This window comes from Puntigrus tetrazona, unplaced genomic scaffold (assembly GCF_018831695.1).
Source record: "Puntigrus tetrazona isolate hp1 unplaced genomic scaffold, ASM1883169v1 S000000746, whole genome shotgun sequence".
NCBI lineage: Eukaryota > Metazoa > Chordata > Actinopteri > Cypriniformes > Cyprinidae > Puntigrus > Puntigrus tetrazona.
In genome coordinates this window covers 478,887-550,975 of record NW_025048355.1, presented here as the reverse complement: position 1 = coordinate 550,975, position 72,089 = coordinate 478,887, and the positions used below count along the sequence as shown (strand labels likewise).

The following is a 72,089-nucleotide window of genomic DNA, read 5'->3' as shown; positions in this document are numbered from 1 at the left end:
CTCTGGGCCGTCCCTCGCTTGTTAATCGGACTGCTCTCTGGTTCCCTCCTACACTGTTTTGACCATGATTTGACCATATTTTTAAATAAAGCTTCTCATTTGGATCCGCACGTCCCTCGTCTCGTCGGTCCTGCTACAATTACACCATAAAATGAATGTTTTTTGCAAGTTTAAATTATGAATTAATTGAATTTATTGTAAAAAACAAAAAACAAAAACAATATTGTATTCAGCAAGGAATTATATGTATTCTTTCAGTAAATTTTTAAATCAAAATATGTATTTTGAATTATATATGTATATATTTAATTTAGATTTTATATATTTCTATTTGTTTTTTTGTTTGTTTTTTTACTTACTTTTTAATTGAACTTTTAATTGGACTTTGTATTACTGTAAAAATGATGTTTTCCAGAAGTAAAAAAATAATAATTGTATTGTATTCTAGAAAAGAATATATGTATTCCTTCAGTAAAATCTTAATTTTTCCAGAACTCCCTGTATGTCACATCAGAATATATTTCAATGATTTTTCTTATACATTAAGTACATTTAGATTTTTATATTTAATTAATTAATATTTTTATATTATTTTTCCATTTTTTTTATATGTAGTTAGTCTTTTTTATTCATTTTAGTGCTGCGTTTCATCCTAATGATGTTTTGCTTGTTTGCATGGCTTTGATTTATTGTGTGGAGTGGTGTTTGGCTTCCCGTATTATTATGAGCTGGTACTGTACTAGCATGGCAGTGCCTCCAGTAACGCCCGAACCACTGCTGCGATACTGAAAGAGCACATGCATTGATCCTAAAAATATTTCATCATTTGAGAGAGTTTTAAAGAACCCCTGACCTGTCAGAAACACCGCCAACTCAACTTCAGCCCTCCATCATCCGTCTCGGCATTATCGCCTGCAACACACTCAGAGTTTCATAATCCGTACGAAAACACGGCGCGCCGAAACTGAGGGGGTCATTACTGGCGTCCGCCGCGTCCCGCACAAAGACTTCCAGCCATTCGGAAAATCTTCAAAGCCTCGCAGACGCGGCGAGGATGAGAAGAACTCGCCTTGAACCCCCGGTTTGATGTACACGTTTGTTTAATTGAACGAGCCGAACGAACAAAGAGGAGATCAATTGTTGATTTTAATAAGACGTTGTTCACGGGTCCCATCATATTTAATTTGATGGCGGAGGGGGGGGTCGTCTAAAGAAGAGCGGCTCGTTCCGTAATGAGCCATTATGCCCGGCCCTCCTGGGCAGAAACTAATTGGCGCAGGATTAGCATTGAAGAAACAGGGCGACCCCGAGCTCTGCGCTTTTCTTTCTGTGTATCAATGACCAGCTAAGTGCCCAGAACGCATCGGGCGCCCAATTTGGAGCTAACCAGCCCCGGCGAGCCCCTCACTTCTCCCGCTTCACTTCCGGGGGTTTTCCTGGGCCTGTAGTAATCTCTCATGGCCAATGGGATGAATGTAACCCGCTCGACTGACTGACAGCAGAAACACACAGCTCTCCTGTTACAATCTCTGTACTTTATATTTCAGTGTTCAGAGTCATAACCAGCGTTGGGTAGATTATTTAAAAAAAAATAGTCCGTTAATGATTCCCTTCATGGCAAGAATCGTAAGTCTGTAATGTAATCCATTGCTAGATTAAACATTGTAGGTAATATAATCAGACAACTTTTTGATTACTTTCTAAAAGTAATCAAAACCATCTTATTAAGCACCATATTGCTATCAATGCAAAGAGAACGAAAATGAATTCCATTTGTTATTAACAACATGCATTAAAATTGCATTTACATGAAGGTTTCCCGAATTAGAATATATTTTAGAATTTTATCTAGTATTATATAGATTTTTGATAAATGTAGAAAACTGTATACATATACAGTTGCATGCAAAAGTTTACGCACCCCTTGCAGAATCAAAATAAGAGAGATTATATAAAATTATAGTTTTTTTTTTCATGCTAAATCTAATACATATTAAATACGAACATTTAAATTTAATTAACATTCAAATACAAACAGCCGATTTGTTATGGTAACTTTACAGTTAAAATGATCAATTAATTATGAGGCTTTTCACAGTGATGTGTATTTTTGCTTTTTTTTTTTTTTTTACTTTTCCACCATTTTTGTTGGGAAAATGACAAGGAAAAGAAGGAACGTGCACTTTGTAATGTTGCCAGATGAATTTGAAGATGCAGTAACCTGTTCGTTTTCTTTCTGTTTTTAAGAATTAAGTGCAGTGTTGCTGTTGTTGTTGTTTATGAAATTAATACTTTTACTCAGCAAGAATGCAAAGCAATTACCAAAAGTGACAGTAAAGACATTTGTGATGTTACAGAAGATTTGTATTTCAAATAAATCTACAAATCCTAAAAAAAGCATTTATAATAATCAGAAATGTCCAGCAAATCAGCATAATGGAATGATTCCTGAAGACCGGAGTAAAGATGCTGAAAATCCAGCTTCGATCACAGAAATAAATGACCGTTTTAAACTTTTTGAGATGGAAATATTTTGAATAGCACTCTAATAATATTTCACAACTGCACCGTGTGATGGATTGAATGCAGCGCACACATTTAGAGAGTTTTGCTCTCTAAACTGCTTTACAGTTCTATTTAGTTAATTGCATTTGTTGATAGCACTAATAAGGGAGCGGTAAAGTGGCAGCACAAACACAACGCTACGGGCTGACCCTCTAAAATGAATCAAAACACACTCTGCTGGAGATTCAGTTTAAACACTACGCTGATTTCTTCCGTATCTGAAAAACATAGTTAATAAACGTCGATGGCTAAGATGTGTCATATTGTGTAGGCACGGCAGATCTCTCCAAACAGATGTTCGTGGAGGGTCTAACTTCATTTAAGTAGGAAGAAATATGTTTTTAATTATCAGACCACCTGGGGGTTGATGGACCCTGCAAGCTTTACGTGGAACAGATGCAGCCATTCTCCTTAATTAAGTTTGATTTCCGTTTGACAAATTAAAAAGAATATTCCCCGCACTGTATCAAGGTGCTCCGAGAAGCGCTCGCGAATGTTGTCGAGTCATTTTATGCTAAGTTTGTAAACAGTTAATTTGTCATTCTCCTAAAGCACGAGACATTGATAATTGACTCTTAATGAGAACTAGAAAACCAGCGTAAATACTAATTTCCCATATGGGGTAAAGATCTGCCTGGTGAGTATAAAATAACAAACATGTTGTGCGTCTGATATTAGAATTGTTAGCGAAGGGAAACGATTAGCCAAGGTGAGATTAATCATAATAAGACCTCTCCGTTTGAGATCTCCAGTATCTCGGAGGATCGGGTGTAAGGAGCAGAAGCCTATTAAGGGTATGAACTTACCTGGAAAACCATTATTTAATAAATACTGTTGTATTAATGCACCGGTGAGAACTAGTGTGCTGCATAATGCACAGTATACAGTAAAAACTTGTGAAACGGCGCAATAATAAACTGGTTTTTTGTGATTTTTATTCCATTTAAAAGGAATAGTGTGGCTGTTTGCTGAAATTTTACTGGCCCTCCGAGATAGAAATGAGTCTGTTTTTCTTCAGATTTGGAGAAACGTAGCATTGCATCACTTGCTAACCAATGCATCCTTTGCAGTGAATGGGTGCCGTCAGAATGAGAGCGCAAACAGCTGATAAAAACACTCACACAGCTCAAGTTGCAATGTTTATAAAAAAAACAAATCCATCATTTGCACATTTTTAACTTACGGAGGTCAAGTCCTCTATCTGTCATGTTGCTTCTATAAGCGAAAAAGTAAAATATGAAATATGCACAGATCAAGCGCAATTGTGATTGATTATGTATTCATGTTTTGGCCAGAAGAAATATCTACAATACGTATTTGTTTATTTCAAACAGGCATATTTTTGCTTCACAAGACGTTAATTGTTGGACTGGAGGGGTGTAGGCTTGTGGATCATTGTGGTGTTTTATCAGCTGTTTGGACTGGAATTCTGACGGCACCCATTCACTGCAGAGCATCCATTGCTGAGCGACTGATATGCTCATACTTTACACAGCATAAATGTTGCATACTACCATGCTTCTCTTACTGTTCATGCTCTATTTAGGCCATTTTTGTCAAAAAAACGGTTGTTGGACACCATTTGTTGCATTAAACTTTCAAGGCCGATGAGATCATGTGACCGTTTTGAAATCTTTTTCACATACTGCTGGAAAGAAAGGCTTTTGTTTGGGCAAAGGTTCTGTTCACTGGACCTGAGCTGAACGCTGTGCTGAATAATAAAAGTACTTTACCTCCCCTCTTTCACCGACAGGTAAACGGCTGACCTTCGTGGAGGGATTCGGACTTTTCAATCCTCTCCTCTTCAGCCCTGTAATCACAGCATTTCAAGCGTCACTCGGCTCTGAAATCGTCCTGTTTCTCCTAAAGCAGCCTATCATTGACCTATCAGAGACACGCGCCATATGCAGCGCCGCCATAATATCAAGCTGAACATCATCATCCTTCCAAACTGCAGGAATATCGCTCCTTGAGTGGACGGGCTTCACAAAGCATGTTAAAATATGCAAATAAAGGCTCTTAAGAGCTTGCACAGTGGTTGGTTTCCGAGTCGAATGCTAACGATTATTAATTTGGAGGGGTTTTAATCTCAGCGCATGGAAAAGGGCCCTTTTCTGTGGTCAGGAATGTTGATTGGATTTTGGAACGCACCCTCAAAATAAAAAAATAAAAAAACTATTTCACATTAGCAAAATAATAACCCAATGACATGGGTCGATTGGTTTTCTTTTCACATATTAGATCAACCATGTGAGAAATTGGAAAGAAACTGTTGAAGTGTGTTTCTCGACTGCTCAGCGCTGATAATGAGTCAGGCCGCTAATCCGGGAGTCTGCTCGGCTGTCCGAGGTTAAGATGCACGGACGTTCGGCATGTGTTCGAGGGTCACGTATCCTGACCCGCTCCAGATCATCCTTTAAGGGCACTTTCACACTGCAGTGTACACTACATCTGTGAGCGCATTGATTTTAATAGGGATGAGGACATCGGGTTTTAGGTGGATTTTGGGAAGGGGGACCTGCTTAAAAGAACTGGTTTCCAGCCAGGGTTTGAAAGAGTCCAAACTGATCCTTTTTTTAAAACATACTTTAGAACCAACGTGTGCACGCGAGATTTCACAGTTGGGGTTTGTTCATGAAAACCTGAAAATGAAATCGTAAAATGTCAAATTTAAATGAATAAATTAAAATAAAATTGTATTTGAACCTGAAATAAGACTATAAAATTATTATTTATTCTAAAAAAAAGTATATATATAATCAAATTCGTCTAATGCACTAATATGAATACAAATACAAAGTTCCCCTATTATAAAGCAATAAAAGGTTCATGTTTTGGGAGTCTCAGGTTGATAAAGCAGTGTTTGAGAGCATTCTAGTGGAAGCCACTATTTTTTTTTTGGTGAAGAATGAATGTGCATTTTAATTTGCTCGATATGCTAGTATGAAAAGGCTTGGCGTTTGTTTGAAAAAACGACTACAACTACAACTTTATACAGTCGACTATTCTTTTCGGACATATCGTAGTATAATTGCAATATATGTCAAAATAATCACAATATACTGTATTTCTTGACCAACTTGTAGAAAAAAAATAATAAATAATTATATAGTCTATCTGAATTTAAGCTTTTAATATTTTATTTCAGCTAACAGTTATTTTATTTCACGTAATAATTTGATGTCTTATTTTTGTATGTATTTATTTAATTACATTAATATTTTTATGGTTTTCATTTAATTAATTTTTTTTTTTTTTTTTTTTTTTAGTTCAATAAAATAACCCTGGCATTAACCAGCTATCATCCTGTAAATGTGATGTTAAATTATGGTAAATTAAATAATCTGGGAGACTTCAAGTAAATACTTTGTCAAATGCATTAGCTGACAAAAAAAAACAAAAAAGTTTGTGCGTCCCTGCTGTAGCGTGTAGCTCGCTGAAAGGTTAGTTAGCAGATTTGTCTCTTGTGCAGGTGAAAGCGAGAGTCCCTCACACTAATAATGGCAGATAATGGGTGATCCAGCGGCAGGCTGCGAGTTGTAAATCTGACTAGTTGTTGAGGAAGGTCTTAGCGTGTCAGACAGTCTCCTGTTAAATCAACAGCAGCGTGACATGCTGCCCCGGGCGTCCTGACAGCTCGTGATGAATGAGTGTTTGTCTCTGGGGCCTCGCGTTCGGCATCTGAGGGCTGCTGGGATATTGGACAGGAGAGTTCCCGCTTCACAGCTGCGTGCCGGACTCTAGAAGGGCTGGTGTGTTTGCGGCTGCATCGATGTTTGTCTCTTTGCAAAATACATAAACCAGAACTCAGAGCAAGCATCTTTAGCACTACTCCTATGGTATGTTTATGCTGAGTTTACATCTCCATTGCAAGATCATATGTGTATTTTTCTTTCAGAGTTGTGGGAGTCGTAATTACCCTTTTGTCCCTTGCCGGAAACAAATATAATTTTTGTTAGTGAATGGCATTTGGACGAGATTTTGTCCATTATATATATATATATCTCCTCTTACCTCATGAATACTGCACCAGTTTTCAGTTTGCATATGCATGTTATTTATTTGCATTTTCAAAGCAATGTAACATATGCAAGAACAATTTGTGCAAGGAGCCCTTGCTACTGCGAATGCAAAAGTGAGTTGTTTTACTTTTATTCACTTTTTCCGCTCACTTAAAAAGATCTGAATTCGGTTCTTTCAAAGGGGGATGACACCAGATCTGAAGCATCCACAAGTTTTGTGTGAATGCTGAAAGAGCAAAATGCATGAAAAGCAAGGAAGGATAAAAAAAAATCTATCGCTATCAACCGTAACATGAACTTAGATTTCACGCCTGAGGCAGAATCGGCGCCCTAAATCATAAAATCATTTTATCTGCTGAGGAGTTCTGAGAGAGAAAGAGAAAGAGCGAGAGAGCATGTGCAAAGACGGAAAGTTTCCGGTGTCTGCGTTCCGCGGGGAAGATCTCGCATCTCTCCCAGGAATCGCACGGATTAAATCCGTCTTCAGCTCCCCAAACAAACCCAGCGCCGCCGCTGAAGATTTCTAATCGTAGCCTCTGCAGTTTCTCCTTCTCTCTGATTACTCAATTAAGCCCATTGTTTACCTAATCGCTCGGCTAATTATCTTCCCGTGTCAGGCGAAGGGTCTGATATGCTCCGAGAACGTGTCAGATAGACGGAGGAGCGCTTCACGGGGCGAACGGATGATGGGACGCGCCGCGGCCGCCCGTACTGCCGAATGTTTCCGGAGATATGTATCTCCTCCACAGCTATTCCCAAACATATTGTACGGAAGCACAGCATGCTGTGACCCAAATAGCAAACTCAATAATCTTCCGAAACAGACTCAGCAAGTGGAAGGAGAAGAAAAAACTTCTCCCCGCTAAAAATACTACGGGGATTGTTGCACAAAAGCTGCTGCAGGCGGAAAAAATCAACAAGAAGTCGAAACAGAAGTGAGATAATTCAATTCAGCTCTTACACAAACGCTCTTCTAAGCGTTAAATTGTAATAATTAACCAAAAAAAGGATAATTAATACATTTCCTTGCACAACAAAAAACTAAATAATGTGTAATAGAGACAGCTAGACGTGAGCTGAGGAAAAGGCAAACGTTGATGCTGTGTTTGGGTCATTGCTATGGGGTTGCTAAGGCGTTAGAGACGGTTTCTAGGGAATTGTTGTAGTGTCTAGGCCGTTTGTTATTGTCCAGGAATGGAACGGTGGAGGAAATTCTCTAATTCCAGCATGAAAGTGATCATATGCACACTTTCACTCCTGGCTGTCATGTCAGAAATGTAAAATTATTTTGTTTCTTCGTTCATTTAGGAATCACTTGAATCATGTAAATTATACTGGTATAGCACTAGGTACTATTATTAGGTACTAACCCCACCCCTACCCCATACAGTTACCTTATAGTACCAATACTTTCTTGGGTAAGTACACTGTAAGTACATGTACTGTAAAATAAAATGCAACCAACATATTTAATTCAGAATGGCCATATTTGAGAATAAATTCAGGTAGTTTGCATTGCTGGATATCACTGTTTGTTGAAAACACTTGTGCTGTATGTCATTTTTTGACTGTACATAAGCATACAAATACTGTATGTGTGCAGATATTGAGGAAAGGTGCTTGTTCTTGTTTCTCTGCGAAACAATGCTACAGCAGTTTGAAATATGTAATTCATTTCAGAATGTCTGTTTTTGTTTTGGTCTGTTTGATTATACCCATTGGCAGTTTAACCAATAGTATTTCAACACCCTGGGTTGCCAGAAAGCAACCCGTTGCAGCCCTTTGGAGCCAGTAAATGAACTGGGTCAGAAATCACTGATTCTGCCCGACCTAAAAAGCTTTTCCATCCATCAAAAAATCTCTGAAAATAAAATGCGTATTAATCAATTTAGTGTAGACTTGCCACCTTAACTTCTCAATTGCACTTGTTAATGCTGTCCTCAATCTGGCAACCCATGTGAATGTCGAGTCTGAGGAAGAGTGGTCAGGAGAAACTAAATGCAGCACCCATTTTAATTTTCAGTATTACTGTACCTTTAAATATGTAGTTACTTCCATCTTACCTCTTTGTCTTCATTGTTAAAACCCAGAAGTTTTGTCGTCGTAATAATACATGTTTGGAGAACAAGTTCTGACATATTTACTGTAAGTTTGAGCAACATTAACAGTCCTGCTTGCCTTTGTGCAGTTAGTCCAATGTTTTAATATTCTGGGTTGCAATATGCCGGCAATCTGTTTATGAGTTTGTGCCGTCAGATTAGTTATAAGCCTAATTAGTAAGATAACGAAGTCAAAGGTCAAGAGAAGAGCCTCAGCGGCCGTTCAAGAGAAACTTCCTCTGCTCTCCAGCGACTCGACTGAAAGCAATCCTGTCAGGCTGTTTTCACACTCAGCTCGATTACAGCCATCGAGATGAAGACCGCCGTGAGTACCAGTGACAGCTGTTTACCACTAGAGCCGTATAACAGTGGTTTAGATGTTTTTCCTTGAAAACCAGACATGTTCACCTGAGAAGAAATGTTGCTTAGGATAATTAGATAAGAAAAAATATGCTATGATGTTGAGAAAGCCTGGGCAGAAAGTTGGAAGCTTTTTCAACATTTTTCAGACACACACACATATGGTTTGTTGTGCGGTTGCTATGGTGTTCTGTGTGGTTGCCAGGGTGTTGCTATGCAGTTGCTAGGGTGTTCCAGTTGGCTTATAGTTCTTTGCTAATAAATCATAAATTTGTCAAAATCTTGTAAGGTTTATGTTTAAAGGAGACTTATTAAGTCCTCTTTATAAGTATCAGGTGTCCGCAGAATGTATGAGAAGTTTCATCTTAAAATACTTATTTTGAGCTCTTGCATGTCTTATTGCAAATGTCAAATACACGCAGGCTTATGTTAAAAATGCACACGGTTAGTTATGTGTGTGACGGTAAACAGCCGGGCAGGAAATCACGTTTATATGAGATCTGTGCCAAAGCAGTGCAATATACAGTAAATACATCTCTTAATCAATGCTTGCAGAGAAAGGCGCTGGGTTGTCCTTTTTCACTTTTTGTGGGTTGGTACAATTATAACACTTAAACAGTAAAACACTTTATTTTACGGTTACACCTATTAGTTGCTCATTAGCAGGCACATTGCTAGAATATTAGCTATTTATTGGTGTCAATTAAGCACATATTAATGCCTTATTCTGCATCACTGCTCCTACACAATACCTAAATTTAACCTTAATAAGCCAATGAAGAATTTATTGAGGGAAAAGTCATAGTTAATAGTTAACAAGCGTTACCCGTTCTAAAGTGCTTCCAGATTTCTGTAAACAAGTCTAACTGTCTCGTGCCGTTTTATTCGTCAAATGAATGTGTTCAGTCCTATCTCGTAATTATGCTTCTCAAGCACATCTCATTTCAAAGATGTTTTTTTACTGAAAGACAAGGCGCAAATACTGATTAAGAAAATGTTTTTTTGCAGTAAACGGACCTCGGCAACAGCTGTAACGCGGAAGCACCTCAAGACATTAATGTGTTTTAAAGGAAAAAGAAAACCGGAGAGATGAAAACAAGTAAACTTTTTGGTATTCTTCGGCTTGTGGAGTCCTAATGATAATCAAATGAGGGCCTAGAGAACAGCTATAGAAAGAAAAAAAAAACAAGAAGCAGATAATTAAGTAAACTAAGACACACAGAAGTGAGTTAAAGCAGCTGCTGGGCCCTGGGAGGAGCTGCTAGGGAGAAGCAGGTTCTGCTCAGGTACCCCAGGCAGACGCGCACAGCCGCGCTAATTGCAATAATGACTGCCGCACAGACGCTAATTAAAGCCGCGTGTTGGATGGTGGTCTGCAGCATGGCCAAGCACTGACAAACTCTGACAGCGCACGCTGGCATCCCCTAACAAAGACATAATCTCAGCTGCCGTAAAAAAAAAAAAAAATACAGCAGGAAAGTAAATATTTCCGCACGATCCCCGCGCTGACCATATGGCACGTCTGTAATTATAAGGCCTTCTTTCCCATTTTCTCCCAGTTCTTCAAGCCGAGGAGTGCAGGAGGGTGCTTTGTCTATCAGGCGGAGTATAATTGAACAGCTTATGCAATTGCTTTAATTATATACGGTAACTATACCGTCTCATCTGGGCTTGCAACATGTGGAGTGTTTCATCCATTCTGCTTCGCTTGTCACGCCGCCGTTATGCTGCTTTATGTCCCACGTTCTCCATATAACCGTGTTTATGTGTCTCGTGCAAAAATATTCCAGTAACCAATTAACCTCCTTCCTCTGTCTGTCGGGGTTTCTAATTTGGCAGATGCATATGTAATTAGTTAATAACCAGTAGCGATATAAATATCAGCGATTCAAAGGTCAAAATGTTGTTGTTCTGCTTAGAAAATGTTGAGGAATTCCTCTAATTACCATTCTGCTCAAAATACTGAACTGATTTCATTACTTTCGCACAGCGTTCGAGCATGTTTCCCAATGCAGCAGGGAACCAGTGCTTGAATTAGTTTCTGTTTACGCTTCAGTTTACTTTCAGTTAGTACGAATCCAGTTTGTGGTGCTAATCGTGTTTTCGAATACAATACCTTAATAATACTTAATAAGTATTACAATGTCATTAAATAACCTAGCATGTGTTCCGCCCAATATTTACCCAGCGATGGGTTGCCAAATAACCCAAGTATGTATGTGTGTTTTAAAAATGTATACAAACTCAAATCTTTTGCACATCGTTTGGCCATTTTTGCCAATGCAACACCGAACGAGCGCTTGATTTGCTGTTTATGTCCAGTTTGTTATTACGCTAATAATACAAAACGCAGCTATTATTATTGTTCATGTCTTATAAACCATACATCGTCATAAAACTCATCCCACAGCTTTTGTCTTGTTGGGGAGAGATGTGTTCAGGGCAGTAAAGCAAACAAAGGGCTTCTGTAAATGGCGGTGGTGTGTGGATGAGGTGCTTGCTAATTATCATGACTTGATCTACTGACGACCCTAAAACACAGTCACCTTCATGACGGGGGACGTCCTGCTCCAGCAGCTCTGACTTCAGATTCGGCCGACCAACAGGAACAATTTAAGGACACTGGCAATTAAGAGATTCAAATAGCGTTTAATTACATCTATGAAAGGAGGTGATTCCCAGTTAATTAAAGCTTTACTGGGAATCTTCGCATTCAGCAGATCTGAATCCCTCATGCTGCTTATTCAACATAGTTTTTTGGGTGTAATATTGCATTATGACGAAGAACCGGTTTTTATTGGTAATGATGCATTTAGGACAAAAAAACAGGACCTTTCCAACTTATTCAGTTTAGTTAAAAAAAATCTGTGTTTAATAAATTAGATGCAATTAGGTATAATAACTTTCGAATTAGTTTCAACAAAAAATCGGTTAAACTAATTTGTAAAACAAAAATGTATAATTATTAAATAAAATATTTATTTTTATAAATATATGATCAAAATTTATCTAAAAAATCTAAAATTTTAAAATAAAATTTAATATATATATTTAATATATACCCACACTCACTGATTTTATTAATACATAAATAATAAAAAATACTGAAGTTTTAAAAAAAGATTTAAACAAGTGTGAAGGCAGTTTTGTGGAGGAAAAGGAGTTTTATGGGGAGAAAATTGCAGGATTTGGAGATCAGAGGAAGTTGTTCTTCACAGCTGGTGGAAATTGTGTTTCATAGCCTCTCACACTTCATCTATCCATCCGTCCTCTTTTTCGTACTGTATGACCGTCTTTCTCATCCTCCTCTTTGACACGTTAGACAGTGCTGCCGTTAATTGAGTTAATCACGCTCTCCAAACTCTCCCCACAACCCTCGTTTCTCACGCACCACGGACTCCACAACCAACAGCTGAGCTCTCACACTAACAAAGAGAAGTGGGACACATCGCCTCAGAAAGAAGATAACACTTTCAATTAAGTGCCACCTTTGTCTAAGATGCTTCCCCTAAAATATAATAATAATAATAATAATAATAATAATGAGAGTATGTGAGTCAGTGCTTCTCATAAAGTATGTCTAGAGCTATAAATGAATGTTCATATTCAGATCTCTGACTGCTGATCGCAAACTAAGTTTAAGATGCTGAGAAGAGCAGAAGATGCATTTGTTTAGAGAGAGAAAAAAATAGGCCTGCTCCAGGTAAAGTTCTGTTGTTATGCATTGTATTTTAATATTGTTTAGGAGAGATAGAGAGAGGCCATGAAATGTGAAGTTCTCCTAAATTGATTTTCAAGCAAATAGATATTTAAGATATTTTATTTATATCTTATTTTTATGGCTAAGGTATTTAAGATGGAATCCGGTTTCTAGGTTTTTCTGGGTGGCTTGTAGAGTATTATATTGTCTGCTCAACTGTTAAGGGTGGTTTAAGTGTGTCTGTGTGGTTGCTAGGGTATTTAACGTGATTTTAGGAATTGCTATGTGGTTGCTAGGGTATTCAAGGTGGTTTAGGCATTTCTGTGTGGTTGCTAGGGTATTTAAGGTCATTTAGGCATTACTTTGTTGTTGCTAGGATGTTTAGGATGGTTTAGGTGATGCTATATGGTTGCCAATATATTTTGGGTGGCTTGTAGGGTATTGTTATGTGGTTGTCAAGGTGTTTGAAGTGCTGTAGGTGTTTTTATGTAGTTGTTAGGGTGTTTAAGATGGTTTAGGTGTTGCTATATGGTTGCTAGGATTTTCTGTGTGACTTGTAGGACATTGTTAGGTGGTTGCTAATGAGCAAAAGGTTGTTAAATGTTAATGTGTGGTTGCTAGTGTATTTAAGGTGGTTTAGATGTTCCTGTGTGTTTGCTAGGGTATTTACATTGGTTTAGGTATTGTGGTTTAAGGTGGTTTAGGTGTTACTATGTGGTTGCTGGGTTATTTTGGGTGGCTTGTATGGCATTTTTATGTGGTTGCTAGGGTATTTAATGTTATTTAGACCTGCAATGTGGTTGCTAGGGTGTCTAAGGTGGTTTAGGTATTTCTGTGTGGTCTCTAGAGTATTTAAGGTGGTTGAGATGTTGCTATGTGTTTGCTTGGGTATTTTACTGAAGTGTTCAGGCATTTCTGATTGGTTGATAGGGTGTTTAATGATTTTCAGGTGTACCTATATGGTTGCTGGGTTACTCTGGGTGGTTTCTAGGTCAGTGTTATGTCGTTGCCAGGGTTTAGGCATTGTTTTGTGGATTCCGGGGGTAGTTTATTGGTGCTTTGTAGGGCCCCTTATTTTCTGCTTTCAGTAGATTTGTCAGTGTTTGTTTAGTTTTTATGAAGCAGTAAAGATAGATGCAGTGTATAAAATGTTTTAAGGTGGAACAGGAACACCAGAGACTTTCCTCACTTAAACGAGCATCCAACCTTCAACCAGAGGGGATTTAACTGGAGGGGGCATCCGGGCATGTTCCTCTTCTGACTCTGTCCAGAGTCTGTGTGTGTGTGTGATGTTTTGGGGGGATTCCTGTGCAATGTCCGTCTCTGTCCCCTGGGAGCCGTGGGACCCTGGACATCTGTTCTCGTCCACTTGCTGTGGTCAGTCTGGCATTCCTAATCTTCTCACCCCTCACGCTCCTCCCTGGAGGCGGCTGTCCACTGACCTGCTTTCCCCTCTCTGCGTGTCTGCCGCTTTATCTCTCTCTCTCTCTCTCTCTGTCTTTCTCTTTCTGTCTTCCGCTCTGTCACCGAGTGCCAGCAAAGCCAATCGGATGCGGCCACAGTCTTCTAGATCAAAGCTGTGCTGATTCCACGGCAGGAGCTTTTGAAGTGTTCGGAAAGACGAGTCACGTGTGGCGTCTTTATGACAAAATTCTCCTGATGCCTGTATTTTTACATCTTCATCTGTGCCGTCCGGCCCTCGCGCTCGGCTCTTTTGCGAAGATGATATTTTCGTTGCTGAAATAAAGCATGACGGTTAATCCGGTTAGTCTTTTGCGAAGTGTTTTTCCCTCTTTCTGTTTTTCCGAGAGCGTGGCCGAGTAGAAACGCGCCGCTTGTCTCCCAGCACTAGTTGAGCTGTTTGAAGCTGGAGCCCTGCTGTGCTTTCACACGAAGTTTTAACCCCGGAAATAAATTAAATAAACACTGGTAATTCTTGTTAGGTCGATCCCAGTGTACTTTCCTGAAGTCTGCACCGAGCAGGACGTTTTCCCAGATACCATCTGCCTGTAGCTTTTGCTTAACATCCTTCCATCTCTCGCTTATTTCAGGCATCCATCCTGTTCACAAAAGGAAAGGAGAAGCCACAAAAGAGAAGTCTCGTATTGCTCAGTTCTTGCTACTATAGACAGCAGTGAGATCAAATGAAGACAGTCACTTCTCAGATGGTGTTCTGAGTAGTTTTTTGGGTGTTGCTATGTGGTTGCTAGGAAGGGTGGTTTGTAGGGTAACTGCGGTTACCCTACTGGGGTGTTATAGAAGAATGCTATATATGTGTTTGCTGGGATGGGTGGTTTGTAAGGGTAACTTTATGGTTCCTGGGTGGAATATAGGGTGTTGCTATGTGGTTGCTAGGCTATTCTGGGTGGATGTTGCTATGTTTTTGTGGGGTCTTCTGGGTGACAAATAGAGTATTGCTATGTGGTTGTTGGAATGGGTGGTATGAAGGGCGTACCTATGTGGTTGCTGGGGTGTTCTGGGTGGTATATAGGGTGTTGCTATGTGGTTGTTGGGATCAGTGGTTTGTAGGGTGTAGCAATGTGGTTGCTGGGGTGTTCTGGGTGGTATATAGAGTGTTTCCATGTTTTTGTGGGGTGTTCTGGGTGGCATATAGGGTATTGCTATGTGTTTGCTAGGGTGTGCAATGTAAAGGGTATCAGTATGTGGGTGCTGGGGTGTTTTGTGTAGTATATAGGGTGTTGCTATGTGGTTGCTAAGAGGTGTGGTTTGTGAAGTGTTGATATGTGGTGGCTGGGGTGTTTTGTGTAGTATATAGGGTGTTGCTATGTGGTTGCTAAGAGGTGTGGTTTGTGAAACATTGCTTTTTGATGGGATGTTGTACATATATGTTACTAGGGTGTTACTATGTGGTTGCTGGGGTGGTTAACTTGTAAGGGGTTCCTGTGTTGTTTAGGGTGGTGTACATGGCATTATTGTGTAGTTTCCACTATCTTTTATGTGGTTGCTAGAGTGTTCCTGGTTTTGTTAAGGTATTAAGTCAGTGAAATTCCTAGTAAGTGTTTGCTAGAATGTTTTGGTAATGGCTAAGTGGTTTTTTCTTTAACCCACAATATGTGCAGTAGTGATATTTGCACTGGGAAACACCACCAATACATGTAGCATATTCACAAATGAAATATCTGCAGATCAGGCACAGCAGAATAGGAGCAGCACAGAGTATCAAGCCCACAGTCTTCTGGGTATTAAACCACATAATAAAAGCTGTAGCCCACAAAATGCTTTAGTAAAAACCAGAGCTCATCTCCAGATATTGCGGGCATGAAATCAACAGGTAACCGAACCTGTATGTACCTGTACGTGACTGTCATTTCAAAAAGCATCCAAATCAGCTCACATTAGTGCAGTAAAACTCAATGATGGTCCCGTTTCTTACATTGCAAGCATCCTGTTATTCATATACAGTATAACTAATGAGCACCTCTTATGTTTATGCAGTTATCACTGTTACCGCCGATTATATTAATGCTAATTAATTCATACGAATGCTCCGGCGCTAGTTTGACAATCACAGCGGTAAAGCACTGTTGATTTGATCTGATTTGATTAGAAAGCCAATGTTAGCAGGAAGGAAAGGGGAAGAGCGTGTAAACAAGTGAGAAGGAGATGTTAATTCAAACGCTGTCCGGGGCAGAGCATCAATCTTGCTTTGTGAGGTTCATCATTCCAGCAGCAAGAGTTCCTCGTTCAGTCGCACTGTCTCTCACTCCAACAACAGATCCATCATCCGTGTGGCTGATTGGGACAACAGTACTTGTTATGCTATAAAACCTATCATCGTGAAGTTAGATGCCATAAATCTTCCCTTAAACAGACAACAAGCTCTGGAAACACAGGCAACACTGCTTCTCCTCACAGATTGATGGCAACTTTTGACGTGCATGCGCTCAAAACGGTCTGATAGTGAAAAAAGGAGTGTGTGAAAGTTGTGTAATGGCTGACATCAATTGAAATGCGACGCTTTTTTGTTGTTTTGCTTTGCTAGGAGCTTGAGATATTATAATCCAAATTCAATGCAACAGAGTATATCAGTCTTCACAGTAACTATAGCTGTTGGCTTCATGCTGTTCTCTTATTTTATATTGTGAAACTGGAAGTAATCTATGCAAGTGATGTAAGAAGAATACCAGACGCATTGTGCATCAGATAGAAGTTCAGTCGTCCAATCACAAGCCTGTTGACTACTCATTTTGGCATCTCTAGTACAGCGTATTTGCATCATTTAAACACTAAGTGGACGCGCAAATTCTCTCATTTTGTTTTGCACGCTTCTATCTGTGCCACATTGGTTTGTACCGGAGCAGCCAAAAAGTTTAAGCATGTTCAAGAGGAAGCGCACTGGCCAAGCTTTAAAATTACCATTCACTAAAACAACCCGATTATATTTTTCTAAATATAAGTACAGATACGTACAGATCCTCAGCACAGTCATAGTTTTATTTGGGCATATTAATTTGGCATATTTGCGTTTGCTATATTCGCTGTAACATCTCAGCTTTAACTCACGCAGTCTCTTTAAACTCTTAAAAGATTCTCTTTAAACTGCTGAGGAGAAATTGCAAGATTTTTCACAGAGGATGTTTATGCTAATTCCTGTTATAGAGCTCCTTTGTGCTGACAGTGCATTGTTTTGAATAGCTTTAATGCAAATTAAAGTCGAGATGTTTATAGCAAATACTTGAATAATAACACATCTGATTAATATCCCCAAGTTAAGCAGAGTTAGAAATGTTTGCTCGTATATTCTGATGATATGATTTGAACCAGATGCGACATTATTGTGTTCGGTGCTGGGCAGATTACTTACAAGTTGTAGTCTGTTACTGATTACAGATTAAATAGGGAAAGTTTAGTTAGTAATCTGATCTATATCATAGAGTTTAGTTAATGTGTTTCAATTAAATATTTGTTTGTTTTTTTGTATTTCTATATTTCATTATTGTAGCTTATAATAGCTTACAATAGTGAATGTTTGCAAAATGCTATTTATTTTTGTCCATGCAAAAGATGCTGCCATACTGATGATGAGGTTGTTTATAGAGTATATATATATATATATATATATATGCATGCATATATATATTCTTCAGTGGTCATCTGTGGACTTTTTCCACCTGTTTTATCATCAGCAATAAGTCTCTTAAGACCTCACTATGGCACTTAAAGCAAAGGAAGAGACATTGTTGAAAGGCAGCATTGTTGCTGTCATAAATGGGCGTGGTTTCGATTGGCCTCGTCTGACAGCGCAGCAGATCGAGGGTAACCTTTAATTGGCTGCTGAAGTGTTGAGGCGGAGCCAGAAGCTAATGACAGAGCCATCTCAGACGGGGCGCTTCTTTTGTGTAAGAGACCCTCTGTCCCTAGAGAGCAGTACTATATGTTTCTTCATTTAACGCTTCATTTATGATTGGCCAGATCTGTCTGTCTGCGTGTGTGTGTGTGTGTGTGTGTGCGCGCATAGGTGAATCTGTGTGCAAAATAGAAGCTTCACAAATAAAATAAAGCCATTGAAATGTCAAGTTCAAAATCACTTAAGAACATAAACAAGGATAAAAGGATGCAACTAGTAATGAGTAGCAAAGTGTGCAATACGCATGTAATATAGTATGTTTACCACAAGAAATTGTGCTTGTGTGTGTGTGTGTGTGTGTGTGTATTCGGGGGTGGTGGGGATCATTGCATGATTTGCGGTGGTGTTAATGTCTCCAGTCTCCCCTGTGTCTATCCAGACACAAAGGCGGCCCCCATGTGGGACGGGCCCCTCTCCACTCCTGGGTCCTAAAGTGATCTTAATATGAAGATCATTAACTGGAGACAGAGAGGGAGGGTGAGCTCATGTGCGAGAGCAGAGAGGGTCTGTCAGGAGCAGCCCATGCCATCAATCTTGTCATTTACACAATGCAAAATCAAATCAATGGCAAATAATAAACTGCAGTAGACAAGCAAGAGTGTCGCTAAACATAAATAGAGCTCCAGAAATGTCTTTTTTTTAGATGCAAAAGGTTGCTTTACAAATTTATGCATGAATAAATTAATGCATTTTTATAAAGGGGTGTTTTGTGTTCATTTATTTTTAGCATTAGCATGTATGGCATGTGTAGTTTGTTCACAATTTTTAACCATTTGTAAGCACTTTACTTACTTTGCTTTCACTTATAAATTTAGAATAATCTTGCAATGAAATTACACTGCATACATAACACTTTCTATTTCACCTGCATACAAAAAATGTTGTAACTAAAATTTCCAAGCATATATGTGCAATAAGGCTTAAATATCTTTATATACATGCATTCATTGATGCTTTGGTGTTTATTGTAGTTTATTTAAGGATTCATATGCAGTTTTTTTATATTTTAAATGGTTCTATAAGACGTGCATAATAACAATTATAAATAGTTCGAAAATGTTGTTTAAAATGATGACACTTTTTTTAGCACCTGCAAAAAAGACCTTTATTTCTCCAGTGCAATATTTCCATGCATGCATCTACTGTTTGTTGTTGTTGTACATAAGAGACCAGTCTTAATCAATATTTCCGTGCATATATGTGTAATGAGGTCTAACAATCTTTATATTTCTTTGTTGAGCGTATCCTATGACAAAATTTGTCAAATCTATGCTTTCTCCCATACAAGTCCCCATCTGCATTAGAAACCTTCTATGAATCGTTCCTAAATGGGCTGCGAGCTGCTAATAAAGTATACTTAACATAACAATAGAAGGCAGGCCGCTGTCACAGGACGGCCGAGTCAGCCGGGGTATAAGATAATAGATCCGGTAGCCAATCGGATCGCTCAAATGCCTCCTACCTTCTCTGACTCTCGGTTTTTTCCACTCTGCTCAGCAAAAGCCGAGCTAAGATCAATATCGTGAGCGCTCCCTCTCATCCTAAATTACCGGCTAACGGCAGCGTCCTTTCCCCCCTCCGCTACACTCGAGACCCTGCGGTAGCGAGGGATCGGCTATCTTTAGCAGTAATGGAGGCTGTTTGTAATAAAGCAAGGTGGTTAATATCTGCTTGTCGGCTTTCTCTGCCTGTTTCTCTACTCTCAGGGGCTACGGCGCTTATATTATTAGCCGTGTAAAAACGGCACTAGTGTGCGGTGGTGAGGTCTTATTAAGCTTTTACCTGCAGGCTTCTGTCCAATCTCAGCAGGTTGCAACAGTAAGCAGAATGTTATATTGGAGGGTTTTATTAAATTGACGGTTGCAGGCCTCCGTGGAGGAGATTCGGGAACGGTGCACGGGAAGAGCGACCTTTGAACTTTGGGGGCCTTTGTCGGTCCTCGCAAGAATCTGTGGTTAGTGTGAAGGACAAGAGTTGAGAGCATCAGAGTCGTGGCACAGTAGGTGACGTGTGTGTGTGTGTGTGTGTGTGTAAGACACAGGGGAGCTGATGACTCATGGGTTCAGGTCTGATCTGGGTCATATGCCAATCCTGTTCCCTCTGTCTCGGGACCCCTGGAGATTCATAAAGGTACTGCATGAGTAGATACTTCTTTAAAGGTTGTGTGTGTGTGTGTGTGTGTTCATGACATGTTATGCACATGTAAGAAAGTGTGTTTGTTTTAACTTGCGTTCAAAAAGAAAACTTCCTTTACAAATGAATGCATGCGAGATGAATTTTAAAGATGAATCGGTCTGCTTTTCTACGTGGAAAAATAAAATGCATGCATCACCACACGTTTATAGATGGATGGTTTATGCTAGTTTCTTTTAGGCCAAGGTGTATATGCATGTATGAGAGAAAGTATATTTGTCTTTTTTACATGCAAATTAACTTTTACTAATTAATGCATCAATAAATTAATTAAGTTTAGTCTTAAGTTCATGTGCATATATAAGGGATAGGTGTATTTGTTCAGTAACTTTAAATGTGAATCGCTCATTGGTTGCATAGAACAGGATATACTATTTACAAATTAATTTATGCATGTATGAAATAATATGCCAATGAAAACTGAAAAACAAATGCATGCAAAAAGAAAATGCATAGATGAATTTCTTTACAAATTGGAGAAAAATGGCGGGTTCGGTGAACCTGTTTAACATTTGTTGATTCTAATGACGCAGGTGAACATTTCACCTTTAAATGTACAATAACATCTTATTTCATTTTGGCATGATTGTAACAAACAAGAAACTATCATTGAACAATGAAGATCTCTTTATGTTCGCACAGTAAAGTGCTGCAGTAAATCCAGAACGCTGGTGTTAATTGAGAGACAAGGAAACTAGTGTAATGTAATAATGCTGACAACCCCTGCGGTTCAGAACGAATAAACTAGCCACGAGAATAAATTCAAACGTTTCATCTCCTCGTGCTCCTTACATTCTCCCAAATGTTCTTTGCAGATCCCTCACAGATGGACTTGAGCTAGTTCCTGCATTAGAAGGGACAAGGTCGCCCTCCTCTGGCCAAATCTCTAAAATCAAACTTGTGATATTAATTGTTAAAAACAGTCCACTCCTCCAGGATTTTCTGAGCTTCACGTGAAAATTAAAAAGGTAAGATGCAATAATAGTGCTTTTTTTTTCTTTTCCGGGTTAATGAGCCTCGACCATAAAGCTTCCCAGAGTTCACACAGACCACCTGAAGATCCTGAAGCACCAACAGGTGCATCACACAGGTGGGACTCTCTTCTACGAGAAAGTGCTGTAAAAAAAAAAAAAAGATCTCTTTAAGAGCTCTATCGTCTCTCCTAGACTCACACGTGCTTCTTCCCTCTTCAAGAAATTTTGCAAGAGTATTAGAAATCTCAAAACAAACTCAGATATTTCTCATTAAGCTCTCCCAACTCCAAATTAATTTGGTGAATGGGAAAAAATGGATAGTAAAACTCAAAAATAATTCACAAATAGCTAAACATAACAAGTTTTTAGTATTTTCCAAGTAATTCCAAAAAGGTTTTAGAACATTTTAGTATTTTAGTATTTTAGAACAGCGGAGACCGAGCTGATATGAAAATAACTCATTAAGTCTGGACAAGCAGCAAGATCCCGCATGAAGAACGTCGTGTCACTCGCTTTATTCATATCAAAGCTCAGCTCATCCTCCTCTTCCTCGTCTTCATGAGGTAAATGCCGTAAAGTTCTCAGCTGGCCTCATTTCCATTCAGTGATGTGCAAACGACATCTCTTTTGATTGGCTGTTGACTTTTCACTTCCTGTTGACAAATCAGCCCCGCTCAGATCTTCAAACGCTGCATGAACAGGCCTCATCCTCACTCGTCATAACACCTCAAACCCTGAAAGCTGCTCCGATTGAGAGTGTCAAGTAGATCTGACGTGTTCTTTTTATGGTTTTTCCGTGAAGCCTAAGATCAGGTTTTTTGGGGGAAGGTGGATCTGACCTTAGATCAGAATAAAACGGCAAAGTTCACGAAAAAGCAGACGTTTTGCTATGGATTACTTGTGTGCAGCATACTGCGCGATAACCATATATACTGTATCCTTATTATATGTAAAGCATAAAATAAATGCTGAACATTAACTATATTGTTTGTCATTACGTTGCATGTTTAATTCAGTTTTACATGCAAAAAAAGGAACAAATGCTAGGTAACCTTTTAAAGCATACTAAAATGTACACTTTAGGTGCTGCTATTCACCTTTAAAGCCAAAAAGCACACAAATATATACATTTTAAAAAAGGCATTGACAATTTTTACAGTGTACTAAGAGAAAAGCTTAATTGCAACGAATAATGCAATGCAATTTAATACAATAAAAAGTCTGTGCTTTAAAGTGATTTAAGTGTGAGTTTGTTTCTACAGTGCTTTATACAATATTGTTTCAAAGCGGGTTTGCAGCTAAAATTCAGTTATAAATCAGCCCTCCAGATTTCAAATTCAACTCTATTAAGTTTAATGTTGATTCAGTTCAGTTCAATAACAGTATTGATGTTAGTTTACCCATTTTGTTCTCATTTAATAGTGTCAGTGCAGTTAAATCTATAATATTACTGTTGCGCTTTAAAATCTTGTAAAAAAAAAAAAAAAAAAAGCACAGTAATGTTGTGTATAAAATGTATAAAACTGATGCAGTAGCTATATAACAAAAATAACTGGGATAATTATTTTGCTCAGTAATACGGTTCATCGTTCTAATTGTGTTTGTTTGCTGTTGCCAAGAAACATAACTTGATAGAATAGAATAGAAGATAGAATGTGGGGTCACAGGTTTGTATTTATCAGCTTTTTATGACTTCAAATTCTGCTTATCCAGGCAGGTTTAAAAAACGGCAATTTCTGTGCAGAAACTGATTTTTAGATGAAGATTTTCCGGATATTACCAGAATTGCTGCCCTAAAAAAAAAAAAAAAAAGTCCTTACAGTACATTTCCTCTACGGTGGGACATGTTGTCACTGTCTGGGGCAAGTTGTCACACCGGGGATCTGTAGTGTGTAAAATTACCACAACTAACATGGCAACCCCGTGTGCATTTGAGGGGGGAACTAATCATTTTTCGCTCTTGACTTTTATCTTGATGTACGAACTGTGTTAGAAAAACAATCCAGCCTTACGTATGCAAACTTTTTCTAAAAAGCCGAAACGTGTCACTTATCATACCAGAGCTTCTCAAACATGCCTGTTTGAGTTCCTCCACTCACTATATGCTTCGCTCAAATTAGGCCCATTCTGAGAGATGTACTGGTGTGCTGCATTTCAGTAGGCTGCAGCTCTTTTTTTTGACTTCTTTTGTGTTAAATATCACATGTTTGGCATTATTGTCGGAGGGCAAGTGTTGAAAAGTACTGAAATGTGATCTCCAGCCCCGGGCAGCCCCTGTCCGAACCCCTAGGTGCAGATGAACGGAAGAGGCTTCCCTCCTTTATGAGACGTATTTGAGCGCAGGTGGAGAAGTGACCAATCAGAGGGCAAGAAGAGCTTCTACCTGAGCAGGTATCACCCGTGTGAGGCTCTCTAAAGCTGCTCTGCGTCTGCATGCGGTCTATCGGAGCCATCTCACCCGAAAACCCCTCTGAACACAGAAAAGCGGGATAAAACACAGCGGTTATGGAGGCTAGAGGTGTTCTAGTTGTGTGTTTCATCTGCCTGTGCGCGTTCATCGGCGCGCGTGGCGACAAAAAGGACGTTTTCGCGAAAGTTGTGGATTTGGTGGCTCCAGGTGAAGAGTTCCTCACAGAAGATGCTCTCCTGTCGGTGTTCGAAGGGCTGGAGAACCGTGTGCAGTGCTCCGGTGTGTCGTGTGGAAAGGTAGGATAGCTATATTTGCGCACTTTTGGAGAGGTCGAGGTCCAGCGAAGGCTCGTGCGCTACAGCTGAGAGAACCAGTCTGACTGAAGAATAGGCGCGTTTGGGTCTTAAAACGGAACGAGACGCAAGTTAATGGTTTTAAAACACGATTAGAGAACGGCTGGAGAGAATAAATCACGGCCGAGAAGAGAAATAAAGAATCGATGCCGTCGGTGCGCGCTCACAAACTTCTTTACTTGTGCTGCTGAACAGATTAATGGGGAAACAATGCGTTTTGTAACCGCTCACGATGTCTTTGAGTAATGTTAATCACCTTTAATCTCTTTTTGACCTTCATTTTAAGTAGTCCTGTGGTGTAACGAATGACTTTTTCCAATATAAAAGATTCGCTTCATTCGCATTTAGCAGCTATCGGGGCATGTTGTCACACACGCATTTTTCTGTGTTTAAAATGCATGAGAGTTCACAGATGACCACTTTTTTTTTCTAAATTAGACCGTTCTCTAACCGTTCAAAACGTCCGTTTAATTTTTTATTTTACTAATGTTTAATTTTGTATTATTAGTGGTATTTTTTTTGTTATAGCGTTAAGGACAATTCCATTTCATTTTTCACAGACATTAAAAAGTTACTTTTGACTGAATGTCCTCTGAATGCTCTAAAATATGTTGTGACATTTAAAAGGCATTAGATGAACATAATAACAACAACTTTATTGTTTCATTTTTAAACATTCTGGAAAGTCAACATTTAAAAACATTTCAATAAACATCAAGTTAAAAGGCTTGAGAAAAAGAACATTTTTAAAGATCTGTAATGTTGAAGGAACGTTCTATTAATGTTACTCATAATTAACCTTACCATAACATTTTGAGAATGTTCCCTATTAACTTTAAATAATAAACAAAACAACATGAACACAAACTTCTTTTTATATGACAGCTTGTTTCAGCTTTATATTTATGGGGGGGTTGCTTCTTTTAATCTAAGCTTAATCTTTCAGATAAAATCAGTTAATTATGTGCAGAGTCTTAATGTTTTACATTTTGATTTTATTGTATTTTTAAATACTATTTTACAAAGCCCACATGACCATCTCGATCACCAAAAAGCACCAGAACAAGTTGATTATATGTGTGGACTTTGACTTTAACCTAATAAGGCTGTGACATATCTAGCCCTGTCTGTAATGTAGTTCTGTGTTATGAAATATATTACCAGAATTATAAATTGCAACCAATGTTTTTTTTTTTTTTTTTTTTTTAATTTAATCAGTGATCATCACTTGTTTTTTGTCTAGATGAAACTATAATCCTAATAAATAAATGTGGGGAAGACGCTATCAGCTTTGTCTTTGTTTATGTTTATTATTTTTTAATTTTTGGATGCCAGTGGTAGTTAATATGTACTACGGTTTTACTGTGGTAAAGATTTTGCCAGGACCTGTGCTCAAGTTTTGCATGACTCTTTCCGTACATTGAACCTTGTATTCCTTTACAGATTGATTCTTTTTATGTAGATTAGAGATTTACGTTCATCCATAAAAAAAATCAATTTTTCAGTTTTCAGTTGGATAACTATTAACTTGCATTATAACTTTTTATGCAAGTAGAGTACTGCTGGAAAGTGCATTTTCAAAACGTTTTTAGGAATAAAAGCGTGAAAGATCCAAAACCGATCCAAACTAACAAACTGTAATAAACACTTAATTGTGTATTTTAGATATTTTCTATTTACAGGTCTGAAAAAAAAGACATGTAATTGAAGCAAAGCAGCCAAACGCTGCTTGGTCTGAGACTCTTTCGTTGTTTCAGTGTCTTTCAGTGGATCATCTCTCGCAGCTGCTGGGGAACTTCAGCAGCTCTCAGGGGCTCCAGATGGAGGATTTCTTCAGCGTGGCCCCCGCGTGCTGTCTGTTCCTCAGCGCTCCTCTGGAGACCTGCAGGGCCGTACGGGAGGGCCGCTGGGGCCAAGAAACACATCGCTTCATCGAAACCATCTACGGCCACGAGCATGACCTCAACCATACCGGCGATCATCCTCCTCACGGAGACGGCGGGGAGCATGAGGGCTTGGAGGAGATGTTTCTCCAGATGGAGAAATACTATCAGCCCCACACACATGAGGTCAGCAATTAATTGAGTTATCCTTCTCATTGCTTTTGAGTAGATAGAATTACACCTGATTTATAAAGTGCTTGAAATACTGTTAAACTATTTATTCCTTTTTTTTTTCTCATTGCGCATGCAACATTTCAACACTGAAAAATACTATTTGTCAAGACAAAAAACAGAAATCATTTATTTTGACTGAAATATGAAGATGTAAGACTTCTGAATCAGTCAGTTTTGTGTTTGTGACACTGATTTTAATAAAAAAAGCAATGTTTTTCGTAATTGTTTGAGTTATTTAAATATCTCTATAACTGACCGACACTGACTGTTTTGTTTTTTTCCTTTTAATTTTAATTTGTTTTAACTTTAGTTAATTATATCAACATTTTTGAAAGACACCAAAAACAGAAAACTTTTATTGCAGCTATTATATTTTCTCTAGTTTTTTATTTTGAAGTTACACTTTTTTAATGTTTTGGCTTCAGTCAGTATTATAAACACTTTGAAAGAACACAGACAGTAAAAAAACAGAAAAACATTTCTTGTGGCTTATCAATGACTAATATATACTGTATATACATGAGAACGTGCGTAATTTAATAGTCAATGTTCACTCGAAACTGAGACTCAATATCTGAATCATAGGGAAGTTCACTGTTTCTTAATGTAGATGACTTTAACAGTTCAAAAAAATGACATTTTGAACATGAAAATATGTCATGTTTAGTCATTGGCATTAATATTAGTTTATATTATTACTTTTATACTTGAAAATTTTTCGGCGAATGACTTCTTTGTTTGTTTTCAAATAATGAAAAGGTTTCCGTTTAGCAACGATATCAACACTAAAGACATGCCTCTTTTTGTAGCTTATCAAAGACTAAAGATATGTAATACATGAGAACATATGAAATGTAATGCTTCCTGGCAAGTGGCATGTAAAACCTGCGATCCTAAACGCAAAAGTTGCAGGCAGTTTTTGAACACAACAGGTTAGTTACTGCGTTGTTTAGTTGCTCCCGGTTGTCTGTAAAGTAACGCATGCAAAGGCTAATTGCTGCTTGACTTCTGCGAGCCTCCGAAGACGAGACGAGGACTGACAAGTGATAGACGTTTGACGCTGACGGCCGCATCTGTCTCGTTGCTCGTCTGTTTTTCAGCCCTGTCTCACGCTGAAGGACATCTTGGACGAGAGCGGTCATCAGGAGCTGGACGCCGTGATGGGGAACGTCCTCTATCACGCTCTGCGTGGAGACTGCATGAAAACACAGCACCTCCCCGAGCAGCAGTACTTCCTGGATTACATCTTCGGCCGCTTCGGCTCGGATGATCTCACGCTTCGGGGTAAACCCTACAAGAGTTACAGCGGGGTCACGTGCGAGAGCTGTCGGGGTCGTGCGTTGGTTTTTATCATATTGTTCTCCTCAGATTTTGAAGGGCTTCTAAAGGCTTTAAGCCTGGGTGGAGAGGAACACGGGCATGAAGATCATGAGGATGAGGAGCACCAGCACAGACGGAGTCGTCCGGAGCCAACGCCTCGCACCAACAGCAGCTGGGACACGGTAACATCTCTGCACCTAAAAGACTTTCTTCAAGTCCCCTGAAGCTTCCAGTTATTATATTTAATGATCAAATCAAATCAAATCAAATAAAAAGTGTACGTGCCCGTTTGGGGATTTATGCAATAATCGTGCAATAGTTAAGCATATTTAAAACACAGGGAAGTATTATTATGTTGATAATAGTGAAAAATATTTATATTCTTATAAATGTTTTTATTTGAATTGTTCTCCAAATGATTGATTTCTATAGCACTTTTTGCTGTTTGGATTATACATTTTTTCATCAAATCACAAACACATGTTTGGGAAATATTGCAGTTATCAATCATTCAGTGATCATTAAAAAATATTAAATACAGGAATAACTGTTATAATAATAATTATTATTAAATATATTTATATTAAATAAATATTATTATTATTATCGATGGCGTGTGGTGGTCACAAGAAATGCGAGTTAATAAATAAAATCATTTGTAATAAATTATAAAAAAATTTTTACAAATTGTATTATTATTATTATTAATGGAAATGCAAGTTAAAAATAATTAGATGTTTGTATGATTTAAATATTTGTAATAATAATTAATAATTATTATTAGTATATGAAAATACTTATATTATCCTTACTTTTTGCATTATTAAATGATAGTTGTGAGATTCGTATGAGAAACATCTGGAAACATCGTTCATCTCACAGCATTCTTCATCAAAGAAACTGTTATAGTTATAAATTAACTGACAAGGGTTTTGAATACAATATTTCCCAGAATGCATGGCCCGTGTAGAATTTCTTCGAATTGCAATTCACTTCTCATCACTCGCTCCTGTCTCTGCGCTTCGTTAAACCTTACGGCGACGTAACAGCGTGTCTTTTTCCACGGTTTCATGAGGCATCATGGGAAATCTTTGCAAGCCACAGAAATCCAATCATTTATCCGTGGCACTTGACGAAGAGAGCAATCATGTGGCGGCGTGAGGAATGATTACGAGGCCCGTGACATGAAGTGTCAGCGTCGGACGCTGATGTTTATTTCTCCTGATGGATGTTATGACACGCTCCTTTCTTCTGTGCCCGCTCATAATCACGGCCAAATTAAGAGTACATGTGCTCGCTTTTAATCAGGGGGAATATTTCCAATCTAAATGAGAGCTGTCGCCTGACACGCGTGGAATTAATAATTCAGCAAACAGTAAATAGGAGTGTTTCGCGCGTGATTATCAGAGCCGCGGCGCGAAATGAAATATTCATGCCGAAATATGTTTTATGCATTCGCACGTTTGCATGTCTCAGCGTGGCTTCTGTTGCGCTCGCAGGCCTGTTTCAGCGCCGAGGACCTGTTGAGGATTCACCGGCTGAACTCCTCATCGCTGACCAGGGATCAGCTGACGCAGATCAGCCCCGCTCTGATTCAGCAGGTCCTCAGCGGAGGCTGTTCTGAGATCAGTCCTGAACCCCTCAGCCCGGATTCCCTCACCACAGCTGAGAGTGAGTTACCTATCATTCAGGATCATGTGTGTATACATGTATATAATGGTAACTTTCCTCTTTAAAAAAAGGTAATAACCAACATAATTGTGCAATCAAAGCGCGCATATTGGCTTATAAACACGATTGGATGAATCAAATTAAAATATTATATCTCAAAAGCATCTTTTGTTTGAAGGCAATCAGGTTTTTTTTCCGATTTGACATTGTTTTATTTAATATTTAAATAGCACAGGCACTTTAAAATACAGAAAATATTAGTAACGTTAATGATGCAAATATTATTGAGAATAAAAATGTTAAAAAGTATGCATCAGTGTTGTTTGAGATACTACTCTAGTTTAGTTGTTTATTTATTTTATTATGTCCATATAGTTTTTATGCATTTTATTTCATTTGTACAGTTTGAGCACAACAAGTTGAACTAAATGGAGAAAGAAAACTATTTTAAAATGATTTATTATGGCACTTATTTATCCATCATAATTTCATTTAATGTTGTTTTTGTTAGTTTTAAATGACACATATTTCGTTAAGAAATGTACTCAAATGCATATTATATGATATCACTTAATTTAATCCCAACGTAAGAACAATACTGATTTAATTTTTAATACTGTATGAAAAAATAAAAAGTAAAAAAGTAATAAAATAAAAGTGACTCTTTGAGTATGAATATACAGAAAAATACTTAAAACTATATATATATATATATATATATATATATATATATATATATATAATTATAATTATATACAATTACATTATATACAAATACATATATACAGTAAAATCCTTAAAAGTCTTATATATATAATATTTTTACAGTATGCACAAAAGAAAAGCAAACACAAACACAAAAGTGATTGTGCTCGGGTCACCCATATCTGTTTCCCTGAGAAGAATGGCGTCCTTCATTGGGCTGGAGGAGTGTGTTGTTGTGTCTGAATGAGCTCTTTGTTGCTCAGGATATGGATACGCCACGCTGGCCAACCTCATCATCTGTCTGATGGCCATGTTTGGGATCGTGGTGCTGCTGTTCTCGGCGTGCACGCGAGTGTTCGAGCTCTGCATCCAGTTCTGCATCAGTCTGGCCGTGGGCTCTCTGACGGGAGACGCTCTTCTGCATCTGCTGCCCGCGGTGAGCAAACGCTGGAATCGTTGATAATAATAATAATAAATCTTTATTGAGCAGCAAATCGGTATATTAGGAGGATTTCTAAAGGATCATGTGACGCTCAAGACTGGAGCAACGATGCTAAAACAATTCAGCTTTCACAGGAATAAATTAGATTAAACACTGAATATTTTACATTGCAATAACATTTGGCAGTATAACTGCGTTTCTGATCAAATAAATGCAAGAGACTTCTTTTTCAAAAAGTTTTTGTCAAATTTGACTCTTTCATATATATTTGCATCTTCAATCTCTTTGTATAGAGTAGAATCGTTTAGTACTCTGATAGAAAATATAATATTAAATACAATTATAAAAATATTATTTATAATAAAAAAAGCTATAAGCTATAATATTAAATGTGAAGATTTATGCATACGAATAAGTGTTCGTTTGGTACCGCTGATCATTTTAATGTTATTTTAATTCAAGTTTTAGTCTTTTATGTTGCTATTTTTTGTTTTAAACGTCTAGTTATTTCACTTTATTTATTTCTATAGTTAAACTAAATGAAAACAAACTGCTTGTTCTGTTGTTGTTAAATATTTAGCCATTTTATTTATATATTTATTTATAATTTTGTTCTGTTTTTTTCTGTTTTTCATTTTTAGCTATTTAACTTTAATGAGAAATAGAGAAATGCTGCCTTGAGAAACAAACTAGATGAAAATAATCCTTTTAAAATGTTTCTGTATGTATTCGATTTCGACAAATTGTCCTAAATGTGCATTTCAGTTAACGTTTATTTGATTGCATCGAACAATATCGGTTCGTCATAGTTTAATCACGAGAGAAACGCAGGTTCATCTTTCATTATGAATAGCTCTACAATTGCAAAGCAGCTTAAATGATATATTTCATATTGCTGACAGGTCGACCTTTGCAGCGCAGCTCTATACAGCAGCCTCCGCTTTCCTTTTAGCCTTCATCCCGCCCTCGTCATCGCTCTTTTCTGTTTTACCGGGGCAGAATGGGTCACAGCGGCAGGCCTGGCACCCGTTATTTCCCCGGAGCGCCGACATGGCCCACGTTTCCTCATCCGTTTAGATCCGTGTCAACATAACTGCAGCCCTGTCACACCATGTCATCGCCCTGAGTGGAAAATAACCGGATTGCTGAGAGAAACAGAGCTCGCTTATTGAGTGCAGACAGGAATTACAGCGCAGCGCTGCTGGGAAATCAAGGCATTAACGCGGTTTCTTCTCTGTGCAGTTCTTAGGCCTCCACGTCCACGAGGACGGACTCGATCACGATCACGCCGGGGACAGCTTCGACCACGTCTACAAGCTGCTGGTGCTTCTTGCGGGCATCTACTTCTTCTTCCTGATGGAGAGCGTCTTCTCCATCGTCACTCGCAGAGGACACCGCCACAGTCACGATGAAGTGAGTCTTCTGCGTGCTTCGAGAGGTCCGGGTCGCTCCCGAATGCTAACGTGATGCTGTGTTCTCAGGAGGAGTCTGACGTTCATCACTGTGATCACGGCAAAGTCCTGCAGATGTTCCAGCGAGAGAAACAAAGCAAGCACTCCAACTCACAGGCCGATCTGGTGAGAGCACGGTGTCTCAGTTCACAAGCAGTGTGGGGGGGTTTAGCATTGTTTATATTTATATTAGTTTTTTTTTGTTGCAAAAACTCATTATTTTTTTTTATTTTTAAATGAATATATATATATATATGTATTTACATATGATTGTATTTACTATATAAACATAACATATATTTTTCTTAAATATATTCATAAATGTGTTTGTATTCATATATTGCATAATAAATATACACAGTACATATTCATCAGGATTAGTTGTTTGACATCACTATAATGTGTGTGTATATATATATATATGTATATATATGTGTACATTTATTTTATTTTATTTTTTCTTAATGACCAATACCCATTATGAATTATGAAGTTAAATTATTATTTTATGCTTTTAATTTTCACTTCTAGTTAACAGTAATAGAGATTTGAAACTAGTAACCAAATTAAAATCAAAAATTCTTTAAATATTGAATTTGGGATACATCCACAATTTACTTTCTGAAAATTCTGAAATTCACTGGAAACGTTGTTATTTTATTACATTTCAAATGTAATTGTTCAAATTGTAAATTACATCTTATTATTATTTTAAAAATAATAACAATAGTAATATTGTAATAATAATTTTCTCTGAATATCTGTAGTTATCTGGTCTATTTGTTGGTTCAAAGTGATGTGTCTTATATTACAAATTTAATAATAAATAATGATAAATAATACTTTATTTATTATTGCATGATGTATGTGTTGTTTATTTATTTTGTGTGTGTGTGTGTGTGTGTGTGTGTGTGTGTGTGTGTGTGTGTGTGTGTGTGTGTGTGTGTGTGTGTGTGTGTGTGTGTGTGTGTGTGTGTGCGTGTGCAGGTGGATGCCGAAAAAACTGAGAAGTTCTTCCTGGAACCTGCTGGCCTCAAAAGAGGTGACTATCCTCAAGTTAATGCCACTTTACTAAAACCCACCTGAGAGAGTTCTGAATAAGTTGGTCGTCTTCTTCCTCAGAGCAGCGTTTGCTTCCCTATATGATCACCATTGGAGACGGCATCCATAACTTTGCAGACGGTCTGGCGCTCGGAGCGGCGTTCTCCATCTCGTGGCGCTCCGGTCTGGCCACGTCTCTGGCCGTGCTCTGCCACGAGCTGCCGCATGAGTTAGGTGAGCGACGCTAATACTCACGAACAGACGCACACATAAGACAGCTGCCTTCACGTCTGCAGCTCATACAGTGTATAATAATAAGGGATTAGGAACACTGCTAACATGTGCTTTAATTACTTTCAGGAATTCATTAAAACACTATTATTATGTAAGATAACTGCTTTATATTGTAATATATCTAAAAACATCATTTTTATTTAATATTTTCAGCATCATTGCACCAGTCTTCAGTGTCACATGACCCTTCAGAAATCATTCTCATATGCTGATTTGCTGCTGAAGAAACATTTCCGGTTATTATCAATGTTAAAAACAGTACTGCTTCGTATTATCCGTGATTATTTGGTAATTATTAGAAATATGCTTTGTCTTTTTTGTAAAGTTATAAAAAGTCTTTACTGACGTCTGATCAGTTGAATGCACCTTTCTTAAAGACGTGCTATATATAGAAACTGTTTGTTCTGAGAAAACAAGCGCTGACTAGCTGTTAGTCACCGCTGAAGGACTTTGTGGAAACATCTGAGCAGTGGTTTCTATAAAGAGTCACTTCACATTTCCTGATGTGAGTCATGAATGTCCCAGATAAACACAGATTAGATTCTGTTGACACCATACCGCACCCCACTAGATTAGATCTGAAGAGCGCAGATGAGCACAGAAAGATAGATCCCATGGTCTGCTTTTTTTAAAATCAATTATTAATAATAATTAGTTAATAATAACAATTACTGTTTTTAAATCAAACTAAATAATAATAATAAAATAATATAATAAATAATAATTGAATAATAATAATAAATCTATTTAAATCTTTGCTTGAAATAAAAATATATAATTTATAAAATACTTTTAGAAAATCTGCTATTTGGCTAAATTGCATGTTTCATGCATATTTCAATAAAAATTATACATTTAATTTAGTTTAAGTTGAAGTACTAAATCAAAATAAATAAAAAAATATATAAAAACTTAATTAAAACCATAAACTATTATATATATATATATATATATATATATATATATATATATATATATATATATATATATATATATATATATATAAATATAAGGACAAAACTAAATTAAAGTACTAAATTAAAAACAAACTGAACTAACTAAAACAGGAAATATTAAACAAAAATGTAAATAATTTTGTAGAAAATCTAAGGGTGTTAAAAGGACACACCGACTTTAATCAGTTTATTATTTATAAAATGATAATGATTTATGGTGTGATGTTTAATGGATGTTCATTTACTAATTTATTTATTTTTCAATTTATTTTATTTATTCAATGTGTTTTTGTTGCTGTTGTTGTTGTTTTTTGACTGCGACGTTTTTCATGACAATGCAAAAAAATGCTGGACATTTATCAAAAAATGCTTAAATATAAGCTTGTTTTTGGAGGGTTTTTTTTTTGGTTTCTTAAGAGTTCAATAATCAGTGCTCAGTCAGCAAATCGTGATTAATACGTGTACGATTAACAAACACTCACGATTAAATATTAAAATGCTTCAATCATTGTTTTGTTTGTGCATCACCGAATATATTTAAAAAAAATATTTTGTTTAATAGCATTAAAGAGATAGTAGTGTGCTTGGTCTGAATATATGTCCTGTGGTCTCAGGTGACTTTGCGATCCTGTTGCACTGTGGTCTGTCGGTCAAGCAAGCTCTGCTGCTGAACGTGGGCAGCTCTCTCACCTCTTTCGTCGGTCTGTACATCGCTCTGTCCATCTCAGCAGAGACCGTCGCAAAGGAGTGGATTTCAGCCGTCACCGCCGGGCTCTTTCTGTACGTCGGTCTGGCAGACATGGTACGTTCCAGTCTATTCAGTCATGCCTTTCAAACCTCTCGGCGTCTTCAGCAGTCAAAAACTTCAGAACTAAACTAAATGATCTCTGTTTTTGTCATCCAGCTTCCTTCCCTGGTTCACGTGGACACTAAAAGACCTTGGCTGGTATTTTTCCTGCAGAATCTGGGACTTTTAAGCGGTTGGGGCATTTTGCTGCTCTTGTCCTTTTATGAAGACCAAATAGGGCTGTGAATAGGGAGCGTTTGTTTTTATTTGTGCCTTTTTCCTATATCTGTGCAATCAGTGCAGCCCTGTGCGTTTTCACGTGAAATATCTCTAGTGTTTTTAAATTACACTCGGATGGAAAAGTCTGCCGATTAGAAATCAACTTTGTGCACCTTAAAGCAAAGAAAACTTTTGCACATTTTCTAGATTCATTCAAGGCAAGAATCAATAATTGATGACATGTAAGGCTTTTAGTAGCTACTGTCTTTTGAATTTTTAATATTATATTTTATTAGTAAATGCCTAAAAGATATGTCTGTACTGTATTTTTGAAGTAATATATTTTTAAAGATATCAGCTCAAAATATAACAATGCATATGTTACACTTGATAGGAGGTAGCGATTAAATTCTGCTTTTTTCATAAGAATTTCCATTTTTTGGATGAACTATGCCTTTAAGAGCTTCTGATGTGTTTTATAGAAATAAAATCTGTAAATAAATGCAAATACTGAATGTCATATTTGTCTCACTACTACATATCACATATACAGTGTTCATAGTACATTAAGACACAATCTGTGTGATTTCACAAGCCGTGAGGAGTCTACTCAGCATTATTAGTGTGTGTGTGTGTGTGTGTGTGTGTGTGTGTGTGTGTGTGTGTGCTGATATGAGCTATTGGTAATGCTGTCCTCAGGTCAAACTCTAAACACCGGGTTCACGAGGTTTATCTGGTATTACTGAACTGAACCACACCTCAAAACCTGAGCAGAAGAGCAGGACGATTACAGGCTAAAACAACCTTTACTCAGCAGGTGGATTTAAATACAGAGTGCCATCTGCAGGAAAAATACTCTTATCATATGTGTCTAAAAATAGACATGGATGGATGATAGACAGATAGATGCACAGACGGATGGATGGATGGATGGATGGATGATCAATAGAGAGGTATGGAAGGACTGATGGATGGATGATGATAGATACACAGACGGATGGATGGATGATCAATAGAGAGGTATGGAAGGACTGATGGATGGATGGATGGATGGATGGATGGATGGATGGATGGGTGGGTGGATGGATGGATGATAGACAGATACACAGACGGATGGATGGATGATCAATAGAGAGGTATGGAAAGACTGATGGATGGATGGATGGATGGATGGAGGATGGATACACAGACGGATGGAAGGATGGATGGATGGATGGATGGATGCTCACTAGAGAGGTATGGAAGGACTGATGGATGGATGGATGATAGACAGATACACAGATGGATGAATAGATGATAGATACACAGACAGATGGATGGATGATCAATAGAGAGGTATGGAAGGACTGCTGGATGGATGGATGGATAGATGGATGGGTGGGTGGATGGATGGATGGATGATAGACAGATACACAGACGGATGGATGGATGATCAATAGAGAGGTATGGAAGGACTGCTGGATGGATGGATGGATGATGGATGGATGGATGGATGGATGGATGGATGGATGCATGATCAATAGACAGGTATGGATGGATGGATGGATGGATGATAGACAGATAAATGCACAGACGGATGGATGGATGGATGATCAATAGAGAGGTATGGAAGGACTGCTGGATGGATGGATGGATGGATGGATGGGTGGATGGATGATAGATACACAGACGGATGGATGGATGGATGGATGATCAATAGAGAGGTATGGAAGGACTGATGGATGGATGATAGACAGATACACAGACGGATGGATAGATGATAGATACACAGACAGATGGATGGATGATCAATAGAGAGGTATGGAAGGACTGCTGGAAAGATGGGTGGATGGGTGGATGGATGGATGGATGGATGGATGGATGGATGATAGACAGATACACAGATGCATGGATGGATGATAGATACACAGACAGATGGATGGATGATCAATAGAGAGGTATGGAAGGACTGCTGGATAGATGGGTGGATGGATGGATGGATGGATGGATGGATGGATGGATGGATGGATGATAGACAGATACACAGATGCATGGATGGATGATAGATACACAGACAGATGGATGGATGATCAATAAACTGGTATGGAAGGACTGATAAATGGATGGATAATCAATTGACCGGTATAAAAGGACTGATGGATGGATGGATGGATGGATGGATGATCAATAGACAGGTATAGATTGATGGATGGATGGATGGATGGATGGATGGATGGATGATAGACAGATAAATGCACAGACGGATGGATGGATGGATGATCAATAGACCAATATGGAAGGACTGATGAATAATAAATGGACAGATGGATGGAAGATATATAGACAGATGGATGGACAGACAGAAGGATGGATAGATGAATAATAGATAGACGGACAAATGGTTTATGCATAGACGGATGGATAATCAATAGACAGATGCATAGATAGTTGAATGGATGATAGATGAATGGATGAATGAACAGATGGATGGATGAATGGATGGAAGATAGACAAAAGGATGGATGGATGAATAATAGACAGACAAATGGACAGATAGACAGAAGCATGGATGGATGGACAGATGAATGAATGAACAGATGGATGAAAGGATTTAAAATTAGATAGATAGATAGATAGATAGATAGATAGATAGATAGATAGATAGATAGATAGATAGATAGATAGATAGATAGATAGATTGATAGATAGATAGATAGATAGATAGATAGATAGATAGATAGATAGATTGATAGATAGATAGATAGATAGATAGATAGATAGATAGATAGATAGATAGATAGATATACTCTCTTTATTTCATATTCATTAAGCTACATTTGCATGTCAGCTGTTCTGTAAGAATGATCAAAGTTCAAAGACTTATCATGCGTCATAAACCTGGCGTCTCTCGATGTACAGGTCACATGTTCACCACATCAGCAGCAGACACATGATAGAGACTCAGATTCTGACCTAAATCACAGATCCCAAGATAACAAGAGCTTCTTCAGGAGACTGACTGAATGTAAAACAATTCCTCCGTTAGTCAGCAGCTGATTAGAAAGTTCGTTAACATGAAGAATTAATCCATTAGATGAGAAGAAGAAACAGAAAGCTCCTGCTTCTCAGATGTTTCTCCTGAAACATCTCTCTAGAGTTTCTCAGATTAACACCTGCCTTCTAAAAAATCTCAGGATGAACGACATTACTTATCAGTTTCTCCCAAGTCAGTTGTGAAGTCTCGGACAAATAAAAATGAGTTGCACTTACTTTATTAATCTGCTTTTTGGATTTAGTTCACGCTTTCTTAAGGCTACATGTGTTTGCTTAGGGGTTAATATATAATCAGCCATTTCAACTATTTCATACACAACAGATAGTGAACCATTAACAACTGTAAATATTTATTTAAGATGATGATAAGAGCAAGCAGCAGCCTTTTCCTCATTCCATCGCACCGTGGAAAGTGAAGGCACGTCAACAGGAAATAAAGAGGGAAAATTCATTCGACTATTTCTGATTCGTTTACATGATTAATCGAATCATTTTCACACACTAATGTCTTTTAGAAGTGATTTTCTGAAAACTGCAGGCGTGAGCAGGTCATTAAAGTGTCAATCAAATGAAGGAAAAGAGAAGGATAGGAAATAAAAAGTGGGTGCAGTGTGTAGTAATCCAGTTCAAACTGCATCCTTACTATCTGTTTAAGTTCGTATGCTCCAAAGTACAGGCCTACTTCCAAAGTCTTGGCACAATAAAGCATGTGGACTAATTTATGTAAGGGTTTTGGATTTGGTTTGTGTGAGTGTGAGCAGTTTTAATTAAGGCCTGAGCAAAGGCCCAAACTAAACTACAGTCACATGAAACATCTAATCACACGACGGTTTATATAACTGCAGTAACTCTGCGTGACCAGCTATAATCTGGATTACAGAAGTGATCTTTGGATGGAAGTGTTTAGAAACATTTGACACACACCGAATGCTCGTGAAGAAAGATGAAGGCCAGCAGCACCATGCTTCCCTCTAGTGTACAGATACTCTCGCGCTCCCTTTTATATACACAAATTACGATCTATATTTATTTTTTATTTCTTCATCCGTTCAATTAGTTAGCTGTTCTTATTTTTGTGTTTACATTTTTATTTTATTTTTATTATTGGTGTCTTGACATGCTGCAAAGATCCATAAATGCATTTAAAATGGAGTCTGGCTTTTATGCAACATTTCTTCTGTTTTATTATTCAAAGAGCAATCACATGCAGTATTTTATTAAATAAAAGGGGAAAGGGATAAAATACAATAGCACACGATAAAAATCTTCTACAAGTGTAGACCTATTCTTGTGAGTGAGCTAGAAGTGAGTATGCGGATGCCCGCTTAAAAAGGTAAACAGTCCTAATGATGGACAGCATGTGTTGGTGTTAGCATGTGTTTAGCATGTGTTAGCATGTGTTTGAGGGGGGGTATTTTAAACAGGAGCTTGTGAGAGGCTAGTTCAATACTCTCAAATCAACTAGAATGAAGCAGGGGCCTTCTTCATTTCAGCTGGAGGAACAGGGTCTATTAGGTTTGTAATCTCCTCTCGTCCTCATGAGAGGGAGAGACTGCTGCCTGTCTTTCAGATCCAACAAGATTCAGAGAGATGCTGCAATCAGCTCAGGGAACCATCAGGGAACAAGAGATACCATGCATAATAGAGATGTATCCTCTTTAGAGCTGTCCAAAATCAGAGAGAGGCAGAGAGAGTAGAATATGGGTTTTGGACGGCTTTTATTTTGAAATGCTGCCTCAGACAGTCCTGATACCGACCCAGCGGCACCCTGGGATAGGGGACTGTTAATCTCAACTGAAACTGTTCTGTGGAAATGGTGGGTTTCTTTTTAGAGCCATCCTGAATCACAGGCAGAACAGTTCTGGAGGGCTCGTATTATGTAACGCAACATCACTGGGTAGTGGACTGTTAATATGAATGAAAAAGTTATTCTATGGAAAAGGGGAGTTTCTTTTTTTATCAGACAAATTCATTTTTGGAGGGATTTTACTATGCAAGGCAACATCATGGGGTAGCTTTATTTGATAAAATCATCGTTTTTATAAAATCATCGTTATTAAACTTTATTGGTAGCGACAGAACTTACGACCGTAGTAGCTTTGAGGAAACCCCTGTTCAGAGCAGACCTCAGTTAACTAGCATAGCTTAGGTAGGATATCTTTTTGTTTTCGTGAAGTTCATGTTTGAACATCAGCAAATAGACATGTTAGTATAATATAACATTTTACTGCGTAAAAGTAACTTTCCTGGGTATCTAATTTTGTAATAAAAATAAGTAATAGTAAGTAAACAAAAACTGCTAACAGCTTAACATTATTTCCCTTAGCATAACTTCCGGGTCTTTGCTATTATATTATAATATAATATCATTATGCCTCGATTAGCGAGATATAGATCAAGAGCTCTTGTTTTTCTGCTGTTTAACATTTATTATAAAACCAGTCATGTTGGCGGCACTGAGGGGCCCCCCAAATAAAATTCTGCTTAGGGCCCCATAAAGGCTTGGGCCGGCCCTTCCGGAGCATATTCAGAGACATCGTCTTTCATGTATGAATTTCAGTTGAACTCAGTGACATACAGGTGAGTTTCTGTATTAGTCTGAAGAATGGCTTTAAATCAACCTCCACACACTGAGAAATGAAAACAGATAAATATGAGGGAAGCTCTGTTATCAGTGTTACCACAGTAACCATTAAATATGCTGGAAACGTTCAAAAAGTACTCATAGAGATGCTGAAACCATTTCACCATAACCAACAATCAACTCATAAACTGAGCAGAACTACGAATTTTTAATTAAATGACAAACTTTACATCCTGGACTTTAACTTTGCTTAGTCCTGAGCAACCTGGAAAAGAAACTAGTCACATTAGATTTGACTAAAATGTAAATTGTTTATTAAAAATAAGATGATCTTTTTAGTCCTTATGCAGTCTTCGGCTCTTTTTCACCCTCATGTAAAAAACAATGCAATGCAATCCATGTTCACGGGAACAGAGGTAGCATGTCATCTTCTTCCTGCGGGTTGCTTCTGCATGTGACGTGGAAGCTTCCTTTTCCACATCTAGAGATCTTTTAGCTTTTTGTTCAGGACAGAGATGCGGTGCTGCGTGGAGGAGGCTGTTGATTCTCCATAAGGTCAAGCATCTGTTGATTGCAGTTTGTTGTACAAAAGGTAAGCTATGACAAAATGTATTTTTGTTATTGTTATAATTGTGATTTAACTAAAATAACTTGTGAAATGATATCTTTCAGTTGGTCAAATAGCAAATAATGAAGCTCTGCAGCCATCTAGTGGTAAAAGAACATTTTTAATATTAAAAATTGATTTTCTAAACGATTTCAAAAATGTTATACTAAATCATCTCAAATGATTTATAATGTCCCCATGAATCAAAGTTAGAAATGTGAATCTTTTATAAAGGTAAAATAGCATAAAAAGCAATTTTTTGTATAAAAACCTAAGTAAAAAAATAATAATAATTTTTATATAAATTTAAAAAAATATATAAATCCTACAAAAACTATGCAAATGTGAAACAAAATCATTAATAAACAGAATTTTTTTAAAAAATATATATAAATAAAATATTTGATTGCAAAATTACCTTTTGTTGCTTGGGGTCTCTAGAGGCCTCAAACGAAGTCCGCACAGGAGGTAATATTGTTTTTAGGTTTTGTTTTGTTTAGTTTTTTTTGTTAAACTAGGTACATGAATAAATGACATTACATTTAAGCTTTAATGATTTATTTAACATTTCATTAATTGAATGATTTATTACTTTTCATACTTTCAGTGCTTTCTCTTTGCTTTAGTAAAATTGATGATCATATGTATCACTGCAATATTTCTCTGGTTTTACTATTAATACGTTTTGTTTTATTCTATAAACTACTGACAGCATATCTCATAAATTCCTACACTGACAGATATATTTGCAGAAAATGACAACTGGTCAAAATAATACTATACTCATTTCTAAACAACACAGTTGTGATGGCTGGTGATCAACCATCTTCCCTTTGATCAGAGAGGTTTTCAGTGGGCTTCAGCTCTGGAGGTTTTTCTTCCTTGTACCCAGCTTGATTCCATCGCCTGATACCAGCCTCGATAAAAACCCGTCCAGATTATCTCTAATCCTCCAGCAGGTTCCACACGTGGCTTGTGGGCCTCTCCAGGTCTGTGTGTGCGTACGCTCACTCTTATACAAACTGACGTGGAGAAATGTTTCTGGGGGTAGGAGCAGACATACACACTTTTTATGACATTAATTAGGGGCTGAAACCGTTCGTTTGCCATGTCTGCAGCTTGACTTTGTTCTTCTTTCTTTAAAAATGTAAGGATAAAAGCATGCCTCTGCCAGTAAAGCCAGAACTGAACCCTTCTTTTCCTCACTTAAAACTGTCCTTTTCAACTCTTTAAGCATCTTCAATAGTTATTATTTGATTCCAATGACTTTTGAGGTGCTAGCACTGTTTTCGCCATCCACAAGAGGATACTTTTCCTCAAAATATCAGCCATGCATGATCCCAATTAAACCGTGATCATTTTCCCACTGACAAGTACACAAAAAGTAACTAATCAGCACCAGAAGATAATATTCTGATGTAACATGCCTGATCTTATAGAAATGAAGTGATATATCTCCATCAGGACCAGAAACACGTACAGGTTTATACAGAGTCAGAAACACATGCCGCAATTACTGCAATTAACTGCAGTGGGCTCAATAAACATCTCTCTGCCTAATTTGAGTGAGTTCAGATACATTTTCTTGGGTTTTATGATTGCAGACGCTGTATGTTAAATTATAAATGTGTTTTTTCAGTCACGGAGAGAGAAGACACCGATCAAAATGCTGTTACCCAGAATGCCCTGCGATTACCACTGCCGAGTAAGATTTATAGTTTCATCTCAAATAATAATGCCTTTCATTATTATAAGGAACAAAGTTATTATATTTGCAGTATGCATGGTCATTTTAAACTGAATATTAATGCTTACGTGTCTTTTCACCTTAAATGTATTTTGCTATTAAATTGTTATTCATTTATAATGGATTTAAAGGATTATTTTAGTAGATGGTTATGGTTTGTGCAGGTTCTTGTGAAGAATCAGATCTAGAGCTTACAAAGGCATGCCAAAACAGCAGTCTTTTGTTCTTGTTTGACAATAAAAGGTTTTTCACAATTCTTACGAGAGCATGAGGAGGTCATCAGGCACCGGAGCAACCTACTCCAGCATCAGAACTAAATCACATTACATTTATTAATGTTTTTTTTTTTTAGACCACTGATCATTAGTTACTGTATCTGTACTGTACTGTAGGGTTGTCTTTAAAACGTGCAGGCAGAAGAGTAAAGTATGGACAGGTATGCTAGGTGCAAATTTGAAATGTAAATAAGTATGTGTGTTAAATAAAGCACTGAATGATCGTGTTTTGTGTTTCAAGTGTTCATGAGATGGATGAAGGAAGAAGCCCTTTCTGCGCCTGGCCGTGGTACTCGGTGGTCTGTAGAGTTAAAAGAGAGAGTGCTGGATGTGAGGTGCCCAGGTCCTGTGAGAAGTCTCCACTATCATCACAGTGCATCATCACCGTTGTTTTGAGGGTTCAAAAATAAATTGGATAGATATTTTCACTACAGCTAACTTGACCCTGACACCATTAAACCTTCTTAGTAAATAAACAAGCTTAGGTTTACAGTGGCACAAATGACTGTAAACTCGATGGTATGCTGGAGTGAGCAGTAAAGTGGATTCGAGTCGGTTCAACTGAATCGTTACAAAGAACCATTTCAAATGAACTATTCTTTCTGCGGAGTCGAACCGCGCTGACACTTAGATGATGATGATGATGATGATGATGATGATGATGTGAGGATCCGCCGACTGAACCGATTCTCGTGAATATCAGAGAATAAACAGACGCTCATCCTGACAGAACATGACGGAGCTTCACCGCAGATGCTCTCCGCCCGGGTTCAGCCGCTCCAGCGCCGCGGGTGGAGGTGGAGGAAAAGGCGGATTATCTCAGCCGGCTGGATGGCGCTGTCTGCTGTCTCTCACCATCCTTTTCCTGGCGTGTGTGTGCGGATTCATCTCCAGACTGTTCGCGGTGATCCGCTTCGAGAGCCTCATCCATGAGTTTGATCCGTGGTGAGCAACTTTCTGTCCTGTTATTTCTTTATCAAACAAAAAAAAAAGCCTTGGTGACTGTAAAAGTAATCTCGCATTGTGTATTTGATCTGTCAGAGTTAAACCGTTTAAACGTTATATAAAGTTATACTTTAACTGTTTGTGTGGCGTGTGATCACATTTATTTGATTCATTTGCATGTGTCTTTCTGAGCATCAGGTGCACGCAGAGTTGTTTTAATTCATCAGGATTGTGCGGTTTTTTTGTTGCCGGTTGTGCTTTTGACCTGCTTAAAACTGGCAAATGATTTTGATTCTGCAAATTATTTTACAGAGGGTTTGGTTTTAATGCATGCTGGTTGGAGTGTTTTCACACTCAGTCTGAAAACATTTAGCAGGATTTTGAGATTTTAGGTGTGTGTGTGTGTGTGTGTGTGTGTGTGTGTGTTGTAGGTGGATGGAGAAAGCTCTCGGTTTGTTTCCAGACAGATAGTTAACCAGTATTGATTAAGTATCTGTTAGAAACAGCGCTGAGGTCTGTTCTCCCTGATAACGCACGAATATGGATGTTCTCCACCGTTTAATCCAGAGTGCTTGGATTTAACCCAACCTGTAGATTAGTAAAGTAAATCAGGTCAGGTGTTTTGCATATAGAACATGTTTTACTAGAAATATTGCGTACTGGCATCTCTTTTCAGTGTAGTGCTGTTGATAATTTGCCGTGATGAAATAGTCATAGTCAAAAAAAAAAAATCACTTTTTTTTTGCAAAGATTTTAACTGTCCGACTTTGAGTTTGAATTTGATTCCAAAATCCAGACTGTCAGCAGAAATCGGTGTCTCTGGTGTTTTCTCTGCTTTCTCTGAGCGTTTGTTGATCTGTGAGCGGCTCTGGGTTCGTATGATAAACAGCTTCATTAGTCTCTGTTAGCAGAAAGCCTCCGGTGCTTCGGCGATTGATTCTCTCCTTCAGAGCTTCTGAAAATGAATCGCTCTTTGACCGAATCCTCTTATGTTTGTCTTTGCGGTTTCTGACTGAAACAAACAACATCATAAACATCATCAGCTTTAAGTATTATCTTTGTCTCCTAAGACATCCACAAATTAGTCAACAGACATCATTACAGTAAGAGTCTAGAGCTAAATGAATATGTTGAGAAATGTTTGAGTTCATAGAGACTCTAGAAGAGCTTCATGTGAGTCTTTTCTGCATTCGCTCTACATTTAATGTCATTGCTGTCTAGGAGAAAGAATTAAGTCATGAATTAAATGCTTTTTTTCTTTGAGTCTGTGTGTGTGTGTGTGTGTGTGTGTGTGTGTGTGTGTGTGTGTGTTTTGTGTTCAAACACTCATTTAAGCCAGTCAGATGGCACTTTGTTGAGCATGCTGCTCTGATGCGTGTGTGTGTGTGTGTACTAGTTTATCTATACTTGAGAGGGCCAAATGTCTTCACCTATATAGTGAAATATTGTGACTTATAAATCAGCCAAAAGATGTTTTGATGTAGATCTAGAGTTCTGCACATGTTTCTGTGGTGGGTTTAGGGATAGGGGATAAAATCAATGGAAGTCTATGCAGTGTCCTCACTATGATTGCAAAACAAATGTGTGTGTGTGTGTGTGTGTGTGTGTGTGTGTGTGTGTGTGTGTGTGTGTGTGTGTGTGTGTGAGACATCTCTGGCTGTGTGTTTTGTCAGTGCATGTGTTGTTGGTTGGCAGACTGTCAGTCAAACACAGACATCAGACTGAGCCGGATTAGACCCACAGGAACAAGAAAACAAGATGCCAAAAACATGTGAAAATTCTGAAATGTTTTGTCTTCTTCGTTCGAGAATCAGCTCAGCCGTCCGTCTTCAGGGTGGTTTGATGAGAAGAGTTGAGTTTCCTGTCAGGTGTTTGAGGGTTTGTCAGCTCTGTAAAGATGAGGACTGGCAGCTGATCGATATGTGTTTTCTCCCAGGAGTCACCTGTCTGTTCTTTGCTGGGCTCTAAAGGAATGCCGGTGATTGGGTGATCATTTTTACTGCAGATGATTATTGTGTGTCCAGAGGTTTTGTGGTTAGTACAGCTGTTGATGACGAGAATACCAGTGATTAAAAAAAAAGCCAATACAAATGAGCAAAAACCATGGTAGTATGTAAATACTACTAAATTAACTTTGTTCTCCAGTTTCTGAAAAGATTTTAAGCCAATTATATGAAATTCAGTCTAAAGCTCACTGCTTCTCGTTGTTAATTTTAAGGACTGCACTTTATACTTCTTTAAAATACACTTCTTTAAAACTACACATATTTCTATCAATAGTTACATTAAAAAGTAAGTTAATTATAAAAAAGCAAGCAAAACAAAAACCGTCGCACAGTCTACACTTGCAAATTTAAAAAAAAAAGTTTTGTGGATTTATGGATGGATTTATTTAGTATTAATGTTGCAATTAAAGTATTTTTTTTTTAAATTAATGGACGTGATCCCAGGTTCCATGTTATTTTAGTATCACTACTATATTATTATAATTTTTTAACCCATTTAGTTTTTCTTTTATATTTTCTTTCTCAATAATATTGTCATTTATGTATTAGTTTAGTTTTTTCTTTTTGCTATTTTCGTTTGTTTTTATTTAACAAAGGCTGGTGTAAAAAATCGAGAAAACTAATTTTGTTGTCTTGTTGTAGCTCCAGAAATCTGTAGCTTTAGTCTACGTTTACATGACTCTGTACTGACAGGAATATTGTGGAATTAATATCGAAACATTTATGTAAATGTAAACATAGTCAGTGAGACGTTTCTCAAACATAAGAGATTCTGCAGGGATATAAAACAAAGAAATAAAGCCCTGCGCTGATAATAAGAACAGAAGAGAGAGACTGTGTTTTCACTGAGGCTCAAATATAATTCCTCTTGATAAATATCAGTTTGTTTTCTCTGGATCAGCACATCTTTCTTCTGCCATCTGATAGCTTTTATTTCGGTCTGATGTATTAACAGACGCTCTGTGAATCATACGGACGGCCGTGTTTCTGTCTGAGCGTCTGGCACGGTGCGTTCGGAGACTTTTTCCCCGCAGCGTTTATGCATTTGCGAGGCCTTTGTGTGAGATGTTTGCAAATGCCACAACCCTGACAGACGCTTTGATCCAAAGCCACTCACAGCGCATTCAAGGTATTAAATATTATCATGCCTTTCTTTGGAACCAAACCCATGACCCTGACATCACCAGTGCCTTTTTGAGCTGAGAGGACGATGCCAAAGACGCAAAAGCCCAATAACTCCCTTTTTTTCAATTTGTTTTGAATTCTATTTAATTCTAAGTGTCAGAGATTCAGTCTCATCGTACAATGCATGATCCGTGACAGCTTTAATCCCAGTGATAGTCTCATCTGTGTGATGAAAGTCATTGTGACGTGTCTTTCGTAGATCATGTTGTTATTTTTTCTCTTCGGCAGGACTTGTGCGTGCGTGTGTTTCCTTCAGGTCCTGTAGACATGCTTCTAAACTATGTTTGCAGGCAAAAAAAAAGCAAATATCGTTGGTGTAAGAGCACAGCGGGAATACACCCATCCAGCACTGATAATAAACCTCATTTAAATAGAAGGAAGGAAATGCACTGAAACTAATGATAGTGACTTCATTTAAATACGTGTCTTGCAGCTGTGGAGTAAAACAGTTTGCTGAGTTATTTTTTTATTAGCACAGAAATAGCATGCGCAATTGTTAAACCCATTAATATATTCCAGAATATTATATTCTAGATCTAGTTATCAGTAAATGCACTTGTCTCTTGTTGGTTAAAGGTCGCCTGCAGCTAAACAAATATTGAATGATTTGATTTTGATTGTTTTATTACATATCAATATTAGTTTTACGTTTGTTATTTTCAATTGGTGATCTTTAGACGGTGCTGTTTTGTGACATATTTGTTATTTAATATGGTGGGAAATGAATTACTCATTCACCTTATATGATTCATCCTTATAAGATATTTAGTTTATTGTTCAACAACTGAATTCAACAAGATTTCATTACTTTTGGTCCTCATTTATTTGTTTTATTTCCAAACCCGTGTTAGACAAATGTGTCGTCTAATGTAAATGAAACTGAAAATGAGTTCATATTAGACACTGTACATACTTATGGTCTAATTTCTCAAAGAAAGTTCATGTAAATGGTGGTTTCTGTGCAGTCTGGAATATCAGACGAAGCTTGGACCAGACTGTCTTTAATAGAGCTGTGTGTTTGTCAGTGATTTTTCATCTTTTATGAGCTGAAATCCGTCTTTGCCTCACACGCAGCAAGAATGCTGTACACATCCCGCTCGGTTCAGCTTGATTTAAAAGCACATTTTTACATCGTCTCCGTGTCCTTGTAAACTCAAGCTCCTCTTTTCTTTCCCACTTTTCTAACACAAGAGTGTCTCGCACCTGCTGTTATAAATCGCGCACCTCACCTAGACATTTGCATTGTCTGTGAACAACGTGTGTGAAAGGATGTTCAGAAACGGCGTATGCTAACAGAGGCCCCGTCGGGTCGGCTCCGAGGGAACGATTCACTGAGATCTGGTTGTTTTGTGCATAGTTTTAGCGCCTGATTCTCAGATTGATGCCAGGCACACGCTGCAGTTTCCCAGCCTGAGGAAAGCGTGCGTGACAACATCATCCATCTAAATATGTGCTGAGGAGGGAAAGTGCTGAGACTCACGGGTTGTGTTTGATTCTTTACCTCTCTATATTAAAGATGACAAAAGACAACGAGACCGAGGGAGTCTTCTTTAATGAAGCAGGTTTACAGCCATACCGTGACACTTATAATTTAATGTGCTATTTATTTGTATATTTCTGTTTCTGTTTCTTGTATATATATTTTTCCATGAGCTCATTAATGTGGAAGTCAGTGATTCTCTTCCTGATGAAGCTCTTGCTTTTTATTCATTTAAATATATTTTTTTATGTGTCACGAGCTCATTATGATGCTATTATTCAACAACTGAATAATTTTACTTTTAGTCTTTATTTATTATTTGACTTACTTGCTTATTTGTGGTTTGTTTACGTGCAATTAGCTCTATTTATTCATGTGTCACGAGCTCATTATGATGCTTATTATTTCACAACTGAATGATTGCTTTACTTTTGCTCTCATTTATTTTTGTTTGTCATTAGTTTTATTGTTTATGTTGTCAGCTTTATTTATTTATTTGTGTCATGAGCTCATTTTCACGTTTCTTATTCTAGAACGTAATGACTCTATTCTATTTCTGATTAAATTATTGTTTTACTTTTTCTCGTTCTTTTGATTATTTCATTAATTATTATTTTATTTTTATTTGCATATTCCCTGTTTATTTATTTATTTATTTATTTATTTATTTTAACTGCATTCTATAACTATAACTAATCTTGAAGGCCTTTTTTCGCTTATTAAAATGTTTTTATGTATTTATTTTACTTGCCTTGTCTTAATATATTTATATGTTGTCATCTTAATTATCAGCTTAAGTTATTTTTGTGTCATGATTCTCCTTAAGCTTCTCTCTCTATTTGCTAGAACAATTTTGCCATGAGCCTATTTATTAATTAATATATCCTGATCTTATTATGATGTTCGTTAATCTAGAACTCGTTTTATTTTCTGTCTTATGTATTTCTGTATATTTGTTGTGAGAAGATTGCTTTCATAAAAGACAGAACAGTTAATATGAAGCAAAATGCATGCAACAGGTTGATGTTTTTATGTCAAATGGAGAAGTCTTTGTATGATATAATGCTCTCAGAAACATGCACTGAGCACACTGATGAGGAGTAAATGTGTAAGAGCTTCTTTAGACCTAGATGTCTAAATGATATTTGCTGATGCATCACCTCCCGCTGGTTTCTTATATCAAAGAGCTTCTTAATAACATTTGACCGTGACATAAATTAGTTGAAGATCTGATGAGGGCTGCGGGGCAGCTTCCGAATGCAATGTTTGCAACGTAATTCAGAACGGCAGATAATCTAGTTGGATATAAATTGGACCCGCTGGGTTCGCGGAGCTCATCGTGACCCAGAGGATCAGAGGAAGAAATATGTTTATATACTGTACGCTTCAAAAGATTCACATTAAAACGTATATGGCAATTTGAGTCGTGTGCGGTGCTGGAAGGGTTGAAATTGAAGAAACACGGTGCGTTTTTTATGGTTTGTGCTGCCATGGACTGTCGCTGGGGAGGAAGAAGCAGAAGATCTCCAGAGCTTCCCCTCACAGGATCTGCTGCAGATCTGATCTCCTACGTGAGCGTCTGTGGGCAGAAAATAAAATAATATCATACTAGCGATCCACCTGCTTTAATTGTCATCTGCAGTCTCATGATATATCCGTCTTATGATGCTCATTCGTCTAGAACTTAAAGGTTATATGTCGACGTTCTTGCTGTGTTTTTCTTTAGCTTATGATGTTCATTATCATACAAATGAACGATTGCTTTACTTTTGGTCTTTATTTTTAATTTATTCATTCAGTGTCACAAGTTCATATTATTCTACTAACAAATTGAAAACCATTCTTTGTGGTATTTAGCTATTTGTTTATTATGTGTCGTGCATCATCGTATGCATGAATCTAGAACTGAAGGACTTCCTTTATGTGGAAGTTCTTGCTTTACTTTCTGCCTTTATTTTTTTTCTCTTTATTTATATGTCACGAACTGATTGTTTGTGCTGCTTGTGTTCAGTATTTGATCTGTCATTCTGCTCTCATTCCAGCTTTATGATCAGAATGTTAAGTCTGCAATAACAGAACATTTGTTGGACTGATTCCAGATCAGAAGAACAGAAACATTCCAGTGTGCAAAATATGCTAAAGTATGCAAATGACTTGAGCAGTCTGTGGACACTTGTGTGTGTTTGTGAACAGGTTTAATTACAGATCCACCCATCATCTGAGCACCAGCGGCTTCTACGAGTTCCTCAACTGGTTTGATGAGAGAGCCTGGTATCCTCTGGGGCGGATCGTCGGAGGAACGGTGAGTGCTGACTGAGTTCGTTCACGTCTGAGGAGCTTCTTGAGGAGCTCAGAGCGGTTCCTGTGTGCTCCTGCAGGTCTATCCTGGTCTGATGGTGACCGCGGGTCTGATTCACTACATCCTGAACCTCGTCCACCTGAGCGTTCACATCCGGGACGTCTGCGTGTTCCTGGCGCCCGTCTTCAGCGCTCTGACCGCCATCGCCACCTTCCTGCTGACGCGGGAGCTGTGGAGTCAGGGGGCGGGGCTTCTGTCCGCCTGCTTCATGGCCGTCGTCCCCGGATACATCTCACGCTCGGTCGCCGGGTCCTTCGATAACGAGGCCGTGGCCATATTCGCCCTGCAGTTCACCTACTTCCTGTGGGTAAGAGGAAGCTCTGGAGGAAGGTGGTTTTTTGAGCTGAACTGGAAGTGAGTGGTTCTGTGTTTGTTCAGGTGAAGTCCATCAAAACTGGATCGGTGTTCTGGACCGTCGGATGCTGCCTCTCGTATTTCTACATGGTGAGTGTGAATGAAGCACTGAATCCAGTCTGTGTCTACAGGAAAAAACTATTATTAAACAATAAAGTCTTCTATTTTATTTTATTGAACTGTATTTGCAGAAATTATAATATTAGTCAAATAAAAGGCCACTTAGGTATATATAAAGAGAGTATATTTATATTTATAAGACTTTCACGTGCACTTATAAAAATAATGTCAAATTAAAGGTTTTACTTTATAGTTAAAATCATTGTTTTATCATACAATATTTTAATTCAAATAACATGTTTTATGAGTTTAGCGCCTAAAACATTCAAATCAATTAAATTCAATATTTTTAGTGAGTTGTTTCCATAATAACTACTTAAAAGGTATAAAAGTATGTTAAAGTGTATTTCTGTTTCTCAAGGGCATTGAAGACTCTGTCACGATAGAATCTCTCAAATGATGAACTCAGTCTCATTCATTAATGTTTTTTCATTCACAAATATGTTCATCTCGTTCATTTTTTCATTTGACTCTTCAAAGCTGATTGATTCTGTGATTCTTCTCATGATCGAATCAGATCAGTAAAAATCTGTGTTTTTCAACGAGAAATTATGTTTGTTGGTTTGCTCCACATGTCAGAGTTTTCATCACAAATGACTTTATTCAGACTAACCGTGTGTGTGTGTGTGTGTGTGTGTGTGTGTGTGTGTTTGAGGTGTCGGCTTGGGGCGGTTACGTCTTCATCATTAATCTGATTCCTCTTCACGTGTTCGTTCTGTTGTTGATGCGACGCTTCAGTAAGAGAGTTTACATCGGTGAGTCTCAGTTAAGATTCACAAACATTCACAGCTCAACCTGAACTCTGATTCATTCTGATTAGTCTTCTCTCTCTCTCTCTCTCTCTCTCTCTCTCTCTCTCTCTCTCTCTCTCTCTCTCTCTCTCTCTCTCTCTCTCTCTGTCTCTCTCTCTCTCTCTCTCTCTCTCTCTCTCTCTCTCTCTCTCTCTCTCTCTCTCTCTCTCTCTCTCTCTCTCTCTCTCTCTCTCTCTCTCTCTCTCTCTCTCTCTCTCTCTCTCTCTCTCTCTCTCTCTCTCTCTCTCTCTCTCTCTCTCTCTCTCTCTCTCTCTCTCTCTCTCTCTCTCTCTCTCTCTCTCTCTCTCTCTCTCTCTCTCTCTCTCTCTCTCTCTCTCTCTCTCTCTCTCTCTCTCTCTCTCTCTCTCTCTCTCTCTCTCTCTCTCTCTCTCTCTCTCTCTCTCTCTCTCTCTCTCTCTCTCTCTCTCTCTCTCTCTCTCTCTCTCTCTCTCTCTCTCTCTCTCTCTCTCTCTCTCTCTCTCTCTCTCTCTCTCTCTCTCTCTCTCTCTCTCTCTCTCTCTCTCTCTCTCTCTCTCTCTCTCTCTCTCTCTCTCTCTCTCTCTCTCTCTCTCTCTCTCTCTCTCTCTCTCTCTCTCTCTCTCTCTCTCTCTCTCTCTCTCTCTCTCTCTCTCTCTCTCTCTCTCTCTCTCTCTCTCTCTCTCTCTCTCTCTCTCTCTCTCTCTCTCTCTCTCTCTCTCTCTCTCTTCTCTCTCTCTCTCTCTCTCTCTCTCTCTCTCTCTCTCTCTCTCTCTCTCTCTCTCTCTCTCTCTCTCTCTCTCTCTCTCTCTCTCTCTCTCTCTCTCTCTCTCTCTCTCTCTCTCTCTCTCTCTCTCTCTCTCTCTCTCTCTCTCTCTCTCTCTCTCTCTCTCTCTCTCTCTCTCTCTCTCTCTCTCTCTCTCTCTCTCTCTCTCTCTCTCTCTCTCTCTCTCTCTCTCTCTCTCTCTCTCTCTCTCTCTCTCTCTCTCTCTCTCTCTCTCTCTCTCTCTCTCTCTCTCTCTCTCAGCGTACAGCACGTTCTACATCATTGGTCTGATTCTGTCGATGCAGATTCCTTTTGTTGGTTTTCAGCCAATCAGAACCAGCGAACACATGGCAGCGGCCGGTGAGTCTGTCTTCATTGGCTGCAGAGTCACAAACACTCAAACCCTGATTCAGTGTTGATTTAATGTGTGTGTGTGTGTGTGTGTGTGTGTGTGTGTGTGTGTGTGTGTGTGTGTGTGTGTGTGTGTTCAGGTGTGTTCATTCTCGTGCAGCTCTACTCGTTCCTGCAGTTCCTGCGAGACAGACTGACGCTGCAGGACAAACAGACTCTGTTTTCTGTCTTCGTTTGTGTCGCTGCGCTGCTGCTGTTTGTTTGTGTCGTTTACTTCAGTGGCATCGGTCAGTTTCTCGCGGTACATGATCATGTGACACGTATGATGACATGTTGATGATCATGTGTGTTTGTGTTCAGGTTGGATCGCTCCGTGGAGCGGACGCTTTTATTCCCTCTGGGACACGGGGTAAAAATACACTGATAATTAAAGCATTTACTTATCATGCGTTCTAAACTTTTGTAAATTACTGTAAAATATACACCTCTTTTTTCTGTGTCTGTGTGTTGCTTGGCAACCACAACTGTTTCTGACGAACTGTTGTTTGTTGTTATAATTAATATTATTACACTTTATTTTGTGACACCTTGCTATGTAACTCTGTTAATAATCATTCTACAAAAGTAATAAGCCTCATGAAGCCATGGTTTATAGTGAACAGGTTACAGCTTCTTGGGGCTATTGCTTTATAGAACACCCTAGCAACTGCTGTCATGGAATTTTCAATTCAAAATAATGTGAAGACTGAGAATGAAGAATCAGACAAATCTGTCTTTGCCTTGCTTTTTATTTCTCTGCAAAGAAACAAAAAATGATCTGGTTTACACACAGTGGAGCAAAGAGATAACAGTGTGCTCACAGGCTAGAGGTTTTATAGGCAAAAGTATACATTCCAAGGTTGCTCAAATCCATCTTGAACCAATTGAAATAGTTCAAAGTCACGTCACCCATCTCGTGCTTACTGTGTCTGGTTATTCTCAGTTTTCCTCCCGTCTTTAACACAGATAAGGTTTTCTATACCCAGATGAGGTGGCTTAACCGTTGTCACGCATACATTACTTTCCCATGCCTCTAGCAACCCAGTTCTCTGTTTGCACATTCGTGTTCATGGTCAGTACAATGGTGTTACGAGTATATATATATATATTACTTAATCTATCTTTCAGTGAAGTTAGTTTAATTCAGTGTTAAAGTAAATAATAAAACATTAAATGTAATCAATTAAAATAATTTTCATGACACTCCTCCCTTTTGATCATTCTTGATCACTTATCAAAATTAACAAAGTAAAATCCCTTAGTAATAACATCAAGTGTGTAAATTCACATGGATTCAAACACACCATCACTCAATAAGGGCTTAAAGCATAATAAACTCTTAAACATATGATTAATTGGAGATTATATAAACTCAATCTGAGGAAGTCATCTCTTGACTTTATAATCTGAAATGTTAACTAAAATGTAGGTCTTTCTTTTCAAATGGTGTTGTTTTGTCAAATGATCTATCTAAAACTCTTTTTAATCATTAGTTCACTCTTCGTCATCACTTGAGTCATCACAATCAACAATGTTCAATACCTTTCTGGATTTACCATTCACCTCACTATCCCAGTGGTTGCACATTACCATTTGGTGAGTGACAGAAGTTCTCATAGTCGAATTCACCGCTCTTCTAATCATGCTCATCACACAGGGCCATATACATAGTAAAAGGACAAGCACAGACAGTGCTGAAATGGCGAGCAACCCAATATACTCAGGAAGAATTTCTCAGCTCCGCTGAAGGTGTTCCGGTGCCCTTGCTCCTCTACAGTGATAGGAAAGATCCTTGTCCTTGTTGGCATCCGTTGGCCTGTACTGACATCAGATCATTCCCATACAGTGATGTTGCTGCGTGTTCAGCTCCCATACACCACTGTATGTTCGTTTACTTCTGTCAGTCAGACGTCCCTTGACCTGTTGAGAGATCTGAGAGAGAATCAAAGACAGATTTTTACAATAGTTCAGCATGTCATCTTCACACAGAGCACTAGAGGGCAATGGTCGAGGTTCCGGTCCCACTCCAAGCGATGGAGGCCTGCCAAACAAGATTTCAAATGGGCTTAGGTTAGACCTTGTTCTTTTTCTCATTCTCATATGACACAATGGGAAGTGCTTTGACCCAAGACAGACCTGTTTGCTCACAACACTTTGCCAATTTATTTTTCAAAATTCCATTCTCTCTTTCAGCGCTACCCCCTAGAAGCCGGATGATAGGAGGTATGCTTACGTATGTCGATTCCCAAAAAGTTCCCGACCTGATCGATTGCTTCGTTAGCAAAAGGTGTGCCATTATCACTGCTAATCTTTTTTGGTATTCCCCACCTTGGGACAATTTCAGATACTAATGCCTTTGCAACAGCCCCAGCGTTCTGTTTAGATGTGGGGAAGACTTCCAACCACTTTGAGAACATATCAACCAAAACAAGGCAGAATTTCTTGCCTTCGCACGGTGTCAGTTCAATGAAATCGAACATTATATGATCAAAAGGTTGACTTGGTGGTGGATGTGCTGCCAGAGGGACTTGTTGTCCTCTTCCTACATTGTTCGTGGCACAAATCATACATGATTGACAGTATTTTTCTGCAAAGGAAGTAAATCCTTTTGTGAACCAATATTGATTGATCATATCAAACATTCCCATTTTGCTTATGTGAACCGTGCACTAATTTTGCATAGTGTGGGAAAAAGTGTTTTGGCAAACAAGGCTTGTCTTCGGTACTCAGCCAGATGTCATCTTTCAGTTTGCACTCGGCCTTCACCCATTGCTTTTTCTCCTCTGATGTCGCAAAAATGTCTGCATAGCTGTAAGAGAACCAGAAGGGAATGTTGGTTCGTTATTGTTAACAGTTACACATGTTAGAGAAGGTTCTGTTCTTTTTTATGCGTTCTTCGCAGCGATATCAGCGCGTTTATTTCCCAATGATACAAAATTGTTAAATTTGGAATGCGCGACGCACTTGCAAATAGCAATCGACCTTGGAAGCAAAATCGCTTCTAGCAAGGCTGCTATTTTGTCATGATTTTGGATGGGTTTACCATCAGATTTTAGAAATTTCCTACATCGCCATAGAGCTGAAAAGTCATGACATGTTGAAAAGGCATAACGAGAGTCTGTGTAGATGGTGACTGTTTTTCCTTCAGCGATTTTACAGGCCTCTGTTAATGCTACTAATTCGGCAGCTTGCGCAGAGCAATGCACGGGGAGCGCTCCACTTGCTAATGTTTCATGTGCGGTGCTTACTGCGTAGCCTACTCTGTTTTTACCGGTTTCTGGGTCTCGAGACGCTGAGCCATCAACATATAAGACCAGATCTGCATTGTCAAGGGGGGTTTCTTTTAAATCTGGTCGCTGTGTGCACACCTGTTCCAATGCAGCGATACAATTATGTTCCTCGCCATCCTGCTCGATTGGGAGCAGTGTGGCAGGATTCAACACTGTACACCGTTTGATTGTGATGTTTGGCATTTCCAATAGAATGGTATTATATCTGAGCCATCTGGCTGTTGACAAATGAGACGTTTTCTGTTCTAACAGGATCATAGAGACAGTGTGTGGCACTAGCAGTGTTACATCAGAATACCCCACAATTTCCCTTGAAGCTAAAATAGCTTTTTCTGCTGCTGCAACAGCTCTCAATTTGGTAGACCTGCTGCCACAGGATCGAGTTTACTTGAAAAATACGCCACCGGTCTCAGCTTCCCCCCGTGATCCTGTAACAGAACAGAAGACATGAAACCATTTTTCTCATCGACAGTCTGCACAAAATTTCTCTCAGGGTCTGGAAGTCCCAGACTTGGGGATGTTTGTAACAACATTTTCAACCTTTCAAATGCTTTCTCTGCTTCAGGAGTCCAGGTCAGTCTGTCATGTGGCTGCAACCCTTTTCCGTGAGCCAAAGCGCTCAAAGGTGACTCTTCAATGGCATAGTTGGGAATAAATGTTCGACAATACGAACACATTCCCAAAAATGATAGGAGCTGCTTTTTTTGTCAGAGGCTTTGGAATCTTTTGAATTGCCTCTATTCTCTTTTGATTTAAAGATTTTCCCTGCTTGTTGATAATATGACCTAGAAACGTCACCTCCCTTTTTGCAAACTGCAACTTTGACAGACTGACCTTGTGGCCTTCAGCAGCCAAATGTTTCAACAACTTCACAGTGTTTTGCACACAAGTTTCTTTATCTCTAGCTGTCATTAAGAGATCGTCAACATACGTTTACAGCCTGCAAGTCTTGCACAAACCTCCACTCAACTGGCTGGTCTGCGTCTCTTATCTTTTTGACAGGGAAGATAGGTGTACGCACAGGAGAGTTTTCACACTCCACGATCACTCCTGCCTTTTTCAATGCTTCAAAAACTGGTTTAATTCCCTCAATAGCCTCCTTTTTTAAAGGATACTGAGGTTTACATGGTCTGTAGTCAGATTTTGGAATAATTTGGATAGGGTCACAATTCTTAATCAATCCCACGTCATATTTAGAGAAAGCCCAAACAGTCTTTGGAACTTCCTTGAGATCTGGAATGCTTTCCATTTCAGTTTCTGTAAGGAAGCAGTGATTGGGCAAAGAACTCTCACTCACATGAACTGTGCGTTCAGCTGTTGTAACAGGCTCAGTCAAATACATTCAATATGTAGACAGGGTTGAATTATATTCAACATTTTTCTCAGCAGTCCGCATCCAATTTTCATGAAAAATACACGTTTTTACAAAAGGACCAATGTCTTCCCAATGATCACCGTTCCCCTTTGACAATGACACATGGGGAAGAGAGTCCGCAACATCAAAAAACTTCTGCTGTTCATTTTTCAATGCAACAGTAGCAGCACATTTATTTTCTGTCCAAATTAGCCAATTCAATTGTAATGCATCTATGTACGGAAACCATTTTTGTTCAAACAATTCATCTCTACCCAGAGACACATGTGCTGAGCAATGCAAGTCAGAGAATGGCATAAAATCAGAATTAGGTGAAACTCTGTCCTTAGCAGCATTGACAAGACCTTCACATAATTCATCATCTCGCAATTTCCACTGATAAATGTATAGTGGTGTGTGTTGGATTGTAGTCAGAGTTTGAATTTGGCACTGAACTACTTTGACACCTTCTGGGCTAGATAACAGAGAAATACCCAGTTTGCACAATAAATCTCTCCCCAGCAGATTTTGAGGACAGTGCTGTGACAGAAGGAAACTGTGTTTGAAGCTCGTGCCATTCTCATCCTTACATCTAAGAGGGACAGTAAAATTCTCTCTAACAGTATGACCTGATGCAGAAGTTGACCATACAAAATTTCCACTTAATTTAGGGACAGAGACAAAATCATTTATTCTTAACACCGAGCTTGTGGCTCCCGAATCTGCTAAAAACACCTTTTCAACTCCATTTATCCATAAGCTAACTTGTGGCATTTGTTGATATGCTAAATCATTCAAATGAGTATATGTGCCTAATTTTCTTTGTGTAAAAGATTTCTCATTTTCTATTTTGGCAATGCAATCATGTATAAGAGCAAGCTTTTCTTCATTGCAATCTGCAGCAAGCATTTCTTCATTGCAGTTAGCTGAGTTAGGTGTGGGTGTGTGTGTGTCAAACTTATCTGTTGTTGAAGTGTGGCCGCCGTAGACTTTGCTCTTGACTTCCCCCTCCTTTTTCGCACTCTGTTGTGCAGCTTTCTGTTGTCAATCTGCTTTCGGTTTAGACTTTGCCGCGCCAGCCGCCATGCGTTTGTTCAAAAGTGGGCACTCGTTTTTCCAATGCCCGGGCTCGTTGCAATAAAAACAAACATCCAGATCAGCTTGAGACAGTCTTTGTCGTCTTTCTTTCCCCCGCCCTCGACCTCGGTAGTTCGCTCCTCTCCCCTGCCCACCTCTGTTCCTTTTTTTTAGCTGAAGCTCCCTCTCGCCTTTTCTTCCGGCTTTCTCCTCCAACACTCTTTCAGCATGTAACGCATATTGTCTGATCTTTTCCAGTTTCTCGTCTTCCCAACCGATGCAGGTTTGTTTGACAATAGTCGTTATTTCAGGTCTCAGTCCACTCATAAGGCTGCTACGCAAATGAGACTCCCACATCTGTGGAACTTTCCCTCTGTCATCCGGTTCTGGCATTCCGCTGTAGGTGTTGAAAGTTTCATACAGTCGCACATAATAGTTGTCGACCGACTCGCCTTTCTTTTGCGTGCAGTAGTTGATCTTAGTGGCGTTGACTTTGACTGGAAAGTGGGTCTTGAACTGTTCGCCCAAAGCTGTCACGGTTGTCCTGTATGTCTCGTTTTCAGCGTGTTCCCACTCTGCTTGGACTCTCCGTATGTCCGTCTTGGGGAAGTCTGGTCGGATCTTGTGCCAATCTGTCGGCCCCATTTTGAGCATCAGCAGACGTTTGAGTTCGAGCATCGTGGGGCTGAATTCTTGACAAAACATGTCCAGTTCCGCTGCAAACTTCTCTCCCGAATCTCTGGGGTTGGGCAGATTTGACATAACCTGTCTTAAGTCTGTCTCATTCAATGGTCGAAAAACCATCGTGGAGGCGGGCGGCAGTCCCTCTCTCTGCAAGCCGTCGATCTGGGCAGGTTTCTCACTGGGCGGTGGGAGTACGGGTGCCGTCTCAGCAGCGCTGTAAGACGGAGGTTGTGGTAGTGGCGAAATTGCTGATACCGGTGGTGGCGCAAGCGGCTGGGGCATTTGTTGGTAGGGGTGAGGCCAGGAGTCAAGATCAAAGTCCACTTTGGCGGAATCTAGTTCTAGAGAGGGGTGGAGAGAAGAAGAAGAATTCTGAGCAGTATACTCTGTTCCTTTAACTTCATTTGTTTTCGAATTTACATTTTTATAAGGCATTTCTTTCAGGGCTTGCCGTTTCTCTCGCCGTTCTGCCTCTTCTAGCCAATAATTCAGATATTGTCTGTGTTTCTGAAACATATCTTTTTGTTTGTTTTTCAACTTTTTCTTATCCCTAAGTTTACTTTCACGCCTTTCCAAACTTTCCTTCACCCTGTTTAGAGTCGTCACACTAAACGTGCCCCTTTTTGGAAAATCATGATCTTTGACCCAAATCGGTACCACCTCCATAATTCTCTGTCCATATTTCTTTCTCATATCAATATAAATTGGGCTGTTCAAATCGTCTAGATCGATTTCAGGTTTGACATTTCTAGACCCCATACTTGCAATCCAAGACTTTACCTGGAACACGTCCGCTTTCCCTTCACACTGCCGTGGGGCTCTGCAGTTACTCGCACAGAGTCTTTTACACCCTTTTGTCCTGCTTACTCGCAGTCAATACCTTTTTCACTAACCCGTGAAACCTAATAGGGCGGCTCTGCCATGCGTTCACGAATCTAGGAATATCAAACCGCTCGTTGTTTATGTCAGACCAAGATGAAAAAAAATATATATCCTTCTCAATGTTACCAACCAAAAACCCTCAATTTAAGACAAAGACAAATTTGTGTCTCAAAATCAGTCTCACCGTTTTCAGCACGCGTTTTCTGGTTCTTTTAAGGAATCCAGCAGTGACGGTCCACTGGGCCCTCAGACGTCAGTTCCCTCTTCCCTGAAACCTTTAGGGGTACAGGGCTAAGACCCTTTGTGGGCTTAGGGTGATCAGCCAACCAACGCCTTTCAAGTCCCGGACGATCAGCTGTCGGATCCCATCCTCGTCGCCAAGTTTGTCATGGAATTTTCAATTCAAAATAATGTGAAGACTGAGAATGAAGAATCAGACAAATCTGTCTTTGCCTTGCTTTTTATTTCTCTGCAAAGAAACAAAAAATGATCTGGTTTACACACAGTGGAGTCTGTGAGCAAAGAGATAACAGTGTGCTCACAGGCTAGAGGTTTTATAGGCAAAAGTATACATTCCAAGGTTGCTCAAATCCATCTTGAACCAATTGAAATAGTTCAAAGTCACGTCACCCATCTCGTGCTTACTGTGTCTGGTTATTCTCAGTTTTCCTCCTGTCTTTAACACAGATAAGGTTTTCTATACACAGATGAGGTGGCTTAACCGTTGTCACGCATACATTACTTTCCCATGCCTCTAGCAACCCAGTTCTCTGTTTGCACATTCGTGTTCATGGTCAGTACAATGGTGTTACGAGTATATATATATATATTATATATATATATATATATATATATATATATTACTTAATCTATCTTTCAGTGAAGTTAGTTTAATTCAGTGTTAAAGTAAATAATAAAACATTAAATGTAATCAATTAAAATAATTTTCATGACAGAATCCCTCTGAAGCGCTAGTATCTGTACAGCAGCTCTAGTAATGTTTAATGTGTATTTTTCTGCAGCTACGCTAAGATTCATATTCCGATCATTGCGTCGGTATCGGAGCATCAGCCCACCACCTGGGTTTCCTTCTTCTTTGATCTTCACATCCTGGTCTGCACCTTCCCAGCAGGCCTGTGGTTCTGCATCAGGAACATCAGCGCAGAGCGCGTGTTCGGTATGTGCCCTGCCGCAGATGCTTTCCTTCAGGTCCAGTGCTGCGTGTCTCAGGTGTGTGTGTGTCTCTGCAGTGGTTCTGTACGGCATCAGCGCGGTGTATTTCGCCGGTGTGATGGTGCGGCTCATGCTGACTCTGACGCCGGTGGTGTGCGTTCTGTCGGCCGTGTGTTTCTCCAGCGTGTTTGAGCGCTATCTGGGCGACGAGCTCAAGCAGGACGATCCTCCGGCTGAAGACGCCCGCGACGACAACGACAGGAAGAACTCTGGGAGTCTCTATGATAAGGTGCGACGAGGATCACAGAACAAAAATTCAGATCATTCAAAGATTCAGATTCAGATTTTTCACTGAAATTCAAGTTAATCAGGTTGACATTTAAGAGTTACATTTTATTGTTCAAGAGTCCAAGTGATCATGTGTGTTAAAGTCATGTGTATCCCCCCTGCTGTGTGTGTGTGTGTGTGTGTGTGTGTGTGTTTCAGGCTGGTAAGCTGCGTAAGCATCACGTGTGTGAAGAGGGTTTGGGTTCTAACATCAGGAGTCTGGTGATGGTCCTCCTGCTGCTGCTGCTGCTGATGTTCACCGTTCACTGCACGTGGGTCACCAGCAACGCTTACTCCAGTCCCAGTGTCGTGCTGGCTTCACACAACCATGACGGGTACAACACTCACACACACGTGCACGCACATACTCTCTCTTAACCCCCCACCCACACTCACCACACACACACACACACACACACACTCTCTTTGCCAGATTTATAAGCCCTTGTAACTAGTGAGGACCGGTCACATGTCCACTAGTGGGTTGTCATGATTTTTCACTGTGTAAGTATATTTAAACCAGTCAACTCACACACACTCATCCCTCCTGCTGTGTGTTTCAGCTCACGCAGCATCCTGGACGATTTCAGAGAGGCGTACTATTGGCTGCGACTCAACACCGATCAACACGCTCGTGTCATGAGCTGGTGGGATTATGGGTATCAGATCGCAGGCATGGCCAACAGAACCACGCTAGTGGACAACAACACCTGGAACAACAGCCACATCGCGCTGGTGAGCCGCGCCGGCCACAGGAAGAGACGCTTCGCCACAGGAAGTCTGACTGCCTCTCTCTGATTGGCTCTCTTAGGTGGGCAAAGCCATGGCGTCCAATGAGAGCACGGCGTATGACATCATGAGGCTGCTGGACGTGGACTATGTGCTGATCATCTTCGGAGGGGTGATCGGATACTCGGGCGACGACATCAACAAGTTCCTGTGGATGGTGAGGATCGCTGAGGGAGAACATCCTAGAGACGTGCGGGTGAGTGACAGCATGACTAAACCAACTGAACCCACTAACTAAACCAACTAACCAAATCTTACTAAAACCACTAATTAAAACTAACTAACCTCACATTAAATTAACTTAATCTACTAACTAAACTAACTAAACCAGTAACTAAAATTAACCAAACCCAGTAACTAAAATGAACTTAATCCACAAACTAAACTAACTGAACCCACTAACTAAACCCAGTAAATAAATAAATCCACTAACTAAACTAACAGAACGCACTAACAGAAACTACTGTAACTAAATCCACTAATTAAAATGAACTAAATCCAAATTAACAGTTAAATAGTTAAATAAACTTAAGTTATAAATGAACTACTACAAATTGTGTTCGGTAACTGAAAAATTAATTAAAATTAACATTAATAAAAATTACAAAAGCACATATCAAAATGACAAAAACTAAACTGAAATGTAAAAAAATCTAAAAACAAAATGTAAAAAATATATAATATAATTTTAAAAACAACAATGTAAACTGAAAATAAAACAAAATTCAAATAAATACTCTAATAGTATATAAATGATAAAATATCATTGCCAGTCTATAAAGATCTAAAGAAGCAATTAAACAGGAAGTGTGTGTGTGTGTGTGTGTGTGTGTGTGTGTGTGTGTGTGTGTGTGTGTGCGTGTGTGTGTGTGTGTGTGTGTGTGCGTGTGTGTGTGTGTGTGTGTGTGTGTGTGTGTGTGTGTGTGTGTGTGTGTGTGTGTGTGTGTGTGTGTGTGTGTGTGTGTGTGTGTGTGTGTGTGTGTGTGTGTGTGTGTGTGTGTGTGTGTGTGTGTGTGTGTGTGTGTGTCTGTGTGTGTGTGTGTGTGTGTGTGTCTGTGTGTGTGTGTGTGTGTGTGTGTGTGTTCAGGAGAGTGATTTCTTCACACCTCAGGGAGAGTTCAGGGTGGATAAAGCTGCGTCTCCAGCGCTGCTCAACTCTCTGATGTATAAGATGTCTTACTATCGCTTCGGAGAAATGCAGGTGATTCTGGTCACATGATCTCATTCTGCAGCGTGTTTGAGGCTCGTGTGTCAGACGTCTTCCTCTCTGTTCAGCTGGACTTCAGAACTCCTCCAGGATTCGACCGGACTCGAAACGCAGAGATCGGAAACAAAGACGTGAAGCTGAAGCACCTGGAGGAAGCCTTCACCTCGGAGCACTGGCTCGTTCGGATCTATAAAGTCAAAGATCTGGAGAACAGACAGCCGCTGGAGCGCAGACCTCCAGTCACACACAGACTCTCCTCCAGAAAGGTATTTATGTCTCATTCGCAGTTCTTTAGGTCTCTTGATGTTGTCTTAACGCTGTAGATCTGCGCAGGGCTGCAGGAGGAAACGAGGATTCATTAAAAACAAACTTGTTCTGAAGAAAGGTAGAAGACTGAACCGGAGACAGAAGAGAACGAGACTAGTCTGAACCGAAGCGGATCAGTGAAGATGAAGACTGACTGTTTGATTTCAGCTGATTTCATACTTGAATATATGTTTGACACAACGGGTTTTTCAGTGACAAAGAGAATGAAGATGTTGAACCAAAGAGCTCATATGTGGATGAATATAACATTTACACTAAAAAAAAAAGCCAAATATTAAGATTTATCTATTAAAATTGCATATATAATTTTAACTTCTTCATTTATTGATTATTAATTAAATTACTTAGCGGTTTTAACTTTAATAAACTTAATGTTTGTCATATAAAACACAATTTTTGAACATTTTCAAAATGCATTCATTCAGATTGCTTAAATCTGTTTAAAATTCAAGTTCAAGTTATTTGGTTAAAAGTATTAATATGGTTATAGCGTGACTAATTGTGGAACAAGCAACATTCATAAATCAGACTGATTTATGACAAATATTTAAACTTTATCATTGTGTGTTTAAAACACATTCAGTTTATTAGTACTGTTGTCCAACTTGTTTCATTTAAGTATGACTGACAAATATGCATCACAGTAAGTTTATTACAGTTTATTACATAAACATTATGTGCAATTTAATGACTTAAATCTTAAATTTAGGCCTAAAAATTTGAAGTGTATAGTGAAATGTATTCTTGTGTAAAAGTAATTCTTAAAAGGCTGCTGATATTTTAAACGATTGCGAGTTTGGGGGTATTTTGTAACAATGAATCAACGATGCAATAATTATCAATACTTTCTGTCATGACTGTGAAGGGATTTTCTTTTTGTGGTAAATGTACAACAATAATTCTTTTACTTGTAATTTTGAATGCGACATTTATTGTACAGTTTTATATGCAATAAAATCTTATTTCCACAGCTACTGAAATCACTGTCTCTCCTCAGACTTTAAATCATGTTTGTGTGGATTTCTACTGTATCTGAATTCTGTACTGATTTAATTGCATTTGTCAATAAACGCATTTCTGTGTTTCTGTTATCACATGACATTTATAATTAATGTTTATAACATCATGATTTCACGACCATGGCAATGCACATATTGCTAAAAATTCAATTAATATAATTGTCATTCTGTCATTTTTTCTATGCATTTTTTTGCCTAAAAAAATTTGATAATTCATATTTTGTTTACAAAAATTATCGTTTTCTTTTGTATTAATTTATTATAAATTAAATAAAATGATAAAAGAAACGTTTCTTTCATAAACACTCTAAACTAATTAAACTATTAATACGGACTTTTTCGATTAACAAATAATATATGAAATATAAATTCAATACAACAGGATATAGATAACAGCAAGAGGGGAGAAAATCAATCAAAGTGATAAAAATAAACCATGCAAATGAATAAATAAATAAAGTAATAATTTTATAGGAGTATCCTGAAATGGGCACAGCATGTTATTATTTTCCTCGCTTTAGGACTTCTGAGATATCAAGAAGGTTCTTTTCAATGTTCACAACAAACAATACTCGCTCAAACCCCGCCCACACGACGCAAAAGCGGAAGTGCTCTCGGAGTGGGAGGGGCTGGTGACTGGCGTCGCGTCACGTCCGAACGAGAGCGATACGCAAGAGAGTACGCGCAGCGAGTGCGAGAGGATGGAGGCCGCAGAGCAGCACCGGAGCTCGAGTGACGGCGCGGCCGCCAGAGGAGCGGGAGTCCCGGGCAGCGGAGGCGGAGCGGGGTCGGGAGGAGGCGCGGAAGGCGAGCGGGACAGAGATCGAGCCACCTTCGAGTGCAACATCTGCCTGGACACCGCTCGAGACGCGGTCATCAGCCTCTGCGGACATCTGTTCTGGTAACAGCCTATCAATAATCGATCGCCTCCAGCGTTATAACAGTATGAGTGAGTGCAGACCTCCGCGGCTGAACACAAAACACAAAATGACTGACAGTTTGACACGAGACAGACCCAGTAACCGAGGCTAGGTTCACCTGTTATATATTATTTAACTTACTCACGTAAAACTGCAGCAACACAAGCACTACGTTTCAGAGAAGAAAGCACTGACTGATTGACAGCTTGAGGTGTTGACAGGCTAGTCTCATTTCAACCTTTAAATCACCATAATAATACTATAGTTACTTTAGCTACCGTTAATAAACAAATAGACCTTTACGTCCAAGTAATAAAAAATACACCAACGCTATGGTGTGTAACGCTGATAATATCATAATGTTCTTGGGTGTGATTATCATATGTTACCATGGTATTACTGTACATGTACTTTTTACCTCAGATATTGTTACTGTAGTAAATATTCTCTGAATATACTGAACAAGCTGCTAATTGTTATATACATATATTTGAGTCAGAGTTAGAGATGATTGACAGAAGTGATTTATTGTGCTGTTTTGAGACTTGTAGTCAACATTTGCATATGCTTTTTATATATTTTGTACCGTAAACCAGGCTTTTATGGCTCAAGTGATATGATGTAGTGAGAACATGGAGGGAAAAGATACAAATTGAGCAAAAATATGTGATACAGATGCTATGTATGTGGACAAAGCAAGAAGTCTTGATAACTTGTAATGTAAATCTGGGAGCTATTTATAACAGTATAGCAGATACTTGCATAAAATGCATGTAAATATTGGTTTTCCCTCTATATCTCCAATGACAGTGCTTAGTAAGATGATATTTAAATGCTTAGTTTTACGATAAAACCATATAATACAATGATGATGGAGAGATTAACAAATAGATATTCCTTAAAAGCCCGATGATCATATTTGATGCATTTGAAAATGATTTTATTAATGAAAGATATATGGTTAATGAAAAAAGTCGCTTCAGTCCAGTAAGTGTTTATCTTATTAACCTAATAAAAGTTATTAATGTAGCTGATTGTCAGCAACAGGTTTGATCATATTTGTGAGTACTTATAAATTCATCGATTGATTGTGCAGTAAACTGGCAAACTGGTAAACTCCTAGTTGTTGTGACGGTGACGTTTATCAGCAGTTATTCAGGTTTACACCTGACATAAATACTGGAAAAACAGATATAGCTGCGACCGATCTGCTCAGACACGTCACAAACAAATGTAAAAGTCAGTGCATGCATGTCTGATGAGTTGATTTGATTAAAGCAGCTTGTTTTCTGTGAAACTCTTACAGCAGAGTGTGTGTTTTGTGTAGTATCTGTGCCGTTAGCGTGAGATTATGGAGTTAATGAGAGATTAGACTCTACTGAAGGATTGAGGCCGTAATGGAGGAGTAAGAATAGATGCACGCGTAATGCTGAGCCTGTGTGTGTGTGTGTGTGTGTGTGTGTGTGTGTGTGTGTGTGTGTGTGTGTGTGTGTGTGTGTGTGTGCGTGTGTGTGTGCGCGCGTGAGAGATGGTTAGCGTTAGTCGTGTGTTTGTTTTGTAGATGTGCAGATGTGTTGGAAAGTGTTTGTGATTGTGTGCATGACAAACATCTGTTAGTTATTCAGGACAACAAGCCAGTCAGGATCGGCTCCACAGCTGCTTCTTCTCTTATCTTACGTCATATTAGTTTATGATTAATTATGTTTTGTCATGTATGTTATGTATGGAGTGAATCTCAATGAAACATATTTCACCTCAAAACAAACCTGCATAGAAATGGCATAGAATGTTTTTGAAACTGAATTTTAACGAATAATAACTTAGTAAAATGCTATTTAAACGCCTTAGTTTTATGACGAAGCTCTGTAATATATCTTTAAAAAAACTCTTAATGCATATTGTTTTGGATTGTTTTGTGTTGATTTATAGAGATGAATTTTGATGCTTGTGAAAGAGTTTTCTTACCATGAATTCTATTGACAGAAATGATTATTTATTCATTTATTAAACTCATTATTCTCTCTCTCTTTCCTCGTGCAGTTGGCCATGTCTTCATCAGGTCAGTATCTAAGTGTCTAATATCATGCATGACATTATAAATGATTTTATAGCAGTGCATTCTCAGTGGAGTTACAGAGAAATGATTGTACTGCACAGCAGAAAGCCAAACAGCTCTAATATTTTTATAATCTGCCAAAGCAATAAAGTATCAAAATTCAGCAAGCATGCATTAACTAGAAGTAACATAAAAGACATTTATTTATTTAAAAAAATGTGCATTTGAATGTTATATTCATCATAGAATTCAGAAAAAAAAATGCGTGTCAGTCTCCAGAAATATGAAGCGGCACAACTGTTTTCAACATTGATAATAATCAGAAATGAAGCTTGAGCTGCAGGATATTAGATATGGTTTTTATATTAGATAGTAAATTAGATGTTTTTTTTAATCAAATAAATGCAGCCTTGGTGAGCAGAAGAGATTTCTTTATTCCAAACTTGTGACTAGTATTTATACTTTTTATATTTGTATAAAAATATGTATATGTTTTAACGGGTTTATTCAACTATTAGCAGGTTTGTGGAGCATTTTTTAGAATTGGTAGTATTTCACAATATTACATGTGTCACTGTGTATTGTAATAAATGAAGCCCGTGTGTTTCAGTGGCTGGAGACGCGTCCCAGCAGACAGCAGTGTCCCGTGTGTAAAGCAGGAATCAGTCGAGATAAAGTGATTCCTCTGTACGGCCGCGGGAGCACCAGCCAGGAAGACCCCAGGTGCTGCTGACACACACACACACACGTCTTTATTCTACTCTTCTGTTTTATCTTACCCATGTTGGTGTACAATTATTTTGGCTCTCTCTTTTTTGTCACACTGTAACTGAGAGGTTAGGTCATCATGTACAGTAGGTTGTCAGGTTCTCCAGGAAAGCTGAAAGTTGAATTGGATATTTGGGATATTCCGATCAAATTTCATATTGAAACTGAAACCTCTCTCTGGAATTATTTTCATGACATTTACATTTTTAAAAACCTTAAAATGTAGTTTTCAGGCACCAAAAGTTACTCTTATTACTGTAATAACATTTTACAGTAATAAGAATTTCACATTTAAGTAATGAAAACACAAATCAGTGTTCAGTGTAATCTCATTGATTCTTTTCAGAAATGTCCAGGACTTATTTTATCTCAAGATCAAACAATTATTGTGTTTTTTTTGTTTTGTTTTTTAAAGCGATTAATTTTTTTTTTTGCACCAGGCTTATAATAGCCAACTAAAACAACTTAGAAGAATGAATGCTTGACATGGAGCACATCTCTATTACTGTTTTAAAATGAGGTGTCTGCTTGTTACAGATTGAAAACCCCCCCTCGACCTCAGGGTCAAAGGACAGAGCCAGAGAGCAGAGGAGTGAGTGTCTGTTCATACAAACCCTTCTGCCTCTTTATCATGCTGTGGTTATGAACTCGTGATACTCATCCAATCTCTCTGCAGGCGTTTCAGGGTTTCGGCGACACAGGGTTTCACATGTCTTTTGGAATCGGGGCTTTTCCGTTTGGTTTTTTCACCACAGTCTTTAACACCAACGAACCTTTTCACAGACGAGGTCAGTGCTGCTGTTTGTCTTCACTGTTAATATTTCGCTCGAGCGCTAAGATCATGAACGTTGGTGTTTAAAGCCGCGACTTGATCTCATCAGATCCTCATTACGGAGGCGATCATCAAGCCGACGCCAACCCCAACAACGGCAACAACTGGCAGGACTCGCTCTTCCTCTTCCTGGCCATCATCTTCTTCTTCTGGATGCTGAGTGTGTGACGGGCGACGACAACAACACGTGCTTTCTGAAGATCGGCTGTCTGTGTCTCACACACACACACACACACACACACACACACACACACACACATCAGTGTTGAGAGACAGTATTAATGATTAAACACTACATGAGGTGATGAAGCAGCTCACGTAACGTATTTCACAAAAGCATATTTCACATCAAAAGCAATTTGAGAAATGATTGTGCGTAAAGGTTTTTCTGCTCCTGAAACTTCTCTGAATGAACCTGCATTCTGAACTTCTATTTTTGGATGATTAAACGCGTTTAATGTCAAATATTCATTGCTTTAATGAAGTGTGATAACTAATTAATAGCCGAGACTTCAATAATGCAATGAATGCATAGTTTTAATAGGCATAAAAAGTTAAGAAATGCTTTGAGAAATTGCTTTAAATTCATTACGTTCAGATATATTCATGACATTTAAACTTATTTATTCCCAAAAATCTTGTTTCCGTAAGATGAGATGTTCCAGTCTCTCTGATAACTGTAAAAGTAATTGAAGTCATGGTAAAAGCATTGCAGTATGTGATTTTTTTGGGGATGATATATTTCCCAGACAGCTTTCGTGAGATTCACCGTATTATTGCTCACTAATTTCTGTGGCTTTTTCATTTTCATGCCAAAGAATTTCTGAAATGAGAGATGTGGGATTTACTTCATCGCTCCAGAAAGTCGCTGTGTGTTTGGACGTGCACTAGACTTGATGAGGGACGTTTCTCTCGTTCAGATCCATAAATCAATGTCATCTCCATGCTCCTGTAAGAAAAGGTGAATCTCAACAATCCTTTTAAGAAATGTCCGGGTCATATTTCATCCCAAGATTAAAAAAAACATTCTTGAGCTTATAAATCTTGTTTTAGGTTCTTTGCCATTTTAAAGGATTGTGTGTGTGTGTGTGTGTGTGTGTGTATACACACACACACACATGCTAAAAATCCATTTTGGAGTTATTTTCACAGCAGTGAGAATCATTTTTGATAAAGATTAATTGTTATTAAAATTATAATAAATATAAATGTTTTTAACAAGGTTGTAAAATGGGCTTATTTTAGCATACACACACACACACACACACACACACACACAGACACACAGACACACACAGACACACACAGACACACACAGACACACAGACAGACAGACAGATATGCTATTTTACTGCCTTTGATGTGCTAAAATGTAAGCAGTCATATTGTAAAAAATAACAAAAAATGACATTCAGAAAGATTACAGAAATAAGACTTTAAGAATTAAGTGTTAATTGTCCTAAAACAGGCAGTTCGATTCTTTTGTTTTTGGTTTGGAGTGAAATACGAGCTGAATATGCTTTTGTGAGATCCACCCTTTGTTGTTTTGGTCCTAAAGACACACGCTAGTCATAAGCTAATGCTAACGGTGACCCTGCGCTGAGGCGAGTCCTAGCTTCAGTCAGGTCAGGAAGTGTTTCCACAACAGTTTTATCTGCCGTGTGTTTGTTGTGTAAAGCAGACGTCACAGCTGTTATTAATCAACTCTTTCACACACAT

The 72,089-nt window shown here is 38.6% G+C and overlaps 3 protein-coding genes across 3 annotated transcripts; all 3 read left to right on the top strand.

Moving 5' to 3' along the window:
- The first annotated feature begins 23,631 nt into the window (after window positions 1–23,631).
- Window positions 23,632–35,555, top strand: slc39a4 (solute carrier family 39 member 4). The gene is made up of 12 exons (XM_043233139.1): window positions 23,632–23,987; window positions 25,802–26,113; window positions 27,262–27,445; window positions 27,530–27,663; window positions 28,981–29,152; window positions 30,121–30,293; window positions 31,542–31,712; window positions 31,781–31,876; window positions 32,738–32,792; window positions 32,873–33,025; window positions 34,656–34,843; window positions 34,946–35,555. The coding sequence occupies exons 1-12, from the start codon at window positions 23,787–23,789 to the stop codon at window positions 35,072–35,074; spliced, it is 1,968 nt and encodes a 655-aa protein (XP_043089074.1). The 5' UTR covers window positions 23,632–23,786; the 3' UTR covers window positions 35,075–35,555.
- An 8,085-nt stretch (window positions 35,556–43,640) lies between these two features.
- LOC122335191 (dolichyl-diphosphooligosaccharide--protein glycosyltransferase subunit STT3B-like) lies at window positions 43,641–65,825 on the top strand. Its single transcript, XM_043232994.1, has 16 exons — window positions 43,641–44,238; window positions 51,103–51,211; window positions 51,288–51,575; window positions 51,647–51,712; window positions 52,398–52,497; window positions 53,537–53,635; window positions 53,767–53,913; window positions 53,987–54,035; window positions 61,975–62,129; window positions 62,203–62,414; window positions 62,612–62,787; window positions 63,016–63,187; window positions 63,264–63,437; window positions 64,329–64,442; window positions 64,517–64,714; window positions 64,782–65,825. Exons 1-16 carry the CDS (start codon window positions 44,027–44,029, stop codon window positions 64,875–64,877), a joined length of 2,367 nt encoding a protein of 788 aa, XP_043088929.1. The 5' UTR covers window positions 43,641–44,026; the 3' UTR covers window positions 64,878–65,825.
- Window positions 65,826–66,417: 592 nt separating this feature from the next.
- rnf5 (ring finger protein 5) lies at window positions 66,418–70,623 on the top strand. The gene is made up of 6 exons (XM_043233002.1): window positions 66,418–66,695; window positions 68,755–68,773; window positions 69,381–69,493; window positions 70,076–70,130; window positions 70,215–70,326; window positions 70,420–70,623. The coding sequence occupies exons 1-6, from the start codon at window positions 66,496–66,498 to the stop codon at window positions 70,536–70,538; spliced, it is 618 nt and encodes a 205-aa protein (XP_043088937.1). The 5' UTR covers window positions 66,418–66,495; the 3' UTR covers window positions 70,539–70,623.
- The last annotated feature ends 1,466 nt before the right edge of the window (window positions 70,624–72,089 follow it).

Coding starts and splice junctions, on each gene's coding strand:
- slc39a4 (XM_043233139.1), top strand. CDS start 23,787: ATGGAGGCTAGAGGTGTTCTAGTTGTGTGTTTCATCTGCCTGTGCGCG. Junction 31,713..31,780: donor ACCGCCACAGTCACGATGAA/GTGAGTCTTCTG, acceptor CTGTGTTCTCAG/GAGGAGTCTGACGTTCATCA. Junction 32,793..32,872: donor ACCTGCTGGCCTCAAAAGAG/GTGACTATCCTC, acceptor CTTCTTCCTCAG/AGCAGCGTTTGCTTCCCTAT.
- LOC122335191 (XM_043232994.1), top strand. CDS start 44,027: ATGACGGAGCTTCACCGCAGATGCTCTCCGCCCGGGTTCAGCCGCTCC. Junction 64,443..64,516: donor ATCGCTTCGGAGAAATGCAG/GTGATTCTGGTC, acceptor CTCTCTGTTCAG/CTGGACTTCAGAACTCCTCC. Junction 64,715..64,781: donor ACAGACTCTCCTCCAGAAAG/GTATTTATGTCT, acceptor AGATCTGCGCAG/GGCTGCAGGAGGAAACGAGG.
- rnf5 (XM_043233002.1), top strand. CDS start 66,496: ATGGAGGCCGCAGAGCAGCACCGGAGCTCGAGTGACGGCGCGGCCGCC. Junction 69,494..70,075: donor ACCAGCCAGGAAGACCCCAG/GTGCTGCTGACA, acceptor TGCTTGTTACAG/ATTGAAAACCCCCCCTCGAC. Junction 70,327..70,419: donor CGAACCTTTTCACAGACGAG/GTCAGTGCTGCT, acceptor TGATCTCATCAG/ATCCTCATTACGGAGGCGAT.